At 37.8% G+C, this 72,089-nt stretch overlaps 2 protein-coding genes across 15 annotated transcripts in view; both read left to right on the top strand.

Annotated features, from left to right (window-relative positions):
* MAP7D2 (MAP7 domain containing 2) overlaps positions 1 to 4,313 on the top strand; it is a 67,235-nt gene extending 62,922 nt beyond the window's left edge. For all 14 annotated transcript variants that reach the window (XM_072428161.1, XM_072428110.1, XM_072428153.1 and 11 more), the window contains one exon: positions 164 to 4,313. In XM_072428161.1, the coding sequence (XP_072284262.1) occupies positions 164 to 176 (13 nt within the window). In that variant the 3' untranslated portion in view covers positions 177 to 4,313. The remainder of the gene's footprint in view (positions 1 to 163) is intronic.
* Positions 4,314 to 13,142: 8,829 nt separating this feature from the next.
* BCLAF3 (BCLAF1 and THRAP3 family member 3) lies at positions 13,143 to 66,234 on the top strand. The gene is made up of 13 exons (XM_072428084.1): positions 13,143 to 13,276; positions 40,320 to 40,473; positions 45,325 to 45,380; positions 46,247 to 46,786; positions 46,893 to 47,588; positions 50,147 to 50,260; positions 51,101 to 51,270; positions 54,237 to 54,360; positions 54,897 to 54,963; positions 57,334 to 57,449; positions 58,505 to 58,619; positions 61,392 to 61,478; positions 65,760 to 66,234. Exons 3-13 carry the CDS (start codon positions 45,340 to 45,342, stop codon positions 65,787 to 65,789), a joined length of 2,100 nt encoding a protein of 699 aa, XP_072284185.1. The 5' UTR covers positions 13,143 to 13,276; positions 40,320 to 40,473; positions 45,325 to 45,339; the 3' UTR covers positions 65,790 to 66,234.
* The last annotated feature ends 5,855 nt before the right edge of the window (positions 66,235 to 72,089 follow it).

Genomic DNA, 72,089 nt, shown 5'->3' with positions numbered 1-72,089 from the left:
CCTCTATTTCCAAAACGATTCTCTGTAAAACTGCATTAAATGTTTTACCTGTAAATTCATTGGAGTTGCTCTTTAGTTTTCTGGATTACATTAGAATAATGAACCTGTACCAACAATTTGGAGAGGTCTGAATGGTTTTAATCTGTTTTTCTCTTGCTGACAGATTGGCAGAATAATTCGGCAAACAAGCTTTGAGGCAACAAACGCTGCTGGCAGTAAACCACCAAGCTAGAGCTGAAACTGGATTTTACTCCAGAGCCAACTATAACCTGCAAGTCTTTACCTTTACCATATAACAAATGATGTTTGCATGGGTGAAGGACCAAACCGACTAGTTCTCTGGAGTAGTATACTTGACATTGGACCTCGAATACAGCTCATCACGTTGGAGGATAACTTTTGACCAGATCTATTTTCTTTCCTGTATTTGGCTTGTTCTGTGGAGGAAAAGTCACTTATATTATTATTAATACAGACCAGACTGCTGACTGTAAAGTAATTGATAAAATAGATTGAACATCAAAGCCAATTGATGTATGCATTATGATTGAACAGGACTAGATCACGAGAAGCAAATTTCTTCCTGTATTACCATTCCATAGAAGATGGACATCCCAGTCCAGCAATCACTGAAGGGCCAATGTTGCATTATTTATTAGTGGAAGGTCTTCTGTATATTTTATGTTCTTTGCCATTATTATTTTTAGAATATGGACTTTTAGAAGTTTTTAGCTGTGATATTTGTGCAGTTGAAATCCTTACGTGATGCAAATGTCCATAACAAAACCATACAGAGTAAAAATGTTAGCTGCATTGGTGATTCTCAGTCAGAGTACTGCAAGACTACAAATTACTGCTACTGTTCCCTGACTGTGTCATTTGGTATAAATGTAGATTAGTTTACATTTTCATACTGGTTGATGACACTGGCTTTTTTTTTATTTTGAATAAAACATTTTATTATGCATAACAAAAAAAAATCACATACAATCAGGCAATCGTCCAACAATAGACCAACAAAGAATATCACAAACATCGCACAAGGTACAGAGATCAAATCAATATGGAGCTATTACACCAGATACTTGGCTAGGCCTATAAAGTCTCATCCTCAATCCTTCCTGTAGCTATATCATATCTAATAGTACAGACCCAAAATGAAATGATCAAGTCTGCAGGTGAATGAAGGGTCATTCTCTAGAACCCAACAAAGATACTGGGAAGTGAGAGGGAAACAATGATACAATTGAGCCCCTGTGGTAGTGTTGAGGGTATTAATAAAACTTTCCCAAGTCTCAAAGAAAATATGTATTTTTGTGTCTTCGTCCATTCTACTTTGAATAGATGCTGTAGTTTGTTTTATTTTCAGAAAGGGACAGGTCATGGGTGGGGAAGGAGAAAGCAACCAATGTAACAGTCTTTCTGCCCACTACCAATAATAGGAGCACGTTTTTTTACCTTTGTTTCAGATTCTGCAGGACCATAGCAGTGCTTTCTAGTAGTACAACTGAGAACATCATAGTCAAATCATAAACAAAATGAAAAGTTATAAGGAAAAAGATAACTAAAATGTGCACATAATTACTATGTTTTTTGTAGACAAATATGGAAGTCTGTAGTATTGGATTTATTGAGCATTAATTTAAAACAAAACGGTTAGTAATGTACCTAAACTGCATTTACTGTATAAATGGAAAGCTGAGATCCTGTCTGCATGTATATTTATAAGCCTTTCTAAGTTACCCAGGAACTCCAGAATCTTAAATGTGTATAATGTGACCTTTACAAAAAAATCTATTGTTGACCTGCCCTCTTCTAAATTCCTAGAGCTCATCTGAGGTCTTTGGGAAGGGACTGAGCTTGACTTTTCTTGCAAATTTCGAGATTTGCATGCATGGTAGCTGTGGTTTCTGCTTTTCATTTTTTATGCTAGTTTAGATTAGGTGAATTACTGACAGGTTTACATTGTGGACACAGTCATGTATATTTATTGGCCAAATGTGCAGCACTCCATAGCAAATTAACAGCAACTTTTCAGTTATGAAATGTGACTGTCAGTTTCTTACAGGGGAATAAAAAATGTAAATAAACCACAGTTGTACTGATTTACCACAGATTAGGAACATGGAGTATACAATATTCGTATCAAGTAATCCACAGCAATCAATGTGAAAGCGGAAATCATTAGCTAAGTAGACATCTGGATTCTGTGCAATCATACTGCCCTGTATTAAATGAATTGGCCTTGGCTGTATTATTCTTCATTAGGCAAATCCATGATAATAATAGATGGACAATATGTAGAATAACCCTTTATTAAATTTTTGAAAAAATTTAAATAACCTAATGTTTTTTTTAAAAAGGAATTGTAGGTTCAACCCATAAATTAGGATAGCAGATGATATGTCAGTTTCAGATAAATGTCTCTAGCTGTCCCTGCTGGGATCCTCCACTGAATTTTCATCCACTACAGACTCTCAATCCTCCTCCACACTTAAAAAAAATAGTTGTAGACTATTTTAAAGTTGTAAAGGGTAGACCTATATACACAGACACACACACACATATATATTAGTACTGTAATCTGCAAAAATAATTATTCATTGCCAAGTAAGAAATCTAGTTTGCCAATAAAATTAGAAATGGGTACAGAAAAAACACTGATTGGCAGTAAAAAAAAAAAAAAAAAAATAGGATGGTTAAAAAGATTTAACCAACAACACATCACAGTAAATGAGCTCACTGCCCTTTAATGTATAGATCTAATACAATGAGAATGTAATCTGTATAAAGATGAAGTGCCATAAGATGTAAATGTAATTTTGTTTCTGTAAGCCGGTTACTTCATTAAGTTGTACATATTATATTATTTGTTTATATCATTCTACAATGTCACAGCATATTTACCTCAATGACGATAAATTCTTGTTGTAAGTAGAAGATTTAAATTGTTAGTAGCAGTTTAAATGGTCTTTTCAGGGTAAATTCACACTTGCTAGGAAATATTATGTTATAATAAAAGGCTCATCCTCTACAATAATTGCCCCATTTATCAGGAGCCTAAATTTCAAACACCGCTCCATGGTTGTTTATGACCCCAACATTGTTGGCAAAGGTTGTGTTGCAAATTGTCATAAACAGCAGTAACACTAAGGGTATGCCATTGCATTTGAGGCTGTATTTGGAGAACAGGTCTCCAACAAGTGTTGGGTTAAACAAAAATTTCTTTAGTGTTTTGTTACAACACAATATATTATATATACACAAGTGGATGGAATCCATGTTTACTGCAACTTTGCACATCCATTGCCAGTGACATTTGTAAAGCCTATAACCAATTGGTTATAATGAGCATTAAAGTGAACCGGTAAGAAGTGTTCATATTATATTTCTATGGAGTGTGATAGTTGCCCCCCCAGAGGTGCCAGTATATACCTTTTACTAATACTTGCTGTGCAGAACTTTTTATTGTACATTATATACATAGTATTCTGCATGCTGTAAGTCCTAAATCTTTTGGGGGGGATTTGCCTCATTACCTGTTCTGTGTTACGCTATATAGTAAATTGTAAGGATGTTGCATATGCCTGTGTATACCTTAATGTACACACAACAATATGCATCCTCAATTACAAGCAGGGAATTGTGAGAACTACAAGAGGAGGCACTGATGGAACACATCTGAAATTAAGATGTTCGGCTTGCACTGTGTACCACCATACAAACTAACTACAGAATAAAGGGATATTAGGCATCTATGGGTTTTAGCTAGCATGTCTCCTAAAAACATTTTAGTTGTTTTGGTAATGACAGGCTTAAAATTGCTGTACTGCAATAAGATTTCTGGGTTCAAGAAGCAAGGAAGCAAAAACGGAAATGCATTCTTGGCCAAAACCAATCTATTGTAAAGAGCAGTGATGTGTGTAACTCATGAAAACCAGATCGGATTTTCATTTGTAGTGAAAATGAAAAATCTGATCTATTATTTTTTTTTTTTTTTTTATAATTCAAAGGTTACCAATCATTACTCTGCAAAACAAAGAAAATGCTTAAAATTTAAAATAACTGTAATAATTTTAATAAGTGATGCTGAAACTGTGTCATGGTTTAATAGAACAGTGTATACATTGTAAAACTGCACTAGAATCAAACACTAAGCAATGGCTCTGCCCGAGTAACTCATCTGTATGTATAACAGCCAGCATCCTGATATACCCATGCTGTTGGTAACAATCTTGCTGAATGTGCAGTAAAGCTTAAGCATGTTCTTGTGAGTTGGTATTGAAAATAAAACATTTGATGTTTACGTGTTATACTGTGCTGGATTTATATTGTGGTGGTTTATTATACATTGTTGGTTAATGCCTAACATGAGGTGTATAGCATGTATTGATCAGTGTGGAATATAATTTCTTTTATTTTATTTGTAACCAAAATGTATGCAGAGTGTGGGGTCTTGTCTAGTACTGCCTGTGAACTTGTCAAGCGCAGGAAATCATATAGTGCTCTGTCCTCTAAATAAGCCTTAGAAATAATACCTAAATTAAATGAGAAATCAATAGTTAAAGATGTACGCAAGGCAAATAGATAATTATACAGAAATAAAATGTATATATGGGACATATTTTACCTGCCAAAGGGTTTGTATTTTTTTTACATGTCCTGCAGTTTAAAATAAGTTCAGACCTATGGTTAACTGTAGTTGGGAATCATTTTCTGGACGTGTTTGCAGTGGATCCCCAGTGCCAGGAGAACATTCCTTCAGTCCCGAGAATCCCTGGCAACAAATGATACTTAGTGTAATTTGACAGATGGGTGGTAGTCAGACAGGTAAAATTACTTATTACAGAAGGGACATTGCCTGTCCTGTTCTGCAGTAAGGACCTGCCTGAAGCCCGTTCAGCAACACAGTCCCTGTTTCTTCCCTGTTTCACTTATTGGTGTCTGACTTCCCATGGCTTCCTGTGTGAAAGAGCTGGTAGATATCTGCTTGATATCATGTCATCCCCTTGGCTGGACACTCCACACGAGCAAGAACTGACACCTACAGTGAATATAAAAAGTGTACACACCCCTGTTAAAATGCCAGTTGTTTGTGATGTAAAAAAAGAGGCCACAATAAATAATTTCAAAACTTTCCCACCTTTAATGTTACCTATAACCTGTACAGTTCAACTGAGAAACAAGCAAATGTCAGAAAACTCTACTACACTTTTTGTTTCAATTGTAGTATTATTATTGGAGATGATGAGAGGAGAGTTAAGACTTCGTCCACAGTAACAGGGCTGAGGGAGGCCAGTATTGTCCACAGTCTGGATGCACAGATTTCCTGTTACCTATGAATGCACCCAATTGTGGTTACAATCATGTCTGTATTTTAAGTAATTAGACACTACAGTACTGACCTAGGAGAATGAACCACAAGGCCCAGTGAGGTCTGGTAATATGATACACCCCAAAAATGTAGGACACTTTAAGTGCTGGGATTCTCCAGAAATGAGATTGTTTAAATTTCTTCTTTCTTCCAGGGCTTTAGTTTTATTTTTAGACTCTGTAACACTGGTACACGGAAATGGAAGGTTATGACTCTTGTTTGAGCTACGGGGGTGGGTATTGTGCTGGCTGCAGTTGGGGTAAGGGTGGCCATTAAACATTGTATGTTTAGGAAGAACAACCAGAATGGTTCTGTTCCATTTCTTACATTTACTGTACCATCAAAGATCAGTGGGCTTGTGTTCAAGGGCAAAAGTGCTTCTAGCATACAGGTATGATCATGGTTCGTGGCAGGAGAATGTGATCTGTAGTTTACCTCCATCCAAGCTTTTCCGGCCTGCTTCAAGCTGATTTGTTAATTTACTGACTTGTGTAGGAAGAGAAGTTTTGGCAGGAATAAAATCCCATGAACACTGGCACTTTGAAGACTTTGGTTTATTTATTTAAACCATGTGTCTGTTGCTGGCTGGCAATGTTTGTTGATTTTCAATAAAGCCAATCTGTACCCAGAAAATTTTGAGGCCATTTTTTTTGGAAACCAGGAGGCCATGTATACAGCAAAACAGTCACTACAGGTCTTCAAGGGGTGGTAATTTGACCAAGGATGACAGATCTGTTACTGACACTTATTCTGGTAAAGATTCTGCTTATCTATAGCAACCCTAACACCTACTACTGACTGAAGTTTAGAGATTGATTTGGCCATATTCATTACAATTTGAGACCTGCTGTATTTTAGTAAGTTCCATGCCACATAGAAATAATCAAAGTAAACTATTCTTCATCTACAATGGAGATTTTTAGTTTTGCAGCAAGATGGATCTTGATTTTATTTATTTCAGGAGCTTTGTGTTCTCATTTTGGATTGAGTCTCCGGTTTTCTGATTAAATACAGTTAGACAGCCAATTGATTGGCTCTTTCAAAATATGCAATGGCAGCATACATAATTTTGTCATGTTGTGTTTACTCTTGTCCATCCATTCCAGTTTAATCAGCTGGTATCTATTCACCAGCGTTTAGTAGAATACATCTTTAACTGAGAACGTTGTGCTAGAATAATATTGTTATAGAAGGTTTCCTGCCACAATCAGAATGGAATTAAATACACGAAAACAAAGGCAACAAAAACAAGTGTAAAATGGCACCAGTACAAAAACACTGATTTTTAGCAAATGACATTACTTGCTGAGAGTGACAAAGGATGTCGCCACATGCCAGCAATTAATGACAATCTCAAGAGGGGATCGTCTAAGCATCACTGCCAGCTTTTGGGGTTCTTTCAGGCAAGGAAGGGAAGCAGACAGTTATTTGTGACGGGGTAGAGTGTCTTGGGTAGACATTTTTTATGATTTATTAACACAGTGATGGCTATACCACCCCATTCCAGAGAAATTGGCATTCAATGAAGGGAAGTGGACAGTTATGTGTGATAGGGCAACACATTTGATTGAGTTTTTTATCTTGTAATTATATCATAGTGATCACATTTATGGGGGAAAGTGTTTGCCACAAATGCGTTTCAAAGAAGGGAACTGAACAAATAGCCCTGCGGGTCCCCAATATATGTTCAAGTTTGGGCTTCTGGGGGTACTTGGTCTTGAAACGGCACCCCCCAAAGTTGTTTTTTCACAAGTTTTTAAAACTTAAATTCTTGAAAGGGAAAAGTTGTTACAACCAACACTTTGAGATATGAAAGTTGTTAGGCTGCAGAATATAACAAACAGCTAAATTTCCTATTGGCAGAGGAGGTCCTGGGGCCCTCATGCAGCTGCCCATGCTGCACTTCAGTATGTCTTCCCCTGTCTCTGGTAAATAAAATAATTCTTATAATAATCTCCAGTTTGAGCAGATTGAAGAGATCTGGTTCTATGTACTACACCTCACACAATAGGGCTGACTATGTATTCAGCTTCACATTATTCTTGTTTTGAATCTACTGCTTGACTTTGGCAGATGGTTAGGAGTCAGAATATTTTTAACTGGCTTGGCTCTTCTAAAAATAATTCTGGCAAGTGCTAGGATGCAGAGATGGATTTCACAAGACTCCATTGTCAACCAATGCCAATGATTCATTAACATGTTGTGTGTTGTACTGTAAATTGACACGCAGATAAATGCCCAATTTGTAGTACTCTCTCCAGCTTCTGTGAGAAGGTCACTGAAATCGGAATCTTGTACTTTGGACTTTGTCAGTTCACTAAGCTGCATGCATTTATTTAGAGTTCATGTAAAGTTTTTTTTTTTGGATAGAGATTGTAAGGATTAAACCTCCATCAGTTTTTCTTGTTTTTTTCTTGTGTTTTGAAGAGTTCTCTTTATTTCTTGTCCTAAAGGCATAACAGGAAGTAAAGGAAAGCTCTCTACAGTAAGGGGAGCGCCCCCTTTTTGACAGTTGTCATTGGTACTGGTATCTGCATTGCTATATATTTTAGAAAGGTCTTTTATCAATCATTACATTGCTACCTTTAAAGAATTGTGATACACAAGCCACAGTCTTTCAGATGAATCCTAAGATGTCCTCTTCGCTCAGCCCTTTATTGTTCTGTCAGGGTCAACCAATAAACAATGATGGCGTATGTGGTACACAAGATACATTTTTGCTCTGGATGATTGTTCATCTTATTCCATTTTATTTCTCTTGGTGTACAATGCAAAACATAGATACTTAAATGGTTACATAACATTTAATATATGTATGTGTAGTGATTAGTTTAGAACAAAAAACATTTTTTAAAGTTTTCATTTTTTAGTCATGTACATATTTAATATTTTTTATTTCAAGTCAAGTTCCATGTCTACCAGGCTTACCTTAACTACTTTGCTGTAGAGCCAAACTAGAAGCTAAAATTACATACACAACTGAATAAATCCCAAGTTTGACTCCTCCACTTCCTCTGTCTCTTTACAATTCCATACAGAGTTTGTTAAAGAGACTTTCCATTCTAAATCTATTACGTTGAAGCTACGGCAATCCTATACCAATCTTCAAAGCCAGTGTCTAGACATGCCTTCTATTAATATTCTCCATGTAACATTTTATATATGTAATTATAAAAATTAGGTCATATAAAATATTCTGGTTCCTATCCTGGTTCCAAATTCAAGTGTTAGATTAAACATGGAGAAAAGTTTGTAATCCTCCTAAATGCCTGATTTACAGATACATTTCATAGAGAATGTGGTCCTTCCAGTCAATCATCACTAAGAAGATTTTAATTAAAGATTTTATCAGCCGTGATGCTAATTATGTCACATACATTATTGCTTCCAGTAAAGGGCCACACATTACCAAAGCTGTTCATGATATTTGGCCTCTATTAATGAGTTCTTAGAAAAGGAGTTTCACCGTTATATACATGTTTCTATAACACACCGGTATAAAAGTTTGGACTTTCAGCAACTCGGAAACATTTCAGATCTCATTTAAAGATGACTTGTCAGTAACTTTTCTGCATGAAAAGATTCTGACATCACAATCACAGGTGGGCAGAGACAGCAGATGCCGTTTGAAGTGGCAAATCTAAATTTTAATTTACGCAGTTCTAGGCAAATGATTTGTTAAGGTTAAGATGATGTCATCAGTTTTTCTGCAGGCAAAAGGAAGCATTGACTCAGTTTCCTGCAGTGATCGGACTGAAACGCTGTAATTTTTAGGGCTGCATCGGGGGACTTATGCGGGTCAGACATGCCTTGGGATTGAGTGATCCCACACAGCTCCAGTCGGCTGCTCGGTCACTTGCACAGCAGCGTATGCTTCCTAAAGAAACACTATCGGCAAATTTGACAGCCCCTGGCAGTGAGCATAACTGAACCACTTTCTGCTGCCCCTGTTCATTCACTATGAGGCTGCCGTGGGTAAAAGCTACTCCCGCCGAGGAAGCGGTTCACTGGCATGAAGAAGCAGTAAGTGCACTGCAACCTTATTTCCAGTGTGAACATACAGGCCTGCAATAAATAGGCCCTGATTTATTAAAGGTCCCCAAGGTTGCTGAGAATACACTTTCATCAGTGCAGCTGGTTAATCCAGCAAACCTGGAATGGATTTCCTAAAAGTCATTAGCTATTTGATAGGAAATGTTTTCAAACCTGGACCAAATCCATTCCAGGTTTGCTGGATCACCCAGCTTCACTGATGAAAGTGTATTCTCTCCAGCCTTGGAGAACTTTTATTAAATCAGGGCCATAGGCTCAGGAACTAGGATTTACATGATTGGCAGCTCTGAATCCATAATCTGTGACAAAACGATGACTGAACCAAGACCACGCCATCATTTTGATGCGATGTAGATGAAGGTGTTGTCGATGTAGGTATTGTGATTACCATATGACCTATTAAATATCTGGAAATCATAAACCAACACATTACTAAGCACGTGTCACCTAACGTGACAATATATAATGATGTTAAATCCACTTTGATTAGCAGATTTTTAGGATGGGGAAAACCTGGGGTTACTTCTACTTAATAATTAAGGCTAAAGTGGGATTGTGCTTTGCTTATAACCAGCAGCAAAGAACAATATCACGTACTTCTGGGTATGGGGTAACATGTAATTTACCTCCTGTCTTTCCATGGGACAGGGCTGGTGAATGGCATTTTTACAGTCCTTACATTACAAATGTACCATTTAATTTTAAAACACATGCTAAAAGGTCCAATATGTCATTAGAAATGCCAATTCAAATTCTTGCATCTTATTTAATAATGCTCATGATGAAGATAAGGTGACCTTTTCATAACTGGAACAGCCTCTGCCTGCAATAAATAATCCTACCAAAAATACATATTGTGTAATATTTAAAATCCCAAACATGCACTAAGCAACCAAAAAAAGACCCTTTAATGCATGAATTCCTCAAGTATTGTTTGGAGTTTTCTTTTAAAGGAATAAAGTGGCCAAGGACTGCCTTCTAAACACCTTTTGTCCATTAGGGGGCGGTATATTATAACAAACAATGGCTGCCCTTCCCTTATATAGGACCAGGCTGATCAGAAATTCATTTTCACATTAATAATGTTAGTGAAAGCGCAAACGTTATAATCTGTGACAGGAACGGTCAGAAGCGTGGGCTAAATACAAGCCATTGCTTAATATTTACATTTTATCAAAGAAGCAAATCTTGTTATCTATTTTTATCTCTATTTTATCAGCTTGATTCAATAACCTTGCACAAAGCAGTGCATACCTAAACTATATGTAAGCCCAATAACTTCACCCTTATATCAGTTAGAATGTGGTGATGCCATTTTACAAGGAATGTTTACACCCAATTGAGGGTTTTCTTTGCTTTTTGCTTGTTCTGAGGCTAGGCTGAAAAACAAAAACGTGTGTGAATGCTGATTGAAAGCTGGGTGAATTGTTTTGTGCGAATTATTTTGTGCAAACATTTATGAATATCAGACCTACTTTGTGTATTAAGCTTAAAAGTATACTAAACTGTGCGTGAAACACACAGGATGGCCAGATATCCAACTTGTGTCGCTCCAATGCGGCACTGCAACCAGCAACACACGTAGTTACAGTGAGAAATAAGCAATTTTATTTATCGTTGCAAAAAGCAACTTTACATGGGGAGAATGTTACAAGCAGGCCTGCTGTTTTTAGTACAAGGTACATTTTATTAGGTACGAAACCGGTATGTTACACCCTTGTATAATACGCACCCCTGACCCCTGTAGTTTACACAATCCTATCCCCCTTTCCCCAGAGCCCTGTATATTACACACTCCTTACACCTGTATAATACACGTCCCTTATATGTTAACCTGTATATTATACACCCCAGACACCTGTATATTACACACTCCTTACACCTGTATTATTCATACTCCTTACACCTGTATATTACGCATCCCCTTTATGTTACAATCTTCCTGGGCCTGTATATTATGCACTAACTTCTCTTTATGTTGTGTACCCCTGTATGTTACACAATCCTTATTGTCTGTATATTACACATCAATGACCCCCAAGGGTTCTACCCCCCAGACTGCTTTATTTTACACCCTCCCTACACCTGTATAATAAATAAATATATATATATATATATATATATATATATATATATATATACACATGTTGACCCCTAAAGGTCCCTTGCAGACCACTGTATGTTACTTTCCCCTTACATCTGTATATTACGTACCCCCTGCATCTTACACCCCCCAGACCTCTGTATGTTACACCTGTCCGCAGTATGTTATACACTTTCGGCCCTTGTATAATGCGCACCCTGGGCCCCCTGTATGTCACACATGCTCCATATGTTGTATTTTTATTGCAGGAATGAAAAAGTGGGCAAGCAATTTATTTGTGCCCATTGACATAGGCCAATTTCCCCCATTCCTCCCTTTTTTCTCATCTCTTTCTTCCATTTATTATCCCCTTTTTACTGCTTTAAATGTCAAATGCAATGTTATTTACTTATTTTCTATGTTCTGGCAGAGAACTGTGGTGGGCTTCTGGAAGCTTCTAGGAGCAAACTCTTCACCTGACAAGACTGAAACAAGTTCCCAACCCTCCCTCCTCTTTTACGGCTTTTAATGTCGCTAACATACTTATGTGGTTGTCACCCCTTATTGGGGGGGACTAATTTAATATGGCTTTTGTTGGTTAATATTACTTGAGCTCTAATGGCTAAGCAAGTTTATTTATTGATACTTTGTACAGCGCTGTGTAATATGATGGTGCTATATAAATAATGTATAATAATAATAACTGATATGTAATGAATTTTCTTGATTATAGGCTACAATATTAAAACCAATAAAGTGTCTCTGCAATTTATTGCCAGTTAAAATTGTTGTAGTGTCTTTAATATATTTTGATTTATTTATTTATTTATTTATTTAGTTGTTGTGTTGGAGGAGTAACAATCCCATGTGTGTTACATATAATGACACTTGTGATGTGCTTTGTACAATACATAGTCCTGCATTTTACACACACACACATATATATATTTATTTAACGTACAGTGCTGCGTAATATGTTGGCGCTATATAAATCCTGTTTATTCATTTTAATATTAATAATAATAATAATAATAATATATATATATATTGTGTACTGTTCTTTTGAGTTGCCCTTGGTATAACTGCCCTGGGTAGTTGCCATTTTGATTTTTCTTGTATTTCCGCACACAATAAAAGGCCTAGGCTGCCATTGGAGTGGTGTTGGGGCTCTGCTGAGGTAAATGAGGTCCATGAGGTAAACGTTACCTCCTCGGTATACCCCCATAGCTTTGTGTGTCCCAACATTCCAAATTGCTAAGGCCCCAGCTATGGCGCTGTGCATTGTATTTCACACCCCATTTATCGTAATAGACCCCCAACTTCCAGCACCTCACTGCTACACACGTCAGTAGAAAATGTGGCCCTTTGTACATGTTGGGGCCACACTTGTCTCTTCTTTTTACCACCATTATTCAAATATTATTATTAATAAACAGGATTCATATAGCGCCAACATATTACTCCGCGCTGTACAATCTGTAGGTGGGCATGGTGTGATGAGGCTCAGGCCTCCCTGACACGGTGCCCAGACGTTGCCATGGGAGGTGGCAGAGCCTCGGGTGCCGCACACACAGCTGCAGAGGTAACCATACTCAGATCTGCAGCGTGTGTGAATGTGTGTGTGAATGCGGGGCTGAGCTCAGCTTTCACTTCCGGGGGAGGACACGGCGAGCAGCAGCACTGGCATGATCGTACTGAGATGATCGCACTGCTTATATTAGATCTCTCCGATCCTGCTATAGAGGGGAAGCCCATTGGCTGCACAGGTAAGTGATCGGCTGGCATGGAGGTGTGTATGGCGGTGCTGGGATCGGTTTGTATTTGTGTAGCTGCCATGCAGTGACAGGCATGCAGTGACAGGCTGATGACTGCAGCAGTGATCTCCTATGGGTGCCAGGCAGGAGGGGGTCAGATCACCTTGCAGGCCCCATTCCTATAATCAGATTAGTGTTGGTATGCTGTGTGCCCTGACTGCCAGCTTTATCTAATCCCCTCCTCCACTCTTTCATTTCTTCATTATTGCTGAGTTTCCTTTTGTTCCCCTTCCTGACCTCGCTACAGTATGTGGCAGCAGCATGCACATTCCAGCACAGCAACTTTCACCATTCTCTGTGGATTCATTGCTTTAATTGACCTGATCACATTGTTTTTCTTCATTTGCAACTTTTCTGATTTAATAAAAAGCTGTATCATCTCTGCAGTAATAATTCTTCCTCCAGCATAGGTTGCTAAGTTTTCACCACATGCCTATTGATTATTATTCTGTTTGTTGTAAATGTCATCCTTGTCCTTTGTATAGTTGCCAGCTGCTTTGTTTTTCACTTTATTTATAACTCCTCGTATAAACTAGGCTTTTTCACCCATGATTCACGCATGACAGCCTTATGTCACATCCAGCGGTTGTGCGGTGTTTAGCGCAGAGGGAACGGATCTATTTAATAGATTTTATACCTATTCTATAATCATGGCTCTATATACACGATCACATCCCAGGAACATTACTGATACGCCAATCATTGTCTGCGAGTGTGTGCCGTCCAGATACATGAAATGTTTATATTACTTTATATAGAGACCTTCACTGAGATAAATGCTTATCACACAAAATGGTATCTGCTGGGTTGGCTTTAGCAATTATTTGTGACTTGCAACATTTTACATGATCAGAAAATTAGGTTTCTACTCACAATCTCCACGTTGAATCCAAGTCATTGATTTACAAAGCCATTGAAGGTTTGGTACAGTTATCTTTATATTATATATAATTTCTCCCATTATCTATTGTCTACTTCTGTTCTTTAGGACCACTTGGGTCCAAATGGCGTTCTACTCAAGTTGAGTAGAGTTTTCATTGGGAAGACAATGATTGACAGCCAGGAAATTAGTTTTGTTAGGATACAATGGTTGGTTTTATTTATGGTGGATATGTCATGAGAGCAATATGGTGCTGCCACTGGTATGAGGACTTTGAGTCATTGTCAGGGAACTTGCCATCACATTAGAAAACTTGAGAGAAAGATGAAATGCTTCTATACTGTATATACAAGATCAACATGACAGCCAGGCAACATCCCACACATTTCTCTGATCCATTATAAGGAACCCATCAGGAAGTTCTAATGAACGTTGTCATTGCCCTTTCCTTTTGAGAATGTGAGTTCCTTGGTAGTTGAGTTGATGATGACTTGGAACATGTACAGAGATAATGAATTCTGACACCCAGCGACATCAGGATGGTGACCTGAAGTTGCTGAAGTCAGGCAATTGATCTGATACTGAAAGCCAGCAATGACAGTACTGTACTTCTCCTGTGACAAATACACATTGCCATGGATTTTCAAGTCATTCCCCCTAAATATAAAAGCTTTAGTTACAAGGATCATCACTGAGATGTGTTTATAATAATAAATAATGTGTGCATATAGGCTAATATTCTGTGTCAGTGATTTCAGAGATATGGTGAATGTACCCAGGTGTGTGTATCCTTAGGGGCCGTATTGAGGTCATATTGTGTTCTGGCATTCCATACCCTGTGCGGCTCCCGAGAGATGAGACTCGTAGGGACAATTCTGCTAGTTTATTATATTCACTCCATGCATTCTCCTTCTCTGAATATTCATAGGAAATAACAGCAGTCTACATTAAGCTGATGTTAAATAAGGGCTTCTTTTCCAGGGAATCAGATCATGTAGTATTTATTGTTGTTGTATTTATTTTTATCATCATGCTTATCACCATGTATTTTTATTTGATGTACTCTGTATGTCAGATGAGTGCTCATCATCCAATAGGACACTGACAATGGTGCTGGAATCATTGTAGAACATCAGAATTTGAGGCTTGCTAAATGTGGTAAGTGGTTCTGGTCTATTCCGTGTCCCAGGTGTGGCCAGCTTTGGTCAATTCTGTGTTTATAGTCGCTACTACCTATTCAGTAAATATATAAATCAGACCAAGGTAGCTCATGTGTTGTTTTAAAAAAAAAAAATATATATATATACATACAAAAGGGGTTGCTGAGAAGTTCCTGGCTTTGCCCAGAAAGAAGGTACAGCGTAGTTGCAGCTTTTCTAGACCGTTCAGATAAAAGTCCTTTGGCTTGGCTGCAAACCAGCTCTCAGCATCATCTTTGAACTCAGAAATGTGCTCAAAACGTTGCCCCTTCAGGAGTTTCTTCAAATTTGGGAACCGATATTAGTCTGAAGGGGCCAGGTCAGGTGAGTAGGGGGGATGGTGGACCAATTGGAAACCCAGGGTTTTCAATTTGGCAGCCATAGCGTTGGACGTGTGCGCAGGTGGATTGTCCTGCAAAAAAAAGGATCCCTTTGATCAACTTTCCATGGCGTTTCGTCTTAATTGCCTCCTTCAGCTTGGTCCAGGAGGTTAGCATAATACTGTCCGGTGATACTAGAGCCCTGAGGTGGGTAGTCCACCAACAGAATACCGTCTTTGTCCCAGAAAAAAGACACCATGACTTTTTTAGCCAATTTCTGGGTTTGGAACTTCTTCGGCTGCGGGCACTCGCTGTGGCACCATTCCTTTGACTGTTCCTTGGTTACAGGATCATGGATGTGGAGCCAGGTTTCATCCTCAGTCACTAACCTAGCCAAAAAGTCCTGTGCAGCTTCAAAATGAGCCAAAACGGCTTTGGAAGCTTCAACTCGTTCCTTCTTCTGATCACTGTTCAAACATTTCGGCACCCACTTCGCTGAAAGCTTTCACATGTCTAGGATAGTGGTGATAAACCCAACACGCTCCTGTGAAATGCCAAGGGCTATCTTTTTTGCAGATATTCTCTGGTCCTCAAAAATCAGCTCATGGACAGCATCGCAGGTTACCAGGTCAGGTGAGGTTGGGAGGCGCCCACTGCGGGGCTCATCTTCAACGGTGAAATGCCCAGTCCTGAAGTGCTGTAGGAAGGACACCTCTCCCCCAGTGTTTGTGACATCTCAGTGTGAATGTCCTTTGCTGACTTTCCCTGGAGAAACAAAAACTTCATGACATCCCGTAACTCCAACGACGGAAACTTGCTTGTGCCTCTGCCATCACAGCTTCTCACTAAAAGAAAAAAACAGTTTTAGGAATCACAAAGACCTGATATTTGCACAGTTACATATGCCCCCACACTCATTTTTCTATTTCACCCGGAAGGGGGCAAAACCAGCAACTTCTCAGCACCCCCTCGTATATACAGAAGATCCATTTTAATTTGATATTTTGGGCTTTAAAACATGTTCTTGGAGGATGTGACTATGTAAATGGCTAAAGTCTAGGGGCTGAAAAACCTTAAAGCGGAACCCAAGTTTTGTTGGGTATATAAAGAAAAATTGTTCTTCCTTGCTGTGGTAAGAAGAATTAAAAGCTTCCCCCTTCCAACACCCCAAAAATGCCCATCATGTCAAAAAGAACTATTTGTCAGCATATAGTCTTCTTCCAGGTTGAATGATGCCCAGATTCATCCAACCCACTCTATCTGAGCCCAGGCTTGTAATGACTATTAATATTATTACACAGTATTTATATAGTGCCAACACATTACACAGTGCTGTACAAAGTCCATAGTCTTTTCACTAGCTTTCAACTTCTTTTGTCCCTACCATAGTCAAATGTCTTTATTACAGTCTAAGGTCAATTTTGGAGGGAAGCCAATTAACCTAACTGCATGTTTTTGGAGGAAATCGGAGTACTCGGAGGAAACCCACGTAGCCACGGGGAGAATCTGCAAACTCCATGCAGATAGTGTCCTGGCTAAGATTTGAACCTGGGACCTAGTTCTGCAAAGGATAGAGTGCTAACCACTGAGCCATTGTGCTGCCCTGGGAGCCTCTATGGAGAAACTATGGTTAAGGAAAGCTACTTTTGGGTCAGATTCATACTTTTGCTGTGGTAATGCCCAATATTTTGTGAAATTGTAGTCCCTTGAAACCTCTGGGGTATGTGCAGTGTTCTCCCTGGCCCTTATTAGCTGGGAGCACTACCCGGCCCTTTTCAGTAACCACCCGTTACAAGAGTTGGGTCACAATACAGAGGCTGCCACCCACCTACAATTTCTTCCCACCCAGCTTCAAAAAAATCCTGCATTGTACAAGTGAAAACTGAAGTTTGTCCACATTCCTGAGCACTGGACAGTTCTGGCTGCCAGGGAAGTAAGTCTATCTTTTCATCACCCTCCTGGGTAAATCTGTTAACCCTTGCAAGGGTAAATGTTTTTGTTCCTCAAGCTTCATCTATTAATTACATGAAGATTGATCTAACCAATGTGTAAATAATGGATATGCCCAGCAGATTTTCAAAATCCTTTTTCCCTTGAAGGTGTCTAATAGCATATCTGTAGGAGCAGCTTGGGCACAATACTGCAAACATTATCAGAGGAAGTAAAAAGGAATGATACAATTTCATATAAGCTTTGCTCCTAGCTAGGAATACTCTATACTCAAGCCATGTAATTTGTGTTGTGTTTGTGATGATAGCTGACCTTGACTACTGCATACATTCTTGTTTTGTACATGCATGTAATTTATAGTATTAATTGGCAATATTCATTAGTGTTTACTGTTTTCTGCTGTGCCAAAACAACAGACCTTGCATAAAAAGGAGGTTTATGAACTTTATTCTGCACAGCTCCTCTGTCTTGCTGTGGGTATTGCTGTGCTTTGCATTATCATGGAGGTTTTATAAATAAGTGATTTCAGTAAAGCTATAGCACTGCTGAGGTGTCTGGTTTACCTTGCTGATGCTAAAATTGTAGCTGCAATAACTGGAATATAAATATATTCTTTCTGTAGTATTATGTTTATAAAGCAATTGATTTTCACATATGTTGTATCCTACGTGACTTATTCAAAACCATTAGGCATGTGATTATTTTTAATTTAGAGGTTACTTCCAGGTATGTTCAGTGGCGTGGCATAATCCCATTTTTCTAAGTCCATCATGGACACATTTCATTGTCATTGTCTTTTAATGTCACCGCGCCAGTGTTTAGAAGTGCAAACTACCTGTTGTTTTCCGCCCATTTATTTGTGACTCTTCTTCTAAGTACTTTAATAATCCCTTAATTGTGGGAGTCCCTTTGATTGTTTAAAGTGACAGTCTTTTATTCTCTAGCCAGTAAGTTTATGTAGAAAGAGGGAAGAGTTGATAGGTAAAATTCATGAATGTAAAGAGCTTTATGTCACCCTGACAGGGAAAAGTAATAAACCAAAAAAAACACATCCTTGGTACCCGTTATGACTGCACTACACCCTTGTTAAAGATAATAACAGTGCTGAAAGACTTTATAGGATGCTTGATAATATTCTTTGCTTTAATTGATGCTGCTTCAGGCATGGTTTCTCAAGAGGAGGGTCATACAAAGCCACTGACTGCCAGCTCTGCTTGGATGTCATCCCTTGCAACTCGGATCATGGGACCAAATGCCTAGGCAAATGAATCTGTGACAGGCTGGACCAGGATCATTTTTTATATAACATGTTATTTCAAGTAATACAGAAGATTTTCAAATAGGAATGTGGCAAGGTGGTCAGGTTGGTGCAGTTTTCTTCCCAGCCACTTTTAGCGGGGTGCACCTCCCAGCACTTTTCAATAACCAACCGACTGTTTATGGGCAATTACTGAAAAGTTGGGTCACAATAGAGGGGCTGCCAGCCACCTACAGCTTCTTCCCACCCAACTTCAAAAAATTCTGGGAAGATTACTGTGGTATGTTAGCTTTATGTTTACTTTATGGAGCCCATGAATTGTTTCTTATCTGTAGAGAAACCCTGCCAATGTCAGGTATATGTCATGTGTGTTTCTGCTGGATATGGCGGGAAAGAAGGAAGAAATCTAGGACACATACTATCATTTTCTACTTTTTCTGCAACTAGTGTCGATACCTGATTTTGACTTTTGTAATCTAAAGTAGAGCACCATGTGGACTGGGATAGAAAAGGCCAACATTAGAGCGCACAAGGTGTCCTGCATACAAATGCTGATATGTAACATGTTGACAAAAGTAGAGATCAAGAGGATTTCCGCAGCAACCTTCTTCTGTTCTTTTATCATTCAGACAAATAACAACCAACTAATGCTTACCTCTAACAGAGTGCTGTCATCCTCCTGACTTTTCCTCGTAAGGCTACATACACACATGCAAAAATTTTCATTGGAAACGAACGTCTAACGACCAATTGTTCAATAATTAACAAAAAAGTGCACAACGACTGGCCAACGATGCCGATGAACGAGGAATGCCGCTGGAAACGAACGGCCGTCCCGGCTGATCTGATTGGGCGACGATTGTTCGTTATCTATTATGTGTGCAGTTGTTCAGTGATCATGGATTGTTCTGTGATACACTTTTTCCAGTACATGTCACTTCCTGCATTGTTCAAACGATCGTATCTAGTGTGTGTACATTATTGGTGGATTATATTTGAACTATCGTATCGTTACAGCATGTACAGAATCGTGCAGAATACTATCATTTAAAGTCATCGTGAATAGTTAATCGTTCGTTTTATATTGACAATTATTTCATGTGTGTACGTAACGTAATACCCTGAATGATTAGAAAAACAAATCCTTTGGCAAGTAAAACAACTCCCAAATATATACCTTATTTTCATATTTAGCCATTTCTGTTGTCCCTTGCATGATATGGGAATTTGGCACCTACCTGCATTACCTATATTTATCTAATGGGCATTCACCATGGAATATCAAATATACCGTAATTCAAGCTGTTCTGAAAAGAAATCTCAGGTGGCTTGAGCTTTTCTCGTACAGTTTTACAGTGAAAGCATTGGCTTCATTAGGTGGCTCAGTCTGCCGGTCTGCTAGTAACACGGTTTTCATTGCACTGAATAGTAAAAGTCTATTAAATTTATTGGAAGCAGAGTGGTTAGCAGCAGCAGCGCAAGTAAAATAGTTTTTATTTTATGGATTTAGTAGTAAAAGTGATCTTTGAGTAAGTTTTCAGTACGATGGCAGTAAAAACATGTTAAAGTTCTCATCACTGCAATTGGACCTAATTTTTATTTCATTGAAATCCTCTTTGGCTCGTAAAGAACAAAATATATAATTTTCCTTGGTGTATCGTAACATTCTCAATGATCCATAGGAATGTTTCTACTTTCGATTTCCATGTATGATCAGTAAACCATGCAACCACCATTCACCTGTTTTCCCACTTTGTAATAACACAGCTTGTGTTGACCAGATCTGCCTGAAAAAAAGTGCAACAGTAAATTGTAGGAATGTAAGAACTTTAGGAAATATGGTCTAAACTGCAGTTTGTATATACACAGAGCTGTTAAAATGTGCATAGAGTAGCGGAAGACCACAGAGGTGACACAATTTCAGACTTAGTCATATGCTGTAAATGTTAGAAACATAGTGATGTCCTAGGGCTCATTCACAATGGCAGTGAGGTTGCGGTGTGTTTACCGCTTCCTCCTGCCAGGAAGTGCTGCCGCTTGGGGAAACGCTACATGTATCATGTTCCTGCGGCAACCCCATAAGGAATTCATTTTGAACCTGCACTGCCATGCAAATGCTTGACCTGCTGGCCCTTTGCACCAAATCATTCAATGAAAAGGCAAGTCTTATTGGCCACCCTGATGAGTATAAACTTGCTTTTGTTATATAGAATTATGACACTTGAGGAAAATATAATTCTCAACAATGGTTAGTCTTGGTTTTGAAGGTATCTCATAATTGTGAATATTTAGGAAGATTCTTACAGTGAATTGATTAAATCAGGATAGAGGGGATAATTTAAGATTTAGGAAAAGTTATAGAAAATCTTTGCATGAGCTGGCAAAATTGTAGGGTTACTGGATAGCAAGCCCACCCCTGTTTTTACTTTACTTTCACTTAGCTCATTTACAATGCCCATTTTACCCACCAGGAACTTGTAAAAATGTAGGTGCCTCCTGGGTAGCATTCTGAGTATGTAACATATTCAGTTTCTATTAAATAAATGCTGGATTCCTGAAAAGCTATTTGCCATGTCCAGTTTATGGCATGCAGGGGTTGATATTTAACTCTGTAATTTCTGAGCATTTACTATGCTTCAGGGCCCTTTCTTACTTGTTCATGTTTTACCATACATCATTCGGCAGTGCTGTGTTCTAGGTTTAAATTTCTGGCCATGACGCTATCTGCAAGAGGTTTGTGTGTTTCCCCCCCTGTTTGCATGGGTTTCCCATGGGCACTGGAATCTCCTAGAAACGTGTGGAAAATAAGCGGCACAACCTATATAGACATAAAAACATAAACATACGTCATTTTGTGTGTTAAGACGCGCTGTCTGTATTAAGGCTGTCCTTGTTTTGAATGGGCCAGTGAACTTCATTGCACAAATTAATACCTCTACACTATTTTTCCAGTATTTTAGTGTAAGGAGTAACTACATCTGTGAGTTGTGGCGTACAATAGTACAGCTGTGTTCTGTATTCTGTATGTGTGTATTAGTGTGCTATTCAGAAATAATGGAAGCAAACCTCAATGTACATATCCTCATAAATGTATATAACACAGTGCTCAATCCAGAATTTTTTTTTAAGTTGGGTGGAAAGAAATTGTAGGCGGGTGGAAGCCCCTTATTTGTGACCCAACTCTTCAGTAACCACCCAAAAACAGCTGGGAGGTTGCTGAAATTTGCTGGGTGGTGCGCCCAGCTAAAAGGGCCTGGGGAGAACACTGTAACACATGGCAAAATACAGCTTTTAATGCAAGACCTAAGTATGAGTACAGCCCTAATGTTCCTGACAAGAAAGGAGCATAAGTTTGCTGATTGCAGTGCTATAGGTCTGACTCCGCAGGGGGATGTCAGACCACAGGAGAGAGACTACTGCTCTAATATGGATCACATCAGTCTTTCTCTACAGTTTACTGACGAAGATTAGAATTTTCTACTGGGCTTGAGGGAGGATTACAAAATTAATGAACGATAACACAGTTATCACATGCTATTTTATAACTCCCTAATTTGATTCATGTAATTTGCACTTGGACTTAAAAATTGAAGATTTGCTTTGTTCTAGGTAACATTTAGAAATTGCAGATGTGCCTTCAAACAGTTCTCCCTGCTGGAGGTTTAGACAAGAAGATGCAAAACCCTGCCTTCTCCATGATCTGTGCCAACACACAGATATAGTTTGAAACAATAGGAGAATAGGTTCACAGCTGATACTTTGTTATTAGCTAAGTATATATACAAATGCAAGCGTTGTGTAAAAATGTAATTCTTTCCTAACGTAAAATAGATACAGGTTTTGAAAATATTGTTATTAATAATAAACAGGATTCATATATCACCAACATATTATGCAGCACTGTACATTAAATTTGGGTTGCAAATGACAGACATATACAGAAAGTAACACAGGTTTTTCACGTATCATTTTTTGTTCCAGGTATATACAAGATGCTGTTGCTCCATCATTGAGTATATTTGTATATGGAGATTCCGCAATCATAATAGCTAGATAAATTCCAGTTGATATTGGGTCTATTGAATTCAGTGTGTTCAGGAGGTCTGTTGTATCCTTAATGTTGCCAGAGGTTGCCTTGACCATGGGTTTTAGGGAGTTTTGCGCCCAGAGATGTTTTCTGTTGTTTCTGCCAATACCATAAATTTTAGGTAAGCCTTACCTTCTTTGTGGATTTTGGGTAAGATGCAGTAGCACTCCACCCTGAGGTCCCCTGAAATGAGTTGGATGATAGATTAGAAATTTCTATTTATTCCCCCGTTTTTTGTAGCCATCTGTGGGATTTTTATCCAGTTTGCAGTAGTGGTCTAGATTAGAAGGTACAGTAAGTAACAGGTAAGAATTAACTGCCGCACGGTGGCTCAGAGGTGACCACTCTGACCTTTGCAGCACTGGGTACCAGGTTTAAATCCTCGCCTAGACTATCTGCATGGAGTTTGCAGGTTCCTCCTGTGTTTGCGTGGGTTTCCTCCATGTACTCCGGTTTCCTCCCACATTCCAAAAACATGCAGTTAGGGTAATTAGCTTCTCCCCGAAAATTGACCTTAGACTGTAATAAAGACATATGACTATGGTAGGGACATTAGATTGTGAGCCCCTTTGATAGATAGCTAGTGACAATACTATAGACTTTGTAGAGCATTGTGTAAAATGTTGGCACTATATAAATAGCAGTGCTCAACCCAGAAATTTTTTTAAGCCGGGTGGGAAGAAATTGTAGGTGGGTGGCAGCCCCTGTATTGTGACCAAACTCTTCAGTAAACACCCAAAAACAGCCGGGTGGGTGCTGAAAAGTGCCGGGTGGTGCACCCAGCTAAAAGGGCCTGGGAAGAACCCTGAATAGTAAGTAATAATAATAGAGTTCAGTTCCTCTTTAATTCATTTTGCAAATGGTGCATGCTAAGACCATCCAGCTGACCATAGTATCTGTAAAGCTACTTACACAGATCACATGCTTGTCTTGGGTAAAAGTGTGATGTGTGCAGCGATCCCCCTGACGCTGTTCGACAATTCGCTCTGGTGGACTGAACAACTAACTGATCAGGATCCATAGAAAAGCACAGCGATGTGCTCCCCTGTCCTCCCCTCTTCATAAAACAGAACGGTGCTGTGTGCAATGCACTTGTTTATTAATTTGATCACGAAAAATTGGTTCTATTGACAGTGATCTGAGATCTGTACAGGTTCTAAACCTAGCAGTTCTGTTATCAGACAAAGCACACACATACTTCTCATTGTTCCAGGTGAAAAGTTTACTTCTATACATTGTCAGCCAGAGTCACTTGCAAATTATATTTGATCTGATATTTGGTTATCATAGCAGTTCCTTCAGCTTTTGTTTCTTGTTTGCTTTGAGCTTATATGTCTGTTTAAACTTAGTTCTGTGGATGTTTGCAAATATCAAAGAGCGGATAAAAATGATTGTATTATTTTTTTTAAAAGGTAAGTGCAAGTTGTCTGTTATTAAGGGAGCCCTATACTCTTTAAACCCTTAAAACAATTTGTTAGATATTTTTTAGTTACTGACCTGCAATGAGCCGGAATTCGGAACACTCTGGCTGGTTCCAGATTAGTGACTAATATAAGTGTTGTGACCAAGGACTGCAAGACCTAGCATTTTCCAAGGAAGGTCAGCAAGGACAGCCTTCACCATTCTTTTTATGAATATTTCCTTTAATAGAGTGTTTGTTTGTATCTGTCCATTGACGTTTCACTTGATATTGGTGATTAACTGTAACCCAATTTATTACAGGCACATGAATGACCTAATTTAATTCATGTTAAACTGGCTGATCCCATGACATGCAACCCAGACCCAGAAAAAAAGTTATTTCCACATAGAAGCTTGTACTGCACACCCACCGACAAGTCTTACACTACCCCAACTATAATCCAGGGCTAATATTGTCCACAAAGCTGCCCAGCTGCTGGTCTAAACCTAATAATTTGGGCTCACGCATTCACAAAAAACTCCATTCAATCAACTAGGGATTTTATACTTGTGGAGTATAAACTAAGGGTGAATGTAGAGGTAAGGTGCGTACACACTTCCAATTTTTATCGTTCCAATCGAACGACGAACGATCGATTGGGCAAAAAATCGTTCGTAAAAAAGTAACCAACGACGCCGACGAACGAGGAAAGTTGTTGGAAACGAACGACCGGACCGGCGGATCGGATTGGACGACGATCGTTGAACATCGTTCGTGTGTACGGTCGTTCGTTGATCGTCCATGTTCAGAGCATGCGTGATGAACGAACGTCCGTTCACTTTCCTGTCGTGCACATAGTTCCTCTATCGCTTAAACGATCGTATCTATTGTGTGTACAATATCTACGAACGATCGTGTCGTTACCTCTATGTGCAGGATCGGTGCTATACGATCGTTCGTATATATCGTGCAGGAACGTTCGTTGTTCGTTTTCCGACGATAATAATTGGAAGTGTGTACGTAGCTTTACTGCAAATGTACTGTCTGAATTAGAAGATTGTCAGCTTTGTTATATTGTGCCATCCGACAACACTAAGTGTAACTGTACCAAATGTGCGATAACACTATACCAAAGCGTTTAAAAGCATAAGGCTTCTTTTTTGGGCCTTCACCCTTAATGTTTTATTATTAAAAGTATTTATATAGTGCCAACATATTACACAGCGCTGTACATTAAATAGGGGTTGCACCTGCCGATGTTTGCTAAATTCCTTCCACGTTTGAAACTCTTTAGACCTAAGTCTACTTTAAATTATGCATGTGAGTACCTAAGATGCATAACCCACCCAGAATACAGAAATTTGTAGGAACCTAAAATAAGCTTGTGCATGTAATTGATCCAAATTACTGTGGTGTAAGTCCAAGGAATTTTTTGATCACTTTAGCTTTGAAAAGAAACATTTAGGTTGATCAAAACTGGCATCAAAATTATTTAAAGGTTGACAATGCAATGATTTAAGATTAGTTTGGATAGCCATTTGATTTTGGGTCTCTGGGAATTTGGTACAAATAAATCCATGGGTAACAAATTGCTGTGGTTGATGTAAGTCTCTAAAACTGCCAACACCTTTTGGCTAGAATGCTAGCTCACGGTTTTTCTTTTTTCCTGCCACACAAAATCTAGCTTTAATTACATCACATTATGACATCTCATTTGTTCCTCCCTTGTTACACCCTTGTTTTAAAATTCGTATTACACTTTATAAATATTTGTTCTGTAACAGGTGCAAACTGTCCTGGAAATGTCAGTTATTGCACTTTCATTCCCAGAGCTTTGACAACTCCCATTGTCTTCAGGATTTTTTCTAAACAGAAGCATTTGATCTGTGTCTCTGTCAGTCAAGGATTTGTGTTCTATAAGTATATAATATTCAGGGTGTTCCAGGTTTAAGGTTCGTACAGTATTTACAGAATTTAGAGCAGAGGCTATGTATAAAGATGTTTAAACGTGTTTACAAAGTTTGCCTAACCTGGCATTTACTGTCAGATTAAGGATTGATCATATATCAGTAGATTGGATATTTCCTGTGTGAATAGTGTAGGTTTCCCCTCAGAGGGGTTTATATTAGAGATGTCTCGGGTATCTAAACCACAATCTTTTATTAGAAATCTTATTCAGGGGCTTTGTGATCAATGTGTACAAGAAGCTTAAAACCGACCTATCGCTACATTTTTTGCTTCATATTAAAGGGTGGATAACCCTTTTCTACAAAGAAAAAAAAGGTGTTTTTTTAAGCACTTTTAATTTGAAGGGAAGACCTCTAGGCCATTCTTTTTGTGGGGGGAATCTTTTGTGTTGTCACACACCCTTCCTGTGCTTCCTGTCAAGATTGTGAGGTGTATTCCACTGTTGTCACCATTAGGAATGCAGTCTTAAACAGCAATGTGCAGCAGCCAGTTGAGTAAGTTCACATAGACTAGAAATGAGACTTTATATGCAAAAAATAATAAAATAACTCCCCCCCCCCTCCCCAGCAGCACATATCACTCCTTTGGTCTCCAACTCTACCACCGTATTCTCCCCAGCCCCCCTTTTAGCTGGATGCACGGACATTTTTCGGTGACCACCCGGCTCTTTTTGGGTTGTTACTGAAAAGCTTGGTCATAATACAGGGTCATAATCCACCAACCTACAATTTCTTACCACTCGTAAAAAAAATTCTGGGTTGAACACTGCTACCATATAGATTATAAATGCAGGAAAAGCCCCTTACCAGATCTTTGACCTCTCACCACGTTATAGCTCCAGTGCTTGGTAACTGTCCCAGCTCTTTGAAAGCAAATCCTTATACTGGACATACCAGGAGGAAGAGTAGGGATGAGTATATGCTGCTGGAAAGGGGGTAATAAATCTGATTTTTATCCTTCATGGCCCAAGAACAAGTCAACATTTTGGTTTGTAAAAATATTCAAAAGTGTGTAAAAAATCTTAGGATTTGTTACCAGTGGTACCAGTAGTTCTTGGGTAGCTCATTGTTCAAGGTGCCTAGCATCTTAGCAGCTATTTAGCAGCTCCAACTGCTTTGCCTATAATAAATGAATGAGCTTTAAATATATGGCACTGGGCAATTCTGAACCGCCTCTACTCATTCTCTATTGACGACCTTAGGTGAGACATGACATGTAATTTCTCAACTGTGGGCGTAAGCAAGAGGTAACCACACCAAAACCTCACCACTCATATGTTCTACCCCAATAACCCGTTAACATGCCTCTAGGATTTTTTTTTTTCTAGGATGCCTCTAATTTTTTTCCTAAATAAAATGTAAAAAAAAATTCTTATGCCTCTTTCTCTAATATAGGCTTGTTCCAGATTGAATGTGAAGCAAAACCTCTTTGTTTCCATATAAAAAAGGTTTTATATCTAATGAGAAGGAACAACTACCCCAATTTTTTAAATACATTTCAAGGTTGGCCTGCAACTTTGTCAAAGTTTTTAATTTTGGTCCATTGTGTATTTGAGTATAACACCCCTGTGTTACATCAACAGAAGTGTAATAATTAGCAGACACGATTAGCAAATGGTGAAATGCCTTAGCTTGCAGACTGCTGACTGGAGTAGATAGCGTTCACCCTCACATGCTGCCAGAGATTTTGACATTTCACTTGTCCTTTGCAGATAAACAATGGCTTTGTGTTTATGCAGCAGATCTGTCCTTTTTGTTGGGCGATTATCATAATTCTGGACATAACTTGTGCGTCCATTTTGTGCCTGATATATAGGTCTGTGTCATTTCCTTGGTATTAAAGAGATTCTATAATTTAGTCTGTGATGGAAGTAAAGTTTAGTTCTGCTGCAATGAAGTAAAACATATTCACATTCTCTGTCTCCTAAGTCACTCTTGTGGGTCAGAGTTCTCCCCAGGCCCTTTTAGCTGGGAACACCACCCGGCTGTTTTTGGGTGGTTACTAAAGAGTTTGGTCACAATACAGGGGCTGCCACCCACCTACAATTTCTTCCCACCTGGCTTAAAAAAATTTCTGCGTTGAGCACTGTGGGTGATGAAGGTTTCGTATATTTGCGTCCTTTTGGTTTAATTTATGTACTTTTAGGCATTTTTTTATGTGTTTGGTAAGTGCAAATAACTGTACCGCTGTGTTATCCTAAATAATCTGTTTAGAGCTGTTTCTTATATTGGTCTACAGAATGATTGGCCTTTAAGTCGTAGAGATCTAAAAGTGGGAGTGTGGTTGAGTAGTGTAGAAAAATACGAGGGGGTGCTGAGAAGTTCCTGGCTTTGCCCAGAAAGAAGAGCGCCAGAGTTATGAAATAACACATTTATTCAACATATTCCCCGTGAGACTGATGCACTTGGCACAGCGTAGTTGCAGCTTTTCTAGACCGCTCAAATAAAAGTCCTTTGGTTAGGCCAGGATAGTGGTGATAACAAACCAAACACGCTCCCGTGAAATGTCTAGTATCTGGGCTGTCTTTTTTTGCGGATTTTGGCCTGTCTTCAATAATCAGCTCATGGACAGCATTGCGGGTTGCCGGGTTCATTTAGGTTGGGGGGCGCCCACTGCGGGGCTCATCTTCAACAGTAAAATGCCCAGTCTTGAAACGAGATATCCAGGTTTTGACAGTGCTGTAGCAACGACACTTCTCCCCCAGTGTTTGTGACATCTCAGTGTGAATGTCCTTTGCCGACTTTCCCCCGAGAAACAAAAACTTATATATGTATACCTTGAGAGTTTTTAAGGAATCAAAGTTTGGGAGGCCATGATATAGGTAGGTAAAGAAAAGAAAGACTAATGCTGCTTATAATGGTCTTGAAGAAATGCAGATTTTATTTAGATATCCTCCTCTCTACTTGTAAGTGGTATTTTGTAGCCATTGTATGGTAGCCAGTTGTATACTATGAGGCACTGCTGCTAGCTATCTTTAAACATATGATAGGCTAGAGACATACAGAATTTTAGGTTAGTTGTTTGTTTAATATTGGTAGTTGTTGTGGAGATATAAGCAGTGCATCAACCTAAAGGATGCTGTAGGTTGCTGACCCCGGACAAGGGCATACATCAGGGGTTCTGACTTAACCTTGACATTATGTGTATGGACAGCTTGGAAGTATTAATGGCCGCAGACTGATCAACAGCTGCATGACCAGGTAAACAATCAATATCTCCCTTGTATTGATGATTTACAAGCTATACCTCCATGCAGCCATTCACAATCTTGATTAGGCACCAATTTGATTCCCCTCTGCCCACATTGATAGGTTAATATAAATCAGCTGGGAGCACTTCTGACAACCAGCAGCTAATGACAGCCCCCCATTCTGTTTACTTGTTATTGTAAATAGCAGGGAGCTCTCTCATTGGCTACTGGTTGTTCCTTCTGATTTACATAAGCCTGTTAGTTTGGGAGAAGGGAGAATCGATTGGAAAAATTGTACGTGACCATTCATTCAAGTTAAATAATTATATGCAAAAAAGGTTTATTGCCTTTCAGGGTTCAAATTTGTTCCTGACCACATGCGAAATAGCACGAATGGAAAAAAGAACAATGCAAGTTCCCTTGGGGACACCAGATTTTTTGGGAACTTTTAAGGTCAGGCTCATATGAATCTAACAACAAAATGTAATCACATCACAGTACATTTTATTTGCAAACAATGTATAAAAACATAAAATATACAAAATATAAAACCAAACACTTACTAAAGAAGAGCACTTAATAGATCTCTCAGTAGGAACTTCTCCAAATGAGGTGTTCCAGAAATTTCTCAACGCATTTCTCGGTTATGTCCGCTTCTTAAGGAATAGGAGATCTATGAATAATAATTTGTTCTTAATGATTCAATCAAAAATACATATTTATCATCTATTTTTTAACATAATACTGTTCTATTTTATGGTAAATTGACTGCTTAAGAACCGGACATAAGATTCGCAAAATGCGTTGAGAAGTTTCTGGAACACCTCATTTGGAGCCATTCCTATTGGGAGATCTATTAAGAGCTCTTCTTTAGTAAGTGTTTGGTTTTATATTTTGTATATTGTATGTGTATTTTATACAGTGTTTGCAAAAACAATTTATTGTGATTTTACCTTGTTAGATTTATATGAGCCTGACCTTAAAAGTCCCCACAAAATCTCGTCTCCCCAAGGGAAACCGCATTGTTCTTTTTTCCATTCGTTATATAATTGTATCATTCAAACTTTGATCTGGATGTCCTAGTTTACACATATGTATGTTAGATTTTTTTCTATCGACTCTAGGATCTAATCTATTGAAATCTCACAAGATGATGTGCCAGCATAGTCCATGAACATCATCATCTTTTTCTTTTTCTATTTGTTCCTTTTTTCTTCTTTTTCCTCCTCATTTTCATGTTGCTATTTAGTTTGGAGGAGGGGTGAGCTTTATTAGGCAGGCCTTTTTTTTTTTTTTACTACCTGGTCTGCTTTAAGTACAGTCAATAAATGCTGATTTGTTTACATAGGCAGCTGTCTGGGAGAACTCCAGGCTTCTTTGACCCAGCAAATCATTTTAGTCATCAATTGTGCCTGGCAATTTTACTTGCCACGTGAACTTCTTTTGATCTAATGGGATACATACTGACCATAAAGGACGTGCAAATTGGTCCCTCTGTTGATGAAAAGACGGTTATGGGAGGTCGTGTTTCTCTTCAGGGTAATAAAGAATAATACAGAGCATGATTCTACTTTTTATAGTAGGTATCGGTTGCTTTGCATATTTCTAAAAGTTCTCCATGTTTGTGTTTGTTAACACCAGTTTGTTAGCTAGACAGCAGCTTCAGAAAATACTATCCTACATATCTCCCCTCCTATTGTGTGTTACTTCCCCCACCGCCTAGATTGTAAGCTCTTCAGGGCAGGGTCCTCGCCTCCTGTGTCACTGTCTGTATTTGTCTGTCATTTGCAACCTCTAATGTACAGTGCTGCGTAATATGTTGGTGCTATATAAATCCTGTGTAATAATAATACTTAATATTAATAATATTAATATGCTGGCACCATGTTGTGTGTAATTTAGAATATGCTTGTATTTAGTGTATTGTAGTGGTCATTCTAATGTAGGAATTAAGCAAGAACAAGCTATGGGTTTACTGGAGTATGAGGATTTACCAGAGTGGGCTTGGGGCGGTATCACTTTTTGCTGTTCTGGATTACCATGTTCCTTTGTGTTGATTGCTTGCAATTGTTTCTTTCTGTGCTGTGCATCAGTGCTCAGATGATCTGTCACTTATCTTCTCACCATAGATAAACATCTATAGTGCTCTACACTGATGTTCTGTTTCTCCTTTCCTCTGTTTTTTTTACATGTCTCCAATATCTCCATGTTCTCTGTTTTATTATGTCTCCAGATGCAGGTATTCTAAGATACCACACCAATATTGTATATAAACTGTCCATTGTACAGTGAGGGAAAAAAGTATTTTATCCCTGCTGATTTTGTATGTTTGCCCTCTGACAAAGAAATGACCAGTCTATAATTGTAATGGTAGGTTTATTGTAGGTGTGAGAGACAGAATAACAACAAAAGTATCCTCAAAAACCTATTGCTCAAAAGTCAGAGCTTTATGTGCATTGTAATGAGTGAAATAAGTATATGATCCCTTCGCAAAAAATGGCTTAGTACTTGGTGGCTAACCCCTTGTTGGCAATCACAGAGGTCAGACATTTTTTGTAGCTGACCACCAGGTTTGCACACATCTCAGGAGGGATTTTGTCCCACTCCTCTTTGCAGATCCCCTGCAAAGTCAGTAAGGTTTCGAGGCTGATGTTCGGCAACCCGAACCTTCAGCTCCCTCGACAGATTTTTTATGGGATTAAGGCCTTGAGACTGGCTAGACCTTCAGGTGCTTCTTGAGCCACTTCTTTGTTGCCTTGGCCGTGTGTTTTGGGTCATTGTCATGTTAGAATACCCATCCACAACCCATTTTCAATGCCCAGGCTGAGCGAAGGAGGTGCTCACCCAAGATTTGACAGTACATAGCCCCGTCAATTGTCCCTTTGATGCGGTGAAGGTGTCCTGACCCCTTAGCAGAAAAACACACCCAAAGCATAATGTGTCCACCTCCATGTTTGATGGTGGGGATGGTGTTCTTGGGGTCATAGGCAGCATTCCTCCTCCTCCAAACATGGCGAGTTGAGTTGATGCCAAAGAGCTCAATTTTGGTCTCATCTGACCACAACACTTTCACCCAGTTTTCCTCTGGATCATTTAGATGTTCATTGGCAAACTTCAGATGGGCCTGTACATGTGCTGTCTTAAGCAGGGGGACCTTGCTGGCTCTGCAAGATTTCAGGCCTTCGCGGCACAGTGTGTCACCAATTGTTTTGTTGGTGATTATGATCCCAGCTGCTCTGAGATCATTGACAGGTTCCCCCCGTGTAGTTCTGGGCTGCTTCGTCACTGTTCTCATGAGCATTGCAACTCCACGAGGGGAGACCTTGCATGGAGCCTCAGACCGAGGGAGATTGACAGTTATTTTGTGTTTCTTCCATTTGCAAATTATCGCGCCAACTGTTGTCACGTTCTCACCAAGCTGGTTGGCGATAGTCTTGTAGCCCAGTCCAGCCTTGTGTAGGTCTACAATCTTGTCCCTGACATCCTTAGACAGTTCTTTGATCCTGGCCATGGTGGCTAGTTTGGAATCTGATTGATTGATTGCTTCTGTGGACAGGTGTCTTTTATACAGGTACTGTAACAAGCTTGGATTAGGAGCACTCCCTCCCTCATTACCTGCATACAGGCAAGACACCCAGGAGCCTGAAATCTTACTGGTTGGGGGGATCAAATACTTATTTCACTCATTACAATGCACATCAAGCTCTGACTTTTGAGCACTGGGTTTTTGATGGTTCTTTTGTTGTTATTCTGTGTCTCACAGCTACATTAAACTGACCATTACAATTATAGACTGGTCATTTATTTTTCAGAGGGCAAACGTACAAAATCATCAGGGGATCAAATATTTCTTTCCCTCACTGTATATAATCAGAGCCACACGCTGATTATCATGCCCTCCTAATCACTGATATCCCAGGAAATCTAGAATGTCAATGTAGTAGCTCTACCTTATATCCAGAAAGTGTTCTGGCAGTGGAGGGGCAACTGGTGAAGGGTAACTCCCGTGGATAAGACTAAATTAATATTAAACGGTAATTTTATAGCCCCAACATTTTATGGAACGTTGTAGATTAAATAGCAAAATTCCAAAAGACATATAGACACAAACAGTTACATAGGAAGAGTAGAGGACCCTGTTCAGAGGAGCAACATACAATAGGTAAGAAGAGGTCTTGGACTATCTTGATTGGCCGAGCCTAAGTGATCCAACACTTTCAGTCCCAGCAGCCCTAGATGGGGGGGGGGCGGGGTAAAAGAATACATCCTAAGTGTATGTGTGTTTGAATATGACAGAAAAACATTTTGGTTTTAGACTACGAAAACCCCATTGGTTTATCTTTTGCTGTCTGCACCCCATTGTAACCAAATGCAAACTGAGATTTCCCATAAAGTCTTTTATGAATCAATTACTGATAGGAAATGTGTTTTTTAAATTAGTTTCTTTTTACCCAGTTGATTACATAAATGACAAGATGGATTTCCTATCTTTATACACAAATCTCCTACTGATCATAATACATATATATATATATTACATAAATACATATTACAACCAGATCATAGTATTTATTCACTGATTGTAGCTATATTCTTTTGTATTCCCACTCCTTTTGCCTGTATCATTTCTATTCTTTCCACTAATCCTTTTGATCTTTTCAGTTTTCTAGTAGTTGGGCCAATCAAGCAGAAGTTTGACATAGGAAATTGAAGATGTGACAAATTAAGACATGATTAGTTGGTGTTCAGATACAGCTAGATTCCAGTACAGCTTACATGAAATTTCAGTTGGAAGGGCTCCATAGATCTGGCCCTAATAATCTTTTTGTGTTAGTTTATAGCAGCATTATTTTTTAAAACTAAAAATCTCTCTTAATACCGAGTCATTTGTTGGCAAGTGTGTATATGTAAATGAGTTTTAGGATTATGATTGCGATCAGTGTAATGAAAATTAGATAAACACATGGAATTGCATAAGAAAACATTGGAGTCTTGGCTTTCTTCATTTCAACAGGAATCTAAAATGAGCAAGTATATGTGATGTAATAGGCCTATTATTTATTGTCGCCAAGCAACGTAATAGGAAATAAACTGCATCATATGTATGATTGAAAATTAATCCAGTTATGGCATATGTAAATATTTGGCATGGATTAGATCAGTGCCAGCCTCACATCTGGGAGAAATGAAATAATTGATTCTCCGCCCTTAGCTTGGCCTGTGTTATACGTCCCCCGCTAGATGTTAACTGTAGGTTGACTTAGGTTAGACGGGACCATATCTTACAGGCCATCAATATCATATATATGGTATAGCAAAAAGGAATTGTTTGCGGGGGTGTAGGCTTTGATTCCCCATTGGTACAACATTGCTGTCTAGGATGTTGGCATGGAGCTCTCTACTGCCCATGGGACAGCGATGATAGACTCAGTTTGTGCTTGCTAAGCTACTGTTGTCACTGGCTTGTGTGAAGCCTCCTCAGATACCTATCAATAGTTATTTATGGATCCACCAGTAGATTGTCCCTAGCAATATGGCACAACACTGAGGGATTTAGTATGTTCCTTTCAAATAAATGTATCAATTTTGAATTATTTGTTTAAAATGGGTGGAATTACGTACAGTGTAGAAGTGAAATTGTCATATGATTCAAGTAATAGTCAATCCAGTTTAGAAATCTCATTACTATTATTATTATTAGTATTAATAAACAGTTTTTATATAGTGCCAACATTTTACGCAGCGCTGTACATTAAATAGGGGTTGCAAATACAGACAAATACAGTGACACAGCAATAGGAATGGACCCTCCCCCAAAGAGCTTACAATCTATATTGTGAGAACACTAAAATTAGTGGAGATTTATCCAGGCGATACTCCTTCTGTGACAAAACAACCTTACCTGCCGGATCACATTTTTAAAATTTCACTTGCCTACACTTTCTCTGGCGCTGGAAATCTCCCAATTTTCTTACTGGAGCCAGATCTTTATAGTTATTATTAAACAGTATTTATATAGTGCCAACATATTACACAGCGCTGTACATTAAATAGGGGTTGTAAATGACAGATAAATCCAGACAGTGACACAGGAGGAAGGGAGGACCCTGCTCAGAAGAGCTTACAATCCAAAGCCGCATACACACTTGCAATTATAGTCGTTGGAAAGGATTTTTCATGATCTTTTCCAATGACTAAGCACTGCACGATGCATGAACAATGCCGTACATACAGCACCGTTCTGCTCTATGCAGAGGGGAGGGGGAGAGCGATGGAGCGGCACCCCACTGCGTGCTCTCCCCCTTCGTTTGCATTACGATTGTTGGTCATTCATCGTCCGTGGATCCGCCAGGATATCGGCCCTGAGCCAAATATCGGGCGAGAACCATTGGAAGTGTGTACGTAGTTTTAAGAGGTGGGGAAGCAGCCCACACTAGGTAAGAAGAGGTCTTAGACCATCCTGATTGGCCAAGCCTGAGTGATCTAACACACGGGAGTTCATTCAGTCCCAGCAGCCAGGCAGGTAAGCTTTTTTTTTTTTGTTTTGTTATTGCACAAAGGACATTGTTTGTCCCTTTCTGCAAAAAAAGTCCCACCTAATCACCCTAAGCTGGGTGATACTTGGACAACCATGTCCGCTTTTTTTGGCAAAAAACATACCAGCAATAAAGAACTCTCTGTATATTGATGCAAAAGTACTGGAGAGTTGTAACAAAACATAAATCATTAAACCAAGCAGGATTTGCATTGTCTCATTTTATATTGGGCGTGTTGATCTGTTATATAACCAGACAAGTCACAAATGAACTTCTGTTGTTTTTTATTATAAATACTATTAATATAACTTCAGTATTTTTTTACATTTATTATGCCAATCACAAGCAAGTTGCACACAAACCAAATTCTTTGCATACATGAGAGTTTAGAAGATCAACATTCCGGGTTAATTAGGTATTTCAGAGTGCCTTTTGTAACAGTTCTTTGTTTCTTGTACCTGAGACATTTGGTTTGGAGTCGGATTTTGTGAATCTCTGCAGTAAGTAATGCTTTTGGGGAAATTCCCTGCATAATTTATGAGAGAGATATGTCTGCCCTGTAGATACGCCACTGAGAAAGTAATTAACTCCTTATGGGACTATATATATTATATGTACTATATATACACTAAGAGTTGCTTTAGCTGTTTATTGGTGGTGATATAATTGTAACATTTCTTTCTAGAATAAAAAAAATTTTTTGAATATACAGTTAAAAGTATTATTCTTCCAGTGGCTTCTTTATGCACTGTAATCATTTATTTACTTGTTTAATGAAAGATTCCATTATATTCTTAGCAGTTTTTATTTTTTTGCATTATTTTATATGCATTAAGGACAAGTACACTTTAATCCTCCTTCCCAGCAGCACATACCCAAATCATATTGCACATTATTGCTTATTTACCTCTAAGTTTGCACTGTTCCAGGTATCATAGACCTGCGTTCCTCATCACTGTTTTGTTCTCTGACTACATGTCCAACTTCTTCGGCTACTGGAGCTACCAGTGATAATGCAATTAGCAGACATGCAAGCTATTGGATTTTTCTATTATCTTACAGATATGAAAGCTGTGTTGTTGTACATCCCTGTGTGGGCCCATTCACATCTAAATGTGTCATTGCATGTCAGTATTACAGCAAGCATTTTTTGTAGGCAATTCAACACACCTCATGCATGGTATGCAAGTTATGTTTTTTTTCATTGCATTTTAATGTAACATGCATTGCAGTGCTGTAACTTGCAGATGTGTGCATATTTGCGTGAATGGGCCCTGGAAGAATGCTTAGAATAAAAAAAATGATGTGGGAAAAGAGACACAAAAAGTCTTTCCCACCTAATTACATTATCTGCTAGCATTTTCTTCCCCAATTTATTCTGCCTAATGTAGTATCAAAGCAGTTTAAGGGATATTTCTAGATGAATGTGAAATTCTTTTTTATTTCATTTTTTTTTTTAAGGTTAGAAGCTCTTACACACTTTTATTATCGATCTGTTTTCTTTCCAGGGAGTCTGGTGGGCAAATCCCTACATTTATCACCAGTACAGTATTCTCCCCAGCCCCTTTTAGCTGGGCGCACCACCCAGAACATTTCAGTAACCACCGGCCAAAGTTTGGTCTAAATACAGGGACTGCCACCTGCCTACAATTTCTTCCCTCCCAAATTTTTTTTGGGTTGAACACTGCAGTAGTAGAGGAAAAACTTTCAATTGTTAAAGTGTCAGCAGCAACATACCATCTCCTGGTTGTTATAGTGGTTGTGAGTTTGTTTACATTTCCACTCCCCTTGATCAGGTTTGCTTTAGATGCGATTCAATGCCATGACCACTTAAGGGCCTGAACAAGGACCTTCTAATTTGTTCAGTCACTCCAGGTACAGCATTACCTGCAGAATAGCAGAAAATGTAAAAAGATTTTTTGAAATTACCTCAGCATGTCAAACGCCATTTTAGTGATTAAATAATTTTGCTCTGATTGTAGCATCCCTTCATCATTTTTCAATAATATCACATCAACAAATTTCAGGGGTTGTTAATAGTCCTTCTTCAGGGCTGAAAAACACATACAGAAAATGAATGGAATAATAACCATGGATAGTTCTGCTCCTAAATTGTAATCAAAATATATTGCATAGTTCAACCCAGAATTTTTTTAAAAGGGTGTCAGCCTTTGTATTGTGACCCAATTCTTTAGTAACTACCCGGCTACTTTATAGGTGGTTACTGAAGATTTGGGTCACAATACAGGGGCTGGCTCCCGGGTGGTGTGTCCGGCTAAAAGGTGCTGGGGAGAACACTGTGTTGCAATATTTAATTCAACTGTAAAGTCACAAATGTCTAAATGTAAGTAATTACACTTTTGCATTCATATTAATGTGATAAAAATCATGTGGCTATTTTTTTTAAATACATATAAAGCTCACCTGAGATGGGAAGAATGTTTGGTGATAAATGAGCACAGTTTTACAGTGCTGTAAGGCAAGAGTGCTAACCACTGGGCTGTCCGAGCTTTATATTTACTGCTCTTCCAATGCAAGGAAAGTGTGACCTGGTTCGGGATCTCGGCAGTTATTATTATGACTTAGACTGGATTTATGTTAGTGGTGATCCTGACTGCCATGCATGGTGGTCATTTTTAGTATGTCATAAATATTATCCTTTGAAGCTTGTCTTGTGGTCTCAGTGACAAACCGAAAATCCATACTCTAAGCGAACGGTTCAGGTCTGTCTGAATTGTGCATCTTGTTTTTCCAGTATGATTTTTCTGAGCAGCTACCATAGCTCATGTGTAGAAAATGTGGCGGAGATCTGTCACTCTGCGGAATCATTTGTAAATGACATAAGTGGGTGTGATCTCCTCGGGCCACTGAAGAATGTGGAACTGTTCCCATTACTGCTTTCTTCTTTGTCAAAACACTCCCTCTGAAAAGGTTTATTTTGTTCAAGCTTCTGTGTGCTGGAACAATGAGGAAGTTACTGTGGTGTCAGTTGGTTATTTTAAATCTGAATGCCAGGCTCTAAGTATCCTGTTTTCTCTAAAAACATTGGGCCTGATCTATCAAAGCTCTCTAAGACTCGAGAAATTATCATAGGTGAACCTGGGCGATCCAAAAAACATTGACTATATTTCTAAAATCATTTGCTATTATTTGGCTAATGTTTTTAATCCTGGGCCAGATCTATTCCACGTTTGCTGTATCACCTAGGTTGTACCTTTATACCTTTATATTTTCTCTCCTTGGAGAGCTTTGAAAAATCAGGCCTATGGTGTATACCTGAGCAAAATACATAAAACATTCAGTATATATCTGCTAGATACATTTTTTGTTCTTCTAACATTATCAAAAGTTCAACAAAAAACACATTGATCTGCGTAAAACCCAGTGATGTGATCCGGATAAAGATTTTTGAAACTGTAACATTCAATTGTGAATACTGCCCAGGTACCCAGAGCCTTCTCCTGTTCTCTAATTGGCATAATGGCAGGGGGTATAGGGAGCTAAATTGTAGTGCATTTTCTGCCCTATTTGTTATTACCCAGGGCCTCATTGTTTCCTAAACTGTGCTTTGCATTTATTCATGCAATACAGCCTGCAGTGTTCTCTCTGCATAATGTGATTTGATGACAGACCGTTGACAATTGTTTTTGTTTGTTTTTGGTTTTTTTTTATAAAACTGTGGTTTGGCCATGGTAAATATTTTTCTAGGCCCAGATTCCAGATAGATGAGAGGCATAAAAAACAAACAGGCCTCTATGTTTTTAAACACTATAATTGTATGTGTATGATCAGGCGTCAGTTTATTTTTGCCTAGGGCACCTCAGTCTTGCAACCCAGCAAAACCTGAACCCTGCACTGAGCGTGCAGTAACTTCTGGGCTGTGGGGTGGATCAGAGGTCCCCGGGCCATGTGCTGGCCCTTTTTATTATATATACTTCTATAACTCATTATCTTGAGTCACTACAAACCTCTTTCCATGGCAAGAAATGGCATGTTTGCTCTAGTCGAAAACAAAGACTAAAAGTTACAAGGTCACCAGCCTTTCATGTATCCACAAACCACACAGCTGAAAAAAAACCTCCTGGTATGTGACGGACGTCTTTTCTCTACCTAGTCCAGGTCTATTCTCACGTAGAATACAGGTTTATTGTTATGAAGAGAACTATTCCCTGCTCTAATATTACCTTTATTATTCTTTTCTACAGGCTGTGCTAATTGAACCCAAAGCCCCTGTGGAGATCCTGTCCCTGGCATAGTGACTGTGAGTAGGTGAAGGCAAAGACAACACACAGCGTCCCCATGAAGGAAGTTCATTCTGTGTTGGGCACCTTGACACTCACACAAAGCCTGTCAGCAGAGGTAGGACCGTATGCCTTAGAAATCAGACATTGCTGTATGCAATACACAGATCCAGTATACCTCCTAATATTATAGTGCAACCACTGGCCTTTGAGAACAAAATGATTCGCACTCATTTGTAAAAATTTTTCATGTTTGTTTGTCTTTCGTATACTGAATTTTAAGCAGAACTCATGATATTCATGTATTTACCATAAATAAGCAGTGCACTGCCTGCCGAGGTATTGGCCTGTTAAAGTTCATGTACAGCAGAGCAAAGACTGAGCAGCACAAAGAGCTTATCAGGTGTGTCACATTGCAAACAGCGTTCTGTTATGAGGAGAGAACTTAGTGACAGAGAAAGATGAGCTTATCAGAGTGGTGTTTTTTCTCTTCGTGTCAAATCAGTGGATGGAAGTGGGAAAATAAATGAAAATGCAAGAGAGAAAGATCATATCTCTTCCCTGCCAGGCAGGACTGTTCACGCCGTGTAAATCTCAGCACTGGGTGGACAGAAATGCAATACTTTTAGCAGGATAACCAGCGCTCATTTATTTCTTGAATCTGTGTAGTGTCTTGTGTTTAGCTTTAAAATACCGTGGTACCTTGGTATAAGTCCTTAATCAGTTCTAGATCCTTTGACTTATACCAAACAGGTCTTATACCAAACCAATTTTTCACATAACAAACAAAAGGAAAATGAATAATCCGTTCCCATGAAAAAAAAAATCTTATTGTTATGGGCATATTATACATTGATGGGGTTGTATAGAATAATTTAAACACTACGTAATACTAAAATACATAAATACAAAAGCTATTAGATAAATAGAAAAATAAATGAAAATGTAACCTCACTTTACCTTGCAGAGAAGAGTTGAGTGCCTACTAGGATGGTGCTGAGAAGGGAGGAGGAGGAGATGTTATGTAATTCACAGAGAGTTATAGCGCGGGTTGTTCATTGAATGGTAGCAACTGGCGTACTGACGCTCATGGGCAGTCGTGGCATTGTCTCGAGAGAGATAAATAAGGGTAGCGTGCAGTGTTATGACTCATTTTGACCCATACAAGTACTAGCACAAAGGTTGTATACCAAGCAAGGTTTTTTCGTGTTCAAACAGGACTTATACCAAGTTGGTCTTTCAAAGCGGACTTATACTGAGGTACCACTGTATATCTAAGCCCTGACTAAAAGAGATATATTATGTTGCAGCTGGCTAGTTCTTGGATAAAATGTCTGCATGCTTTTTTATTTTTTATAGATATTTTTGTATTTCTATTAATTTTCTGTATTTCTGTGTGGCTACACTTTCTTCTTCATTGTACTAGAGGAAGCCAATAGTGGTCACCCAGGTTGAGCCCTGAACATGCCTTCCTTTCTATTTGTATTACAAAGCGTTGGCATTCTTGTTCTTGTATTTAAATGTATTCTAAAAACTCGTGAGATTATTGTGATCTTTTTTGAGGACCCAAGAGGTTTCATAGCAGGCTATGAAAAAGTTACACATATTGACCTCATATAGAGAGCTCTTTTTTAGTTCTTCCATTGCCTAGTGTTTATATCCACATTGCATAAACACTGGAATGTGACACTGTGGATGTTAATTGTCCAAGTTTGGGAGGTGTGAAATAAGCAACATCCCATCCTTGGTGTTACACATATTCAGACTTTCTGACACCAAGGATAAGATTTGCTAATTTCACACCTGCTGATCTTGGATAATCAACATCTGCAATGCACTAGATATACAATAAACTGGATACATAAGAACCTTCACATATTATTTATGATGGTATTGCAATATAACAATTTGTGGCTGGATGATTATTGCAGGTTTTTATTCTTTAAAAATGCAAAGGAAGTACACTTTCTTTTAATTCTAAGGTTTTACATATCAGGACATAATAAAAAATGGTCGTTAACAGTTCTTAGATTCGCAACACATGTTATTTTACATATTTGTCTTATTTATTTATGTATTGATAAATGTCAAAAAGCAGAAGCAAAGTGTGAAAAATAAGTACACCCTACCACTTCCATAGGAATTAAGTGGGGAAAGTAGCAGCCAGGTGCTGTTAATAAAATGCACTTTAATGAATGATCATCAGTAAGTGTTGCCTCCACTATAAAAACAGACATTTGGCTTTTTTGCTGGTAAGTAACATTCAGTTTTTTTTTTTGTTTTGTTTTTTAATCTATTTTTATTAATTTTTCGAGAGGAAATAATACAATATGCAAAACAAAACAAATACAGTAAGGTTGTGGCATAGTAAATATCACAAACAATGGAATCGCCGGTTGACAAAGTTACAATCTAATATGGCTGGTGTTACAAATTATAGGAGAATCAAAAATAAAACGAAACAACAATCGGCAAACAATTTAAGGATCATTGTCCAAAAGACGATAGGCATACCGTGCTCTTTGTTCAAAGGTCTTGCAAACTCTTTTGCTCGTATCCAAAGATAATTTAGCTATGTATGATTCCCATACTCCCAAAAACCTCCGCCCGTGTTTCCTTGTCCAGAGAAGCTTCAACCCATTCCATCTCAAAAGCAAACCACAGTTTTTCTAAATATAGTGCAAGTGAAGGTTTGCTGTAATCCAGTTATAAAGAATATTTTTTTTTTTTTGCTACCAGAGAAATTATCATCAAAAGTTTCCTGCAGCCTTTGGCAACCTTTGCACCATGAAACAACACCTCTTCTAAAATTGCCCATTTAGGGGTTAATGAAAAATAGTTTAACAACTTTTGGAGTGCATACATTGCAACCTGCCTCCAAAAAAATGTATTTTAGGGCAGTCCCACAGCATATGATATAGATCTGCCTCCAAGATGCTACATTTTAAACATTGCGAGGAACGAGACCCACCTGGTAATAACTCTTAGATGAAATATATGCATAGTGGTAAAGTTTCAGAGTCATTTCCCTATACATTGAAGAGGACAATGCCTTCCAAGCTCTGCAAAAATATTTTAATATATCATGTGGGGTAAGCTCTGGAAAATGTTTGAACCATTGGCACAGCCCAGTATTTCTGTTTTCATAATCTAACACAGTTCTATAGGTGTTGTATGTTTCAGTGATGGCTTTTTTAGCCGGGTTAGGCACTGCCCATAATTTGTCCAATAAATTGGACCAATCTGTGGAGGATAGATTCTTAAGCACCGATTTTACATAACAGTTCAGCCGTAGATACATGAACGACTGTAGTCCTAGAGAGGGAAACGGTATAGCAATAGCAGACTGCGAGATGACCTTGCGGGTCAAAGTATTGACTACTGATTTCACTTTCATTGCTCGCAGGTCACCCTGGTCCTTCGCTTGGGGTTCTCGAAGTATCCTAGGGACATCCCCATTTCCCGACAATGGGAGAAATAGGGATGAATAGCTGTTTAAAGAGAATTTGTATCTGAATTTGTGCCAGACATACCAGCAAGAGTGAAGTCGAGGGTTTTGGACAACTTCTGGAGGAAGTAGTTCCCCGTGCATAAGCAGAATGTAAAGAAGATGGCTGTTTGGGATCAATTGTCGTTCTAGGGAAACATTTGTGTAGCAGGCAGTACCGTGTGTCCAGTCCGAACATTCAGGTTTTTAATTAACACAATACCAATGAGGGGTAGACATCAGCAATGGTCCTAGAGAAGCAATTGTTGCTGTCTATTAAGGAAGAGTTATCTGAACACCTCTTACCAATTGTCAGGTATGGTAATTGGGGTGGGGGTGGGGGGGGGGGGTCCTCGGCTTGTTTTGCAGCCACAGGACCTGAGATCCTTGTAGTCCTTGACTATCAACTATGAACTCCTCTGTATACCAAGGTATTCTAGAGTTAAATGTGAGGATATCTGTATGACATCTGAAGCTGGCCAAAACTAAGTCATGCAACAGAACCACGGTCCCAAGCACACCAGCAAATCTACAACAGAATGGCTAAAAAAAAATAAAAAAAAAGGATTCAAATGCCTCAGATATAATTCAAACTTCACCCCAATTGAAATTATGTGGTGGGATCTTAGGAGATCTGCAAAAATAAATGCCTGTCTGCAAACCTCAATAAGCAAAGCAATGTTGTGAAGAAAAGTGGGCCAAAATTCTTTCACAACGATAACTTGTTTTCTGTATGACTTTAAGGTATTGCCGCTATAGGTGGTTCTACAAGCTACTGAATCATAGGGTGTATTTTGCACATGGCTTTACCATTTTGGCTTCATTTTTGTGAAATAAATAATGACACAAGGGAATCTGTTGTATCTTGTTATACACCTGAGGTTAGATACCAATAATTTCAGAACCTGCTAAGGACCAGATGATTTTTTTTGAATGGCCTGAAACATAAGACCTTAGAATTTCAATGCCTATTCCACATAAGGTTGGTGGTTACTCTTCAAAAACAAAAGTCATACTAAAATATGTTAAGAAAGGACAACTTGTTTAGCAAAATAAATATTGTATCTGTTACTGTGTTCAGAGATACCATGACAAACTTTTGTGGTTTTAAAATTTTCTGTTTTTCTTGTCCACATATTGGGTTGAATTGATTAAAGCTCTCCAAGGCTGGAGAGGATACACTTGTATCAGTGAAGCTGGTGATCCAGTTAACCTGGAATTGATCTGGTCCAAGATTCAAAACACTTACTAGCAAATAGCAGTTGACTTTGAAGAAATCCATTCCAGGTTTGCTGGATCACCCAGCTTCACTGTTGAAAGTGTATCCTGTCCAGCCTTGGAGAGCTTTAATAAAACTGGCCCAATGTGATAAGTGTAGACTTATCACACAAATTATCAATGTATTACTTTATGTTATGTAAGACTCCCATATACTGCAGAGATGATTTGTCCTGAATGTTAAAGACATTTTTTTTTTTTCAGGTCAAATTATAAAACATGACAAAATCACGATCCAGATCACCAAGGTGGAAGCCCAGGTAAATAAGATCAGTGTTTTTATTAGTGCGCAAGAAGTCCCTGGGAATCATATCCTATTGATTGTCCAAGAACACAAGGGGTAGCTTTAAAATTTGTGGAACCATCCTGTTTAGTTAAACAATCCAATCCTTGGTGTCAGAAACTGGGTGGGAGCCTTAGACAACTATTCCACATATATTGATGTAAATCGATAGGATTGGTACCTCGGCAGACTTCCTGACACCAAGGAAAGGATTATTTAGTTTGAACAAAAAATGTCTTCATCATCACTCTACATTACTCTCTTTTCTTCAAGATCAAGTCAAAATGAGTGTGACTTGCTTCTACTAGTTACTTCTAGTTATACCATGACCTAGAAAATGACAAAAAAAAAATTACTTTCACGGACAGTTCTGTTAATAGGAATAAGAAAACAGCCTAAAACAAACTAGATCTGGAAAATATTGGCTATCACATGTTTTCTTTTCAACAAGTATTCTAATAGAAGGCGGTAAATAACTTCTGTTTGTTTGTTTAGCCATAAAAAGGAATTACGCTGTCAGTTCTATGTAGGAAAATGAGATTTTATCCTAGAGAGAGGAAACACAAATACCTGTAGCTGACAATAGAGTACATTCTATCATACTCTGGCGTAAGATGCAAGGCCATATAACAGAAGACTGAACCCTGCTCCACTCAGCTCATAGCTAAAAAAGTTTTAGGTAGATCCTTCCTTTAGGTATCAATTGTTACCCATGGCAGACGTTCACATTATGTGTAGTTTTGTGTGTGGGAGTACATAATACAATTCCTTTAGAACAATATGTATAAAAGTAAATGTCGGCACTGGGGAACAAATGCCTAATTTACACTTTTCTTTTTGTAGACCTCCCCCGCAAAGAAGTCCAGAGTGCAACAGACATAATTATTACCACAATAATGATGACTTCCATAGAGACTCGAGAAGATCCGCACACTGGAAGGACGAACAGCCTTGGCAGGACAATCCCAGAACTGATTCTTACAATCACTTCAGTGATAATTTGTATGAGCAAAGATCATATGTCAGCAATCCAAGAAGATCACCATTTGAGGCAATAAACCGACAGAGGAGGGCCTACTCATCTGAGCGAAGAGAAGAAAGCATTAGAAGATGCCCAACAAAAAACTCAGATTACAGAGAAGATAATAGACACTTTCATAACATCAGAAATCACGAGAGAAATGTTAATAACAACATTGTACATAGTAATGGCTTTAAAGCAGAAAGACGTGAGGATAACTTTCACAGACCATACAACAGAGACCATATTAAGGACTGGCATGAGAGTGATGTCCATTGGAATCAGCATGACCAAGCAAACCAGTATTTGTCATCTCACAGAAGAAGACCTGAAGAGCACGAAAGAAAGTCATTTCAGAAGAGGTAACATATGCACATAGCTATATTCTAGCAATGTTTGCTGAAATATAGAAAGTGAATTAATATTGTTAGCTCTACTCACACATGTAATGATGGTTTGTGTAAATAGGTATCCTGAGGATGATTACAGAGAACATGAGCCAGCTCATAAAAGAGCCAGAGAAGCAGAGCGACATGACTTCCGACCACCTCTGAGAAGTTCCCACTGGAAAAATGAACATCAAGAACGACCACATTATACCAAAGATTGGTCAAAAGACATAGATCACAGAGATCCAACTCCATTTGCTCATGAGAAACACTCAGGAGCCTTAACCAAAATTGAATATGACTATAGTCATAGGTCACCAGCAGATAGATTTACTAAGCCTAATTTAGAAGATGAACATGCTAAAAGGTACAACCATGCTGAGAAATACAATCGACACGATGAGAAAAAAACAGGATTTACTAGGTCGTTTCAGCACCACAAAACATTAAATAACGATACCAGAGAAAGGAGGAGATATGATGATAAGTCTTCCACACCAGTGTCTAAATACAGTTCCAAAAAACATGACGATAATACCATTTCTAAAAACGATAACGACGTGAAGCACACAAGCCATAAATACAAGGAAAGGGCAAGAAAAGAAGATTACCAGAAGAAACAAGAAGATGAATACTTTAAGGATGCAAATTCTCCAAACCATCTGAGAAGCCAAAGTTCCCAAATTCCAGACCCAAAAGGTGTATTGAAGGTCTCTTATGAAAAGGAATCTCTCGTTGTTAATTTGGCTTTGAAGAAATCAACGGATAAGTATAGGTATTGTTTTTGCTTAATCCCATTCTTGATTTCTTTTTCTTTGTTTTTTTGTGAGGCTGAGGTAAAAAGTTCATGCTTTTTTTTTCTCCTGTGAAGATGGGAGAAACATCACAGGCTTTAGAAAATGTTGGCACAATGCAGAAATGCACACACATGGATCAAAATTCAGTGAGTGGTAGCACAGTAGCAATGAAACATAATAAATATAAGCTATCAAGAAAAAATATGGTTCATTGTAAAAAGCACAACCTATGTTAAAAAAAAAAAAGGAAAACCAAAGTGCTTCAAGCTAGTTAAAATGAAAAGCAAGAACTTTAAAATATTTACTTAAAAGGTCATGCCCCCTTCATACATGACGTATCACACGGATCATATGAACACTCCTCATCCAAGCTTAATATTTTTCGCGGAAAACATATTTGGGAATGGCTTACGCGCCCAATGACCTAACACTCCAATTACCTTTGGAAAGCAGTTTGAAGATTTGATGATTGAATAAACGTTGTTTTTATTCCCCAAAGAAAGGGGGAAATTTTACAAAAGTTTCCATTGGGTGGACTTGACTGGAAAATAACTAGTAACCTCTGTCAATCATAATCTCTCTAATTTGTGGAAACTTCGCAAAGTGCTACAGCTAACATGGTCTTGTTCTAAAAACAAGATTCTATCTCTTGTACAGTCATCAGTGTTAATTACCTTGTTTATTTCTGGCCAAGCCATCAAATGAGATTTGGGATAATGGGCCAACCATGTCTAAGGAGAAGAAATTGCTGATTTAAACTCTTCAAAATGACTGAAATCTGCTGATCTTTACAATTGTCCTCATGTTTGTTTTAACCTTGAATATTTTGCATTACAACAGGCTCGTTGTTGATGCAGATTAGGTTACAAAGTGCTGACATCAAGTGTTGGTCCAACATGAGCTTTCTGATGTTTAGAGAAGAGGAAAACAGTACTTTACACTTTTTCAGCTGCCTAAACTCTGTCCTGATGGCTTTTTTGTTATAGATTAGAGCCTACTGAATTTACCAAATGTGTACAAGATGTTACCATAAATTAAAAAACCGAGCATGCCATGACTGGGAGGATCCTGTTGACTGAGCACATGGGAATAAAACGTGGATTGAATGAAAATAACCCAGAAGTTTTGCATTGACTTTGACAAATGAGAGGTCATTTAACATCATGTCTTTCCTTTAATACAAAGTCACAGCCTTTAGATTGGAAAACAAGATCCACAACGCTAAATTTTGTTTGGATAATAAATATAAATCAAACAAATGTAATAAGGAAACATAATATTTTACAGCTTGAAATTAGCACTCCAATACTGCCTAAATTCATAGATGATGCAACTAAAACAAGTCTGCATGAAAAGTCGCATGACATTTTTCTCACCTCACAAATTTTTGATAGAGCAAATAATAATCTAATGTGTCAATCCCACCACCACTGAAACATGTAATCCAAGAAAAATCCTAAAATATTGTGTTTCATGATTGATTGGCTACATATGTTTCCATGTAAATTTACATCAACAATTTGGATCCTGTTTGTGACCTGAAAGAGCAAGAAATGGTGACCAGGTAAGTGTTTGTTTCTGAGTAACCATTAAATGTATTACTGTTTTGTCACTGAACATAAGTATGTGTACAAACTATTGTTTAAAGGTTTGGTCTCATGGTTTGATTTGTCTCTTGGAACAAAGGTATTTGCCATTGATAGTACTGGATCCTAAGGCTACATACACATGTTCGATTTTTGTTGTTGGAAATGATCTTTCACAATCCTTTTCAATGAAAAAAGACTCTGAAAGAAGCATGAATGTACATACAGAGCCGATCTGCTTAATCAGGAGGGAAGGGGGAGGAACAAGTGAGCGGTACCCCACTTGTATTTTGATCATTTGTCGTTCGTGGATCCTCTAGAAAGTTGGAGGGGGGCTGTACATACGTCAGATTCTCGTCCGATACTAGCCCTGAAGCGATAATCGGACAAGAATCATCGTGCGTACATAGCCTAAGTCTTCTCTATGCTGCCAGTAAATAGTTTGAGACTAGAACATTGTTTATTCACCAATCTAATCTAAATAAATGCTCCACAAATGAATTTGTATTTTCATTATGATTATTGCAAATAAAATGCCTGCCCTGAAAATACGGAATTAAAAAAAATTGCCCACATTCCAATTTTTGTTATTTGGCAGAGTTTGTAAACTGTGGAAGTAACTAATCGAAAAAAAAACATCAATAAGGGACCAGGCTGTGAGCCGACACCTTTAAAAGAATCAATCTGTACATACATCCATCATATAAGTTCTTACTTACAGCTTCTTTTTATTTTGCTAACCTAAATGATTGCATTTCTCCAGCTGTTGACAACATTCTGTAAGCTTTTCAATGTGCGCATATCCATCTGTATGTAGTCTCTCTAAGCATTTTTTATCCATAAGCAGCACATTTTACCTCCTTGCCTCTGTTTTGAACTGTTCTTTCTTAAGCTGTATATTAAAAAATAAAATACAATTTTAGAGGTCATGGTCATTGTCTCTTTTCTAGACAGCCTCACGAGCAAAGGGACAAACCCAGACACCTTCCACCACCATCTAATGCCGTCCAGGGACAGGAACTGTCAGAGGAGAATCAGATTTCAGATAACAGTATGCAAAAAAGGTACCTTGTGGGTCTTTATATTTAGTGATCAATATAAGTTTGTTAATCCATACAAAGTACAAATCAGCGCTATGCATGAAACACTAATTATCAGGCAATGGTCATCCGTGTAAATAATATTATTAAACAGCAACATGCCTGAAAATGTTAGTTGCTTGGCTTGCTATTTTTGTAGTCACTAACCCAAGTCTAGTATGTAGATATGTTTTGTTGTATTAGCTGCATTGAGCCATGTAATAAATCCGAGACAATCAGGCAACTATCAATTCCAGAAAGTGGTCGGCAATGGAAGTTAACCTTTTTCTCTTACTTTTAAACTATGAATTCACCAGAATTATTATTTAAATCTTGGAAGAATGATAGACTATATTTCCCTGTGCTTTTTTATATGTCAGGATCTCCAGCTTTCTTCATCCAAGTGTTGAGGCCATTGAATGGGGCTGTAACTATATTAACTATACCTAATAGATTTGCAGCAGCCAAGTTGTAACTCTATAGTAAAAAAGACCCAGAGCTGAGAACTGTGCGGTATAGACCTTATAGTTAGTGCCTGTAGTATTGTATGTATATATATATATATATATCTACAACTAATATTTTTATCAGGAAGATTGAACTAGGAACGTGAAAATGAGGTACTATGATGTATAACCCAGTTCTTTAGCATAGAAGGTCTATGTTGTACCTAGGTTTAAAGTATGTGTTAATAAACCATAATTGATTTTGCACTATACTGCCAAAAAGCATGTCTTTTCTTTCCTCTCTTTACTTGTATACCTGTAGTATTGAACTTTAACATAACTATGTTTCAAATTTCTAATTTAATTTTCAACTTTACAGGGGAAATTCTACTTCCAAGGACAGACAACTGTCTCAGGATCTTGTTGTTGCTGGAAAGGAAACGTTCCATCCAGTATTTGAACACCTAGAATCTTCACAGCAAGCTAGCACTAATGCACCTAATTCTGAATGTACTCAGGAAATTATTACCATCATTCATGAAGTTAAAGGTAAAACGGTATCGCTAAACATTTTCAACGTTTTTTCAAATAAGTTTTTAAAGTTGTTAATGCTTAAATGTAGCAGGCTTTTTCATTTGGGGGCAAAAAGTTGCTACACAATTGAAATCATCATCAGCAAATTTTGACCTGGGGGATAACGGCTTTCTCCCCAGCCCCTTTTAGCTGGGTGCACCACCCTGCACTTTTCAGTAACCACCCTGAAGTTTTTGAGTGGTTGCTGAAGAGTTGAGTCACAATACAGGGGCTACCACCCACCTTCAGCTTCTTCCCACCCAGCTTAATCCCAGTTAGATCCTTAGATAACTGTACAAAATGTGTAACATATGCATGGTTTAGGAGAATACTGTAAACCTGGGTCATCATGGTAACATGTCTGGGGCTCCCAGACTGTAGAAAATGAAGTCATGGCATCCAATTGAATTGCATAGAAATGAACTGAACCAGATGGTGCTATGGATTTCTGGCTTTAGTATGTATCCCTCACAGATAAGAACAGATGGGGGTTTGAGAAATACTTTAAAGAGGTGACTGAATGAGACCAGAAATTTCAAACCACTAGATGCATTTATAATGTATGCAACAAAAAAAAAGATTTGAGAATTGTATCTAGCCTGTGATACAACATGAAGGTTTTTTATAGAGCCTCTCCAAACCTATATAAACAGTGTGTAGCTAATAAAAAAATGTCTTGACTGCTCCTTTTGCTAAGGGAAATGCATCATCTTTGTCATCTATTTACCTAGTCTTGTATCCACCATCTTCTGATTATTTCAAGCCCACATGTTTTAGTTATGCCTCTTTAAACTTGGATTATTTTCAGATTTATTCATTCAAATTATCATTTTGGCTGAAATTGTATGCTGAGACGATCAACTTTATTTAGTTAGAGAGTTTCTCAGACAAAAACATGGTATTTTGGGACAATAACTTATTTTGCCACTCTATGTGGGAAGTCTAGGGTCCAAGGATTTCATTTAAACTTCCGTAAAGAGGATTATATTTGAAATAGAAGTCTGTCAGAAAGTATGTCAAAACCATAAGTAGTAGCAACTGAGGAAATTATTGGGAGTTTTATTGCATTGGTCAAGTTGTAGTGATCAAAGGAATAATTCTTTAGGTAAAAACTACAATATTTGGTTCAGTTGTAATGCACCAAAGTTTTTGTAAAACTTTAGTAGACTGAGGCTTCTTAATCTTTAATGGAAGATCATTGACTTTTTATTGGCGATCACCAACAAATAGAGTATTCAATGTAGGGTTTCTATTTTTATGAAACCTGCATCAGCTTTAATTTAAAAGTGCCATAAGGAACTTTATCCTAGCCAATGCCTTGAACCTTGTTAGTTGGTGGAACTTAGGGGTATTTTTACTCTTGATTGTACTAGATAATACCATTAGATAAAGTCTCTTTGCACACAAGGTGGACAAGTGGGTTTAAAGTTTTAGCATTTTTAAGGATATTTAACTTCTGAAAGAATTTTACTAATAAAATTCCCACTTAAAAGAGCCTTCAAACCTAGGATGCGATAGGTACATCCATGCATTCGTTGCATCCATGTTCAAGCTGTTAGTGTTTTTTTAGGAATGCTGCAAATGGGATGCCTTTTACTTAGTAATATTTTTTGTTTTATTTGTTACAATTGTTATACTGTATCTTTGGCTGAGCAGCAATTTCATTGTTATTGTTAGCATTAGGACCAGAGAATGTTTTTCTACTTTATAACATTGGGATGGGGGTTGTTCTGTACCCCACAGAGAGAACATGAGAGAACTAATATAAGAAGACAATATATTATTAAATAATTATGACAATATTAACCACCTGGGCGTTACACTGATGTCTAGATTTCTGTACCAAAAGCGTTACAGGTTTTCATGAAATTTTTTTTTTTAAATTGTAGACCTGTAACTTACAGAAATATGTCTGAATAGGGGTCTAGTAGATATAATGAATATAAAAAATGTTTGAAACACACAATCATGTAAAAAAAAAAAAAAAAATTACTTTTAATAAAATTAAAGGAAAAACACAAAATTCAGCTTAAACAAGAATACATAAATAAATGAAAAATACTGAAAATGCGATAATTCGGTGTACTGTATAGTAATATATTTTTCTAAAACACCTCCCTAGTGTCCAACGTCACATACCTATAGACAAAACCACATAAATATATTTTCTATTATTTTGAATTGGATTGGATACAGGACTTTGTATTCAATCCAATACAAAATGAGAACAAAATTCAAACTCTCATTTTGTATTGGATTGAATACAAACTCCTGTATCCAATCCAATACAAAATACATACTTTGTATTTATTTTTAATTATTTTGTATTGGATTGGATACAGGAGTTTGTATTCAATACAAAATGAATGAATGAGTTTGAATTTGAATTTCCCGCACACGCGCCGACGTCATCACGCACGCAGACAGAAGCCGGCCGGCTTTTTTTTCCTCCGCCGGCCGGCTTCTTGTTTCAGAGATCACCCGGCGCTGGAACGAGAACGACACTGGATGATCAGCGGGACCAGGTAAGAAGCCGGCCGGCATCTTACCGGTCCCGCTGGTATAGGAGAAGGCACCCGACGCTGGAGAGGGAGATCGACGCTGGAGGACGACGCTGGAACACGGACACGACGCTGGATGAGCACAGCGGGACCAGGTAAGTGGGGATTTTAATATAGTGAGAAAAGTTCGGGGTTAACGATAATTGCAACTTTTTTTAGCACGGAAAAGTTCGGGCTTAACGGTTGGGAGGTTAATATTAGATATATTATTATTAACAGGTATTATTTTCACTTACTGAACAACTATACAAAAAGACTTTCAATTCTATTTTTACCAGACCGAAAGGGAGCAAACAAGATATGTTTATTGTTGGGCTGTACTAATAATTTTAAAGTATGCAGAATATGATGAAAGTTTTATTTTTTATCTTCAATTTCTAGCAAACCATTTTAGATCAGTTGGTATGTCACTTCATGAACGTTTCACCAAGCTGCAAGCAGAAAGCAATAAACAGGAGGTGAACGTTGAAAAACCTATACCACAAACAAATCCAGAGATTCACAGGTAAGCTAGCCCTTCTTTCCTTCTTCAAGAACTTGTTAAAAACTAGCTGAAGAACAGTCAACAGACATAAACAAAAACAGTATTCCTAGGTAATTCTAAAGAAACACATTGTTAGTGTACATTAAATACACTACACATTAAATATGACCTTTACCTTTGCTTTCCACAGTAGTTCCCATTGTTATTTATACCCAGGATATTTTTCTGTGGTCTATCCAGTTGTTGTTTAAATCTGACTAAACACTTTGAATTGTGTGACTCCACCTTTGTGTTTTTATCCTCATTCTTGGGTTAGCTGTAAATGACAGATCTTAATAGTTAGGGAAGGATGGGCGGTAAGACATGCTTTCTGTAATAATGTAGAACATATCCAGAGGGCATTCATTATGACAAAGCTGCTACTACCCCATGTAATATAGTAATAGATACAGATAGGTTCCAATATTCATAGTCGTCATTGACTGGAAGGGACCTGGAAAAAAAATTGTTAAGTTCTGCCAATAGTCCATTACTGTTTTTTTCTCCTCTTTTTTTAGGAGAATTGATATTTCTTTGGAAGAGCTTCAGAGCAAATCTCTTCACAAAACTGTGGAAGTTACCCCAGTAAGTGTTATTAAATTGTGCATTTGAAAAATTACACCAAGTGATCTGGTACAGAGCCTCCTATATCTCTCACCTCTTTTTTTTTTTTTGTTTGTGATGACGAAGAATTCTATTAAAGTATATCTTAGAATGAATAATATGTCACTTATTAAACTTCAGTCATGCTAGACTGATTTCTTACATATATTTACAGTGTTTGCTGTGGTTACTATCTTAATGTTATGATAATATTTGCTTTCTTACTCCTCTAAAAATGGATCTCTTTCTTTTTAACGTACCTGTAGGCTTTGGGTCTTACAATTGTCACCATGACAGTTCTTAAAGCGGAAGTAAACCCAAAACAAAAAAATAACACTTACCTTCAATCCTGCAGATGAATCTATCTGTCGGGAGGTTTCTTCCATCGCGGCCAGCGTCGTCCTGGTATCTGTCTTTAATCTTTAATGGAAGATCTTTGACTTTTTATTGGTGATCACCATCAAATAGAGTATTCAATGTAGGGTTTCTATTTTTATGAAACCTGCATCAGCTTTAATTTAAAAGTGCCATAAGGAACTTTATCCTAGCTAATGTCTTGAACCTTGTTAGTTAGTGGAATTTAGGGAACTTTATCCTAGCTAATGTCTTGAACCTTGTTAGTTGGTGGAATTTAGGGGTATTTTTACTCTGGATTGTACTAGATAATACCATTAGATAAAGTCTCTTTGCACACAAGGTGGACAAGTGGGTTTAAAGTTTTAGCATTTTTTTAGGGTTTTTAGCCTTCAAACCTAGGATGCGATAGGTACATCCATGCGTTCGTTGCATCCATGTTCAAGCTGTTAGTGTTTTTGTAGGAATGCTGCAAATGGGATGCCTTTTACTTAGTAATATTTTTTGTTTTATTTGTTACAATTGTTATACTGTATCTTTGGCTGAGCAGCAATTTTATTGTATTGTTGGCATTAGGACCAGAGAATGTTTTTCTTCTTTAATACATTGGGATGGGGGTTGTTCTGTACCCCACAGAGAGAACCTGAGAGAACTAAACAAAAAAATAACACTTACCTTCAATCCTGCAGATCAGTCTGTCGGGAGGTTTCTTCCATCGCGCCCTGCGTCGTCCTGGTATCTGTCTTTAATCTTTAATGGAAGATCGATGACTTTTTATTGGTGATCACCATCAAATAGAGTATTCAATGTAGGGTTTCTAGGCCTGGGGCAGAGGGAGTGCCGGGCGCCGACTTCTTATCTTCTCTTTTTCCAGGTTATTCTTCCTGCGTCACCCGATCTGCCACTGCGCAAGTGGGAGATCAGGTGACGTAGATTGGGAATATATATAATGCTTACGCCTGACAAAGACGCTGGTGCTGTTTCCAGCAGTAGGAATGGCATATGGCTGACAAGTGTACTTCACTTTGTTACATGTAACTCCATACTGTAGATGTAACAAGATGTTAAATGTCATGCATTTTCTACCCCTACATCACCCTGCCTCAAGATTCTTCCTATATTTATTGTATGATCTAAGCCAGTGTGACTTCATCTTTAGCTTTTTATAAGTCTGCTTAACTTGTCTGAAGTTTGCCCCTTAGCCAAATGAAAGTCAGCATCTCATTAAAACTTGTTTTACATGTTAACCCCTTAGATTGGATTAAATAGCTTAAAATACACTTGTTTGCTATTTTTATGAATGAGACTCTAATATGGTTTATGTAGCATTTAGTAGTAGCTGAGTCACAATAGCATGTGTATAATAAATCTCAATATTTCTGAGGTTGTAGAAAATTCTGCCGTATGTGGTCCTTTTAAAAATGTTACTGAGAAATGTGGTGCTGCTAATGTATGTAGAATCACTGGATAATTCTCATTTAAGCAAATTATGGATCTGTTTCTGATGTATAGCGTTTGTCTAGGAATAACCACCTTCTGCAGGATGGCAGATGATCTTGGATAGATAGGAACCCTGTAGAGGGATTTCTGCTCTACTTGAACTGCAGACAGCTGTAGGCAGTCACCGTACAGTATACGATGGACAAGCATTCTTAACTATGACTCCTATTTGGGCCATCCAGTGGGGTTTAGGAGTTAGTACATTTTTGCACATATCCCAGTACATCATTTAAGTGTTCACCTTTCTTTGTATTTACATATAATATGTAGTTAGACATAGATCATTTTATTCCAGACTGCATCCTTCTCACATTACCAGCAAATTCACCAAAATTATACTTCACACCATGTAGCAGGAGGTAGTGACTTCCTAACCTAGAAGGCAGGAACACTATTGAAATTTGCTTTAAAATTACAATAACATGTTACGACCTATATGAGATTTTAGCAGTTGGATCCATATAATATTTAATGATCTTTGTTCCTTTTTTTTTCCAGGCAAGCCATAAAGTAATTGAAGATCCAAATGACCTACGGCATGATATAGAAAGGAGGCGGAAACAGAGACTGCACAGTGAACAGAATGGTACTACAGATGCTAACTATGGTGACCGGTTAGTATCAGCCACCGACTAAATACCGTTAACCTAAGGATTGGTCAGATTTGTTACATAATCCTTGCTATTCTTACTTTTTACTTGTACAACCTTTACATTTATTTATATAGCTTCCCATGGTTGGAGATAAAAAAAAATCATAAAAACATCTGGTTTATAGCAAAGGTATACTCTAGTATTTTGGAAGGTTTTTTTTTCCAGACTGCATACAATTATTTCAGATTTGCAGGTCATCATTAGTGCAGTGATGGAATCAATAATGTCAATGTAATAAGTCTCAAGAAGCAGTGAAAAGATAGGCAAGTTATGATGAGTTGTGCCATTCCTTGGGTGTACCTTCCTAAATAAAATGTATCTACATGTCTCATTTCCATTGCAAACCTTAAACATGAGGGGTTGATTCCTTAATTTATTATATTGTCCAGAGCCATGCCAGTCACTTCATTATGCCCCTGCACTATGCTGTACGTCATAATATTTTGGAGTATCTGTTCTATATACTAGAAGTTCTGGATGTACAGTTGACTATAGGGAAAGAAAGTAATGATATTCATGGCCTAAAATAATCTTAAAATAGGAAATGGTGGTTTGAGATCATTTTGTGTATGGGAACACTTAATCAGTATTTCTATATAGAATGTTTATGTGGAGCTGCAGCCATTTATTTTGAATGGACTTGCTATCAAGATCATGAGAAAGAGAAAACCTTTTGTCCCTTAGGACAAAGAATGTCTTCTCCAATGTGCCACAGTCACCAGTCTGGCATTCTGAAACTGAGATCTCTGTATCACATTTGGGTTTTGCTTTTAACTCTCTGCACATTCTGATTATCACCAGCAATACTGGAATCCATTACAGAACCTGCAGACTTTGGGCCTTCCTTATGATTGATATATGTCATTATGTTAATATTTATCAAACATTGTACTCTCTTGGTCATTCAAATTCCATTCCGCAGAGGTTTACCACTTGATACATTTATCTTTGTGCTGGGATTTCTGTACAATATATCAATTACACCAAACTGACAGTCTTTTCATTGTCCTTTATAGTGACACTTCAAGCAGCTATTATGCACTTCCGCACCAGGAAACAGGAGAATTTCAGAGTTTATCCAGGGTGAGCAGGCCACCTTTTCGAAAGGCAACAGGGAGGCCTCCTGTTAGGGTAAGATAATGTTTTTCCCACAACGTGTATACATCCTAAATTCTAAGTTTTCCTAGTGTACTCCTGCCAAGATTAAAAATAAGACATTGAAATGCATTCAGAGAACTCACCCAACCTGCTTAGTGCTTAGGTTTTTCATACAAGTGTAATAGTAAACCAGCCCACCTCACTACATCAAGCTGGTGATTTGAAAACACTTTTGTTTTCCAGTTTGTAGTCCAGAAGAGGTATTCGCAAACCCACAACTGCATTCTGCTTATTCACTCTGATTCAATAGCTGTGTTCTATGGGGGTCTACATTGAGTGGATTGTTTAGGTCACAACAGACTGTCTCTCCAGCCTGCTTCAAGTATCAACTACTCTTTTGGTAAAATATTATTTTTAGGTAGTTTTGGTACTTTTCTCCTATGAGACTGAGGCCCTTGTCCTCTCTCCCCTGCTTTTGATTTGTGGGACTAGCAGTCCTGTATTGTATATAGTGACAGAGTACCTGCAACTAGCATAGCAGTGAAGAGAAGTTGCTTTGGAGTTTGGTCATGCAGCTGGGCAAAATTATGCTGGGGTGAGGAATAAGGCAAGTATAGGTTACTTTTTTATGTCCCCAATACACAAAATGAACACTAAACCCTTTCAGTGCTGGGGAAGCCCAACTACAGGGGTCATTGTTTCCCTAGAGTTCAGCAATAAATGGATGGATTTTAAAGTTCTTGTTTAGGATGTGTTGGATTCATATTCAGAGGGCAGGCCTGAATACTTTGGCATAGCTTATAACATTTTTAGTTTGTTAACTAGTAAATCAAATTTATTCATGTGTTTTCATGGAAATGAGTTAGCTCATCTTTGGCCTGCCTGTGGGGTATCTAGTTAGGTCACCTTTTTTATTTATTTTTTGTACTGTTTATGTATACCTTAAAATAATAGAACTTTTGTTTATATAAATAGTAAATGACTGATAATAAAATGGAAATTTGTGTGACAATGTTCAAGTCCAAGAATGTAATGCAAATATTTTTTAAATTCTTATAACTTTATTTGATTGTTCGGTAACGACAGTCCTGCGATACACCCAGACACTTCAAGTGTAATGTTACCCATATTCAGTATTTCCTAATTTGCGGCAATGTTCACCATATTTTATGGTGGAGGACGTCATTTCAGGATTTAGTGTCAAGGACTAGTGAAATCATTTTGGATACCACCCATTAATGAGTCATAACAGCCTTTGTGAAGTTATGAGTATAGCTTTTTTTTTTTTTTTAGACCTTGTCTTGTTTCTTACTGGTAAACCTACAGATAAAAGATATTGATGTATGTAGTTGGCACCATATTACTGTACTTACAGCAGCAAACTGGGAGAGATGGAAACCAACAACATGATGGCCTTATAGGTGTACTTGAAAAATATTCTAACCTTAATGCTCCCGTACCTGTATTTTCTGTAAATTGCATCCTAACATACATGTAACCTCTCTTATTTGCTCACTGCTGGTTTGGTATATCTAACACAGACATCATTTTGTTATATCTGTTGGATAAATGAAAATTTATGAGTATGTCTTGAGTTTAGATTTGTCCTGTGTCCAGAGCTTACTTCCTGCAGAAATGTAATTAGCCATCCCAGTCTTTTCTTGGGACAACATAACAATTAGCCTTTATGTACTGGAGATCTAAAAGTAAGAGGGTCTTAGTAGTTTGGTAAGAAAAACACAGCAGGACTGATATCACTCTTTCTAGAAAAATGCTGGATTTCAGCTTACAACAGAATTTTAGGAATTTAGAGTATTTCTAACGGATAATTAGGTATTTTATGTATATGTAGAGCTTTTCTAGGAATAAAGCATGGTGCAATATACATGATTTGATGTACATATCCTTTGCTATAAATGCAGACCTGAATTTGTACTTTAATGGAGCCTGGTAAATTCTTCATGAAACTCTTCTTAAAACCCATGCCAATCACAGCATGATAATTCATAATATTCATCCTTTTTTTATTTTATACCTGTTATAATATTTACAGTTATTGCAATGCATTTAAACCAGAAGGCAGAAAAATCTAACCTCCCCTAACTCCCTAAAAACTCTTTAAAATCCGAAACCCACCACTAAATACCCCAATTTGCATACTCTCTTAGCCTGGGGCAGCAGACTCTGTGGAGCTATCCTATGCTGTGATCTTGTTGCCAAACTGAACTGAAGGCTCGCATAGGCTCTTCAGCTCTTCAGTAGTACAGTGGTAGTATACAATAATCATTTGGTAACTCACTGCAGATAAACTTACTGTACTGTTTCCTAAACACCAGCCAGGACTACTGTACTGTTGTAACAATTGCCTTTTATTTATCCCCACCACCCCTCCCAGTGCAGCCCACTAACTCAAATATTTATTTCAAGATCTAGGGTTCTTCATAGTGCATCCCGGCTAGAACCACAGAACGTTACTAGTAAAACATACATTATTATTAATATTACTAAACAGTGTTTATATTGTGCCAACATATTGTGCAGCGCTGTACATTAAATAGGGGTTGCAAAGAGTAAGAGTATCTGAGCTGGCAAGCTGTACTTGGGGAAAGTTGTCACAATTCATTAATGGTATAGTTGTCTTTTGAGTAAATCAACTGTGCTGTATATGAAAAAGTAAATATGTTGTTATAAAATATGTTTTTTTTTTCCCTCATAGTGCTCTGCAATCTATATCACACTGTATCTTTGTATATATTATATATGTACTGAATATATTTTATGTTATATGGTTTTTGACAATTGCAGGGTACATACTACAGAGGAAATTCTAACCAGTACTACACGTCAAGGAACACTATTGAAGACACTGATGAGAGCAGAACGCCTTACAAGGTAAGAGACATTTTTATATTTTTTACATTTCAGGTTACTTTAGAATAAATCTATGGTACTGGTTATCATGCTTGATGGGGTTATTAGCTTCAGCATAAAAAATGATTTGGGAATGTTTTTCATACATGTTTTTCATTCTTACATTAAGTCTGAAATTATACATAACTAAAGACAAGAATGGTTTCCTTCCCTAGAGAAAATACTTTTCCAGATTTTCTTCAGCTTTGGCATTTGAAGAACTGATGTTTGTTAAAGGGGTGGATTTGCTGCTCCTCCTCATTGTCTGAGATCATATGACCATATGCCTAAACTTTCAGTCACATGACCAGATCATTGGGGCACCTAACAGCTTTTTCTCATTTTCCTATTTACTATTTATCCTCCCCAAAAACTTTATGTACATTCTATTTATGTTATTTATATTATTGTGGTTATCAGTTATAATAAAAATGCTAGGTTAAAGCTATCTACTCTCCTGCTGTTAAAGTACCAGTCCTGTATTAATCAAAAGAAGGAACATGAAATGTATAGTCCAGGAAAGAAGAAACCAGCACTAAGAGCCAATCAGTCTGCAGCAGTGTACATGCTAAAAAGGGCAGAAGGATGATCTGTATTTCTGATGCATTATTGTCCAGTCAATAAGCTAGAGGATTGTGCAGGTCCATGGCCTGGGTGTTTACCTGGTAAGGTACTGATAATTCTATGCATCTATTCCTGCCAGATAAATTTATTTTTAATGGTATTTATTTTTTCCAACATTTATAGGTTCAGTAACTGGTTTTCCAGTTACTTTTAACCTTTAAATCCAAGTTTAAATCTTACTCCTTATTTATTAGTTTGTTCTGTGCAATATATAACACAGGCCTCTAAAGCAGATTCTCAGTCCTTGCATAAAAGTTGTTAGATCTAAAGACTGCAGACCTTCCTTTACTATAAAACATGGATGGGTCGTCCCTTAAATGTAACCAGATATAACTTACAGGCTGGAAACTCTTCTATTTAGCTGACATTTCCATTAGACACCTAAATATTGCCAGCGGTTGATGTGATGGAGCTAACAGTAAACTTACTGAAAACTTTATTAAAGCTATTTTCGAACACCAAAAACTTGATGGCGTAATTCATCTTTTTATACTGTTTTTGTTAGAAATGTAATTCATGTGTCTTAAACCTCTCATTTTGTGACCTTCCATTCTTAATTTTTGGGTTGATCTGTTAACTGCTTTATCCACACCCAGTAGTCACCACACAGACATTACGTTCACCTGCTTGAGACATTTCTCAGTGTTCAGCTTAATTTAATACAGAAATGTTATGGTCATTACATTTTATTTTTTTTTTATTAGCTGTCATCTGCCTCATTAAATTTGGAGTTGAAAAGAGCAAGTGATTCATAAATCTGTTACTGGTATAGGCCGTCACATCTTTAGTCAGAAATGGAAAGAGAAGCCCATGTTACCCAATAAAAATATTAAGAGCACTCATCTTAAAGTGCAATGTAGGTAAAAGCAAAGCTTGAGACAGATGAAGTAATATCTGTTTCCACTGGGTGGCACTGTTTTATTGGAAGAAATAGGTTATGTGCCTCTTGGAGCTTTATATGTATATATTATATCATGTAGACCTGCCATAGCTTCTAATATTCAAGAAAGAGATTTGCTGAAAAGGCAGTCATTAGCCTGTTTACTATATATAAATCCTGTTTACAAAAGCACCTATGTGTTCTATATAAACACAAAACTAAATACAAAACTGACATAAAGGCATGAAGATAGAAACATGCCATGTAAATCAAGCTCCTTTTACATCAACCAGTGCAATAGGCAATCCAAGAATACACTTCCACCAGACCATATGGGGCAGGATTTGGTAAATCTGTCTTTTTAGGCTGTTTCAGATTTTTAGTCTATATATGCATATTTTTTTAGGGAGATTGAAACAACAGTGCCTACCAAGACATGACCGATTGTCCCACTTTGAGTTCAGGTTGTTCTATATGTCAAGAGATCGGATAAAACACAGTATTAAAGACAGTTCTGCAACAAAGACAAAAATCTGATCTGTGCTAGACATAGTGAAGTGATTGTATAATTTCTGCACATGATCAGATGTAGGCATATAGAACCAGATTGTGAATACTTCCATATCTGTGTGGAATTTGGTGTGGGAGCTGACTTTGCCCATTACATATGCTTTTACAGCACAACAAAACAGTATTTTCAATGGATACAAGATCAAGAGCTACACCTCATACCGTGTTTCCCCGAAAATAAGACCTACCCCGAAAATAAGACCTAGTAGAAAAAGAAAAAAAAAATACTCACCGAGCGGGAGACAGCGGGCGTACACACTCCGGAGCCGCACAAGCCGATGCTTGCCTTGTAGTTCCGGCTCCTGTCACAGGCGGAGTGATATTACATGCACTTCGCCTGTCAGAAGCCAGGAACTCGGCTCGCGTCTTCTGATAAGGCAAGTTTTTTTTTTTTATTTTAACCAGCACAATTACGGTATAAAAAAAATAAAATAAATAAAAATGTGAGCAATCATTGCCCCAGCCACATTTTGTGCTGATTTTAGGTTTGTAAGGACAAGCTGGCTGATTTAATACAGTAACAGTGCAAGAAGAGAAATGCTGAATTCAGTAACCAATACCGGTAGCAATGAATCAATGAAGAGTTTAATTTACAATTGGGTCACCATATAAAACTCTCAAATGTACATTGTTCTACATGAATATGGTAAGTGTTTTTTTTCATTAAAAAAAGTATATAAGACCTACCCTGAAAATAAGACCTAGTGTGTTTTTGGAAGCCCAACAAAATATAAGACAGTGTCTTATTTTCGGGGAAACACGGTAGTATTCCAGCTGAAGAATCAATGCTGTCAAACCAGGGAAACTCTCTAGCTTCAGTATGCCTTGAACTGGACCCAGCAGGCCTCATAACTAGCTCCAAAATCTCTTTTTTGAAGAAGAGACTTCTTCTCTTTACTCTCAACCTCCAGTGTCAACCACAGCTGGAACTGTGCCTCCACTCAGGGGTTCTTGTATATTACATTGCATCCTAAATCAACCCACGATGGTCAGTTTTTTTAACCTTGGCTGCTAGAATAGAGTTGGTACAAAGAAATTAGACATGGCATATACCTATTGTCATTAATGCCCATTTATGAAGGAAATCAAACATCACAGCATTTTACAGGTAAAGGTACTATCTTCACCTTATAATTTGCAAGACCAATTCTGTTTTTTTACTGTGGGGACTTCCACAGAGATTAGTACAACTGCAGCAAACCTGAACTGTAAAATGTGAGCATTCAGTACCGAGTTTGCCTCAAAAACTAGATATATTTACAAAAAAATGTCTTTTTAGGCTTTGCACTACTTTTATTGATATGTGGATACAAACGTTTCATACACAACCCAAGTATTTTTTCCTGGAGGCCTTTTGATAACCTAGACCACTGTTTCTCAACCAGGGTTCCTCCAGAGGTTGCTAGGGGTTTCTTTAGCAATGTGCAGTTTGTGACTTTCCGGTCATTTTAAGTGATACCAGTGATCTTTTTGGCTATCTGTAAGGGTGACATTTTTCCCACTGGTCAGCAATGTAGGAGGCAGTCTTCCCACTGACCACCACTAGTGTACTCTGTGTTGTGGATATAATAATGAATGAATGATGAAGACCTGAAATTCTTCAGTGAAACACTGACCTAGATGAGAATTGATCATTTTCTTTTGTTTCCTGCTGGAACCTGATTTATTCCACTTGTTTTATTGCTCTTACTGTTAGTTCATCATTAGTATAATGATGTTTATGTTTAATGATAATGATGTTTTATGTTTAATGATAATTAGTCATTGCAGAAAGCTTTGTCATTTATGGTATCGCCACTAAAACATCTTAAATCGTAAATTAGTCTTTCCTTGGTTTGCAAGACTCTTTATGTCCAAAAAGTTTATTTCTGAGTTCCAGGATCACAAGACTAAAGCATAACAACTTGAACACCTTACTTAATGGAAGTATTTTCTATTACATATCTCACCTTGTTTGTAATTGATGTGTATAAATAACTGTAGTTTGGTTATATGAATGCTGAATTTACCACCTATTGGGCAGATCAGCATTTCAGCATTTGTCTGCTAGTTGGGTTTATTCATGCTTCCGCTGTGCCTCCTTGTGTCATTACAATAGACAAACAAGACTGTTATATGAATCATTGTGTCAGATTTTTATACTAGTTGGATAATATTTCACTCATGCATTCTGTCATTTCTCTCCACAGGGATGGGGGAACCCCGCTGCAAGAATATAATGTTCTTCCCTTGATTTCATGAAGACTATGCTACATAAAAAAGACTTCTAGATTTAGATATGTGACTTTCAAGAGCACTGGCATTACAAGTTCAATAGTCTTGATAAAAGAAAATAACTATTTTTCAGTAGTGGAATGCTGCACAACTTTTTTACGGTTTTCACATTTTTGTAAAGATGGCATTGAGATGGAAGATTACTAGTTTCCCTGTTACCTTTTTGCAAGAAAACAAAAAACATATGCAATGCAGTACAAACAATGTTTTTCCAGCAAAGATCATCCCGTCTTTGAGTGTCCTATTTATTGTGCATATTCCTCAATGACAGCATGTTTTTGTTTGAATTTTCTCCATACTGTTTTTTTTTTTTGTTTGTTTCTTTGTTTGTTAGTTTTAACGTTATGTTGCACAGTTTGTGTTTTAGTGTAATAAAGTGCCTGAATTGTTTGATGCTGGCTTGGTTCTGTGTTTTGACTCTCAGTGGGGCATATTTATTATACATGGGGAAAAGGCATATGCTATTATGTTGTGTATTGCAACCAGTTAGGTCGATTTTTTACATTTAAATGTTCTTTCTTGGGGCATATACATGCGTGAAGCCTGTTCTTATCTTGTTGCAGTAAGTTGTAGTAAATCCTGTCCATCTACAAAATGCACTGCTGTGTTGTACACGGCATGACATGCTTCGCTGTGGGCTATGAGTTATCTCTCCTGTTGTGGGACCAATGTAAAATGAATGGTCTGTAGTAATGCAATGCACAATTATGTGGCACGTGTTCTCTCAGCACACTTTAGTGTGATTTTCCCCTTAAATTACATTTTAACTTCAATAACTGAAATCTCAGAATAATTTTAATATCATTTTAAATTTTTGACAATTTTTGAACAAAGTTTTTTTGAATTTTTAGCTATATGCAACGCTTTGGAATAACAAAGGAGTAGCAGCAATATATAAGAAGAATAGTAACCTAAAAATTCAAACAACTGTACAACACAATAGAAAGGAATGACTAAAAGTGAACATAAATAAAATACAATAACATAAAATATCATTGGTGTCAGTGGTAACTGCTCATTGCTCAAGGAACTGCTAGGAACCTCTGGAGGAAGCCTGGTTGAGAAACACTCTCTTAGAATGTTCAGCTGTGATAGCTTTGTCAATAAATGCATTTAATTTCCAAAGAAAATGGGTAACTCCGGAGTTGTCACTCTGTTCGGCATCTAGCACATCTCTATAGAAATGGCAGGTATATATGTATTAATGTAATTGATCTCCCTCTGTCTGCTGTGGTGTTAACTTGTAGACACAAACAGAGCTTAACATGGCACTATGTGACCAGCAGCTCTGCCACTCCATACTGCACCACCTCTCATGCAACCACACTGATTCTAAGCTTCCTGACCTCCGACTTCATTCTGCTCTACCTTATCAATAGAAATAAAATTTAACTCCAGACCAGTTAGGTCTAGGCCAGTCATTTTTAAACTACCGTAATGATTATTGTATGCTACAAGAGAGAGATCAGACCTGGTGTATCAACGTACAATATCATATTTCATATACAAAATGTGACATATTAAGAATTATTACATGTGAAAAATGTCATTGGCTGTGCTGCTTCCCTGTAAACCAAACCTAAAAAGTAAAAGCCTTTTAACCTGGGCATGCTTAAGCAAGCTGTCTCGGGGTCTGAGCTGCCACTGCTTTTCTGATACTGTACTGTACTACTGTAGATGCACTGATGCTTGCTTAGGCAGGGGCAGTTTGATCGGTTCCTTTGGCTGACACTAAGCCCACCAATGGTAACAAAGGAGAAACAGCACTGTCAAAGAATCAGCAGCTAATCAGGCCGGGAAAAAGTCCACTTCAGAAACATTTGTTTAGGATTTTAATTTTTTTGGAAACCAGTAGTAGATATTAAAGCTGAACTATGGGCAAACATGAAAACACAAATAAATATAGCTATATATTCATTGATACATTATAAATGCAGTGTAGACCTAAGTTTGACCTGGTTTTCACATTTTGCAGTCCCCATACAGCAAAGATTTGACTAAAAGAGAAAAAAAAAAACAGTACAAAGAGCCAATCAGCTATGCTGTTGTGGCCATGTAGTAGCAAGAAGCACACTTATATCTGGAGAAAGCAGTGAGATAAGCTTGTCATTATGATGCTTTCCTTTTCATTGTCGTTTTACATGCTGGGAGACAGACAGGACCGTTAGGTGTTACCTGAAAATGGCTGATCTCCTGCCCTCCTAGGCAGGTTTGTGTTGTGTGGCAGATCTGTCAATGAATTCCCTACTGATTTCGCTTAAAATGTATACTTATACTTTCCTATAGTATTAATTTTATCAGTGTGTTTTAAAAATGCAAATCCACACCAAAATGTGCACAGTGGGAAAGAGCTGTTAAACCAACTGTGATCAGCTAGTAATAGTTTGTTATATCCAATTATACAATCAACTGCTAATAACAGGTATTTTAAGCATCAAGTGCAATGTAAGTAAATAATTTACCCCTTTTTTGTTGTTGTTGTTATTATTAATATGTTTAATCAGATAACTTACAAATAAAGTGAAATGTAACTCCAACTTCACACATAATGCCTAATAACCTTGGATAACAATCCATACTAATACAAATAGCACACAATCACAGATGAGTTACAACTTTACATAAACAATGAATGTATTTATACTCAAATAGTATTAGTACTTTTGACAACATCAGACCAAATTAGTAACGGTTTAGTAAAATTATTTCATATAACTGAAAGCCAACTACTTGGCTCTGTTGCATGCAGAGAAGCTGGGCAGCTTTCCCTTGTTATGGGCTTCATGGGCACTAGGTGCTCTTCCAACAAAACATTGAGGTTATGATATTTGTTCCAGGTTGACATAGAAGGATGTTACATTCTTGGACTTTGTGATATTTAATGGTTACTTGGTAAACATAAGGGGCTTAAAACTATAGTATGATGTGATTTTTCATCATAATAAAACTGGAAAAGCTACCAGTTAAATGGTAAGTGCTTCATGATATATATTGACACTTTATAAGTAATATTACAATAATAATAATAACAATATTTATTCTAAAGTGTAACAAAGAACAAGTAGGCTATATACTAACCTACAGTATGTGTTGTTTAAAGGCATCATGTTATGCCTGCAAACAGACAACGAGTATTACATTTAGCTTTATTATTCAGCTTTAAAAATAAGGTTAATTTAAATAGTTCTTTCAAAGGCCCCCAATGACTCAAATGTTTGTTAGATGAACCCCTATCAGGTGAAAAATTTACAAATGCCATCAAAAGTTGGAGGAATTTACAACCAATTCTATCACACAGGCCAAGACACAAATATAATATAATCAGGACACCTGACCCATCAGCTGAAATACTAGGTAACCACATCACGTCCAAATCCCATTGCCATCAGGAATGGTACCTAATGAGGTTGTCACCTTTTCCATTACTATTCTTGTTAATAGGTGTGTATAGAATATAAGAAGAATAAAGTGAATCTAACTACAATTTTTTTTTCATAGGACGAGGAAGGATTATAAACCCTATCAGGTGTTTATTGGTATCTGTTCCCCTGCTTGGAGATTCACTCTCTTTTTTTATTTGCCCTGGTGACAATTGTCAGAAAATCCAAAAATTGCAGAACAGGAATTGAGAGAAAGTGTTCTAATATGTTGCAGCAACAACTGGCTTTAGCCATATTTTCACAATCAAGAGAAATCCACTGTTAATCAACACAACACAAATGTTAGCCAATTTTGTACTATTGTGTACGTAGGGTACATCCCGCTGCACATAACTGGATTGCTAGTTTCAAATGGAATTTGTTTTTCCTCCCACCAATCAGTTTTCTTATTTTGGATAGATTTTTTTCTTGTTTCCTTTTTTGTTGTACAGGGACATAATAAATAAAAACTTTTCCCTACATGAAAGCACAACATTGTCTACAGAAAAGCAGACTGGTGCTACTGAATTTACTTTCTGAAAATGCTACTTACCAGGATGGTATGGTAATCCACAGTCTTCAGTGCTTTCTGACCCATTGACCTGGAACAATAACACATATCAGACAGCCGCATGCTTGTTCCAAGTCATTGACCTAAAGTATTGATGCTAGAGAGAGCCAAGAAGCTAGCATTTTTAGAGACAAGTACAATTTGGAATTTTCTGTCACTTTATATTTACATTTTTATCACTGACAATTATCACAATGACAAAGACAATTTCCCACAGAGGTTTAAACACTCATACACTCTACACAGGTTGCTCCTTAAATTCACTTTAAATCAATCTAAAGCCGCATACACACATGCAATAATAATTGTTGGAAAGGATCTTTCACGATCATTTCCAACGACTAGCACTGCATGATGCATGACCAAGTGCTGTACCTACAGCACCGTTCTACTCTATGGAGAGGGGAGAGCGATGGAGCAGCACCCTGCTGCACTCTCTCCTCTTCACTTCCAATAGGATCTTTAGTCCTCCATCGTCCGTGGATCCGCCAGGACAGTCGTTCGGACGATGAACGACTGGCGCTGTACACACTCCAGATTCTCGCCCGATTTGGTGTATTTTTCTCTAGACACTAGTGTTTCAGTCATTTTTAGACATTTATGCTCTTTACAGATTGTGGTTTCTATTTTTTATTTTCTTTAATTGTTGTGCTATTTTTGCCCATGTGTTTTATTTGTAAATTAGGTTTATGGAAGAATGTGTACTGTTTATTTTCATGTTTATTCTCTTGTGCATTTTACTGGACTGTTCTATTTATAAAGACCCTTGGGAAAGGTTCCCCATTTTGTCCTTCCACGCTTCCTCTGTGATATATTTTCTTTGTGGTTTCTTATTTTCAGAATGTACCCTTTTAACTTTGTTAATGTTTCTTTTTGAACATTACTCTTGTTTGGATGAAGAATGTTTTGACTTTGTTTGGACATAAACATAATTCTTTTATTGTAGCAATAACTAAATACATAGACCCAATACACACACACCACCAGCTTGCTTGCCAAAGTGTTTGTACTTTGTGATCCATACACCCCATGTTTTGCTAAGCAGTTCACCAGTCTTTTGGTTGGCTTGATAGCTTCCTACAGTATATTACCTCCACCTTTACCTGTGCATTGGATCAACATGCAGCTTGATTTCCTATCGAGCAAGTGGGTAATGTATAGATAACGAGCAAAGAAAAGCAGGAAAATAGTAACACTGCAAATGAATCTGTCCCAAACCTATAGAAACGTGGACTTTTCTTCAGGATGGTCATTTCATCCTGGTCACCTCCATATTTTGTGGTTTAATGTAATGAATTCCCTCATTTAGCAATAGGGGAGTCTTGGGGCCTGGGAATGGACAGAACAAAGTTTTGTAGTAAATGCCAAGATTTCCATATAAGTAGATACCTATATATTGAGATCTAAAGATCATTTTGACATATATTTGTTTAATAGCAGTACCTCTTGTTTTTTTATCATTTGCTTAAAATTCATCATTTGTTTACTTTATTACAGTAGGTTTGTGACATAATTATTGCTAGAATTTATGTTGTTATCCTTATAACTTATTTTAAATCAATTTAATCTCCCCTTTTGTTATTTGTTCTGATCTTTTTATCAAGGTTTGTTACAAAGGATGAGCAACAACCACTGCCTGGCCCACTGGATTTGCGGGCCCAGCTTTAACTTTATCTAAGAATGCCTGTTTCTCACTTCCTCATTTTACCAGCGATAGCATCATCATATAGTGTTTCTATAGCATTGCAAGCTCAGAATTGGATGACCTTACTCTGCTAATCAATACCAGGGACATGTTCCTATTCTAATTGTTTTCAGATTTGTGATGGTGTATTGCAGTGATTCTCAACAATATTGACTAAGGGATGCCAGTGCAGTGATTTGCCATGATCTGGCTGTATTCTCTACAAGGCTTACTGCTGTTAGTTACTGGTAACTAAGCCCCAGTTCATACTGTTCCTCTGGCCAATAAATTGACCTATCCACTTTTTTTCCATAGAAAGCTTATAACTTGTGAGCCTAGCCAAACCCCAAAGAGGTAGAGGCTGAAACAGTTTTAAAATCAGTTGCTGGTCTCTCCTCCCTATTTTATAGCAGTGGTCGCCAACTGGAGTGGTCCGCAAGAAAGTTTGGTTGGTCCGCAGCTCTGGCCGGTGCACCCCCCAGCAGGGTCCTTTTCCTGAACCTGCTGATCATGTCCCCAAAAGTTTCACTACTGTCCTCCCCAGGATATCTAGCTAAGCCTGTGGTGAGAG

This window comes from Pyxicephalus adspersus, chromosome 1 (assembly GCF_032062135.1).
Source record: "Pyxicephalus adspersus chromosome 1, UCB_Pads_2.0, whole genome shotgun sequence".
Lineage (NCBI taxonomy): Eukaryota > Metazoa > Chordata > Amphibia > Anura > Pyxicephalidae > Pyxicephalus > Pyxicephalus adspersus.
The sequence above is the reverse complement of the archived record's forward strand: the minus strand, read 5'-3'. Positions and strand labels throughout refer to the sequence as shown.

What these genes read in the sequence shown, in the direction of transcription:
- BCLAF3 (XM_072428084.1), top strand. Translation starts at nt 45,340, where the DNA reads ATGACAAAATCACGATCCAGATCACCAAGGTGGAAGCCCAG. An exon ending in AAACTGTGGAAGTTACCCCA is followed by an intron (nt 54,964 to 57,333) that starts GTAAGTGTTATT and finishes TTTTTTTTCCAG; the next exon opens with GCAAGCCATAAAGTAATTGA. An exon ending in CAGGGAGGCCTCCTGTTAGG is followed by an intron (nt 58,620 to 61,391) that starts GTAAGATAATGT and finishes TGACAATTGCAG; the next exon opens with GGTACATACTACAGAGGAAA.